Source organism: Leuciscus leuciscus (genome assembly GCF_965113295.1).
Source record: "Leuciscus leuciscus genome assembly, chromosome: 2".
NCBI lineage: Eukaryota > Metazoa > Chordata > Actinopteri > Cypriniformes > Leuciscidae > Leuciscus > Leuciscus leuciscus.
The window spans coordinates 530,833-601,290 of NC_138726.1; the positions used below are offsets into that span (position 1 = coordinate 530,833).

The following is a 70,458-nucleotide window of genomic DNA, read 5'->3' on the forward strand; positions in this document are numbered from 1 at the left end:
GATATCAAATACAGACATTTAAAGGATACATGAAATAACATTTTCGATAATCACACTGATAATTTCTATAACAAAGTAAAATCTCATAAGCCTAGAGAAGTCATTCAACTCATTTGATATATAGAAGGAAAACTATTGATTAATACCTTGATTATAATCACTCATTAGATATACATTGAAGCAGCAGTGTGTTCCAGAATCCACTTCTTCAGGACTTCATAACAAAAACTGAACTTGAATCATTACAATAAGGGTGTTGCTTATTTATAACGTTGAAAATATGATTAACCTAAAATATCTGCATTTTTTTAATCAATGAAAGAATTGTGTTGTACAAGGAACAGCAGTTCTAATACATACTTTTACCATACATTTATCAAAGTTAATTGAGTGATCACTAGGAACATACTATAACCATTGGAACATGAAAAAAGGAGAAATTACAGTATTTTTTAAATAATAATGTTTGTACTATACTTACAGTAAGGGAGGTATTGTCAAAATTTCACCTGTAGTAAGTCAGTCTGGTCAATAGGAAAGCACTACCTTTGGAACATGAAAGAAATCCCTTTGGTGAATTACTGTAACTTTTACATAAAACATATTTGCGTACTGTATGTACAGTAGCCTACACAAAAGTACACTAAAGCAGTCTAGGTGAATACGCAGCAAATATCAAACCTGAAACTATTTTTACCCTGGTTGGCAATATTTTTTTTTTTTACTTATATGTTCATGATGCTGTCCACGTATGTGGTACTGGGGTCCTACATGATCAAGTCTGCAACTTGGGTAAAGTTGGTTCCATGGTTCCGCGTTCAATATCTCGTGAGCTGAATATTGTTACTACACAAATAACATTGTTTTAATATTTAAATCTTCCTCAAAACGAGCTTTCCTTCGGGTTTGCACTTTGCAGATGGTCCCTTCTTAGCAGCCTGCGCATAGAGATAATGTATTTTGTCCAGTGCGAAGGAAAGATCGTTTTGAGGAAAATTATGTTGTAGCTTCTGGTGTTTAATCTGTAGTTATATGTGATAGGTGTTTTCTGTAGCAACAACGTTTAGTTCACGAGTTATTGAACGCGGAAGTCCGCGAATGTGCGAATATCGAATATAAAACCAACTTTACCTAAGTCAATCTCACCACAAAAACAGGCTAATAGTAAAAAAATAGGCTATGTCTTTAAAATTAACTAGGCATTTTAATTGTTTATCATAAACTATGTCTTCATCTGTAAAGTTTATGCGCCTTTAATAGAGAGAAATGCATCTTTCTTTTTTTTTTCTTTTTTTTTTACATAATCAGATGATAGGCTATTTGCTTTTGCATTTTAAAAAAAAAAAATTTTTTTTAAGTGGACATATCATGGTTTATATAGATATAATATTTCCCATGTAGGCTATGTGAGGCTAGTGCCTATAGCTTACGCGTGTTTCTGTTTATTATTCACGGAGCGCGCCCTGATTGTTTTATTTAATTTAACGAAAGCACAACTTTTTCTTGTTATTGTAAGTTTACACAAATAAAAGTATTTGCGACTGATGAATTATTATTTTCTGTATGGACAGAAATTATGGATAATTAAGTTGTTTTCACTGTTTATAGGAAGTAATTGCGTCGACGCCTCCTCATGCAGTGCGCGCTACGCTGCACAATACGCACAAACACTTGCATAATGCACCTAAGTCCCGCCCTCCTTAGTTACTGTTGCTACACCACCATTGGCCAGTGGCGGTTTTTGGGCGTGGCTTAGCGAAGGGTCATGCATTTTCTACACACCTGCGACTCTGCGAGCGCTGGCTGCACCAGTTTGAAAAAGGCGGCTGAGGTGAGACGGTAACAATGTAACGAGAGGGGCCCCAATAAGGAGGATGCAGATGCGTCTTTATATTAACATTCCTGACTGTTTGAATGATTACCAATGGCTAATTTTAAATCTGGTTAATGATTTCAATGCGTTTAAAACGACAAACAAGCCAAAAGAATTTGGTGTACAGTTTTTTTGTGCATTCTCGCGGTTTTGGGCTGGAAAACCTTGCTGGCATCTGGCAACCCTGCCGGTCGACAGCTGACATCACCTCACGATTGACACACCTCTCTGGCTACCAACCAAAGGTAAGTTACTGTTAAATATACAAATTATATTGCTAACGTCACTTGGACTGTAAGATAGAACAGTTTGCTGTGGTCTAGTTCCCAAATTTTCTAAATAATAATAATAAAAACCCAGATGGTCAGGTAGGCAACGCATGCTCCAATTCCTGTCAGCAAATAGCACGTTGCCTATAATAGTGGCAGCTGTTAACATAATGCTGACCTATCGCTGGGTGGTAGTTTGTATGGTATTATACCTTTGGGATGAATATAGTATCAACATGATTAACACGTGCACGCACAATTAGCCTATCCATGAACTTGATAAATGTTGCAGATATGTTTTACTATTATCCACAACCAAATGCCTTTCAACTTGCGTGAGCTAATTCAAAATTGACTGAATGTGTATCAATTTGTACAAATAGAAACATTTTTGTGAATATCATAATTTGCATGCAACACAGAAGATGTGCAGGTGTGGATCAGGTGACACGTGCATTCATTGACGTCTTTTCTGAGTCAATCTAACAAATCAATCAACAATTCACTCTACAAATTCACAAATATGCGTCACTACATTTAAACTACTACAATACAACTTGTCTGTGCGAAATTCAGAATCACATGAATGTGCAGCATTTTGAATATGTAGAGACATAGGCTAAGCCGCCAAAATGAAAGTCTCAAAATCCGAATGAATGAAACAGCGTCGACTCAGAAACGCGTCAATGAATGCAAGTGTCACCTCATCCACAAATGCAGATCTTGTTGCATGCACAAATTGTGACCTACATTAATACAAAATCGAGGCTTTGTATTCTACATTTACATTTACATTTATTCATTTAGCTGACGCTTTTATCCAGAGCGACTTACAATTGCTATATATGTCAGAGGTCGCACGCCTCTGGAGCAACTAGGGGTTAAGTGTCTTGCTCAGGGACACATTGGTGTCTCACAGTGGATTCGAACCCGGGTCTCTCACACCAAAGGCATGTGTCTTATCCATTGCGCCACCACCACCCCCCCCACCCCCCCCAACTATGTCTCCATTTGTACAAAATGCTGCACATTCATGTGATTCTGGATTTCGCACACACAAGTTGTATTGTATTAGTTTGACGCACATTTGTGAATTTGTCAAATAGATGGGTAGTTGTGCACACACATTAAAAATTAGCACCAGGCCTATTCATTTATAGTTGTTTGTGTGTGGGTTGTGGAATGCTTAAAAACTGCAAAAAGAAAGTCTCAAAATCCAAACGAATGAAATGAGACTGACTCAGAAAAGACATCAATGAATTGTCACTTGCGTGAGCAAAATTCAGAATTGAATGAATGTGTAGCAATTTGTACAAATAGAGATATTTTTGTGAATACAAATGTTTTCTTTTGTATTAGTGTATCATAATTTGCACATGCAACAACGAAGATGTGCATGTGTGGATCTACCTATTCCAGCTAGTGATGTGAGCCGACCAGGAGAGATGTCAGTCTGTCACAGGTGGGCTAGTTGAAATTTTGAGAATTCAATACTCAAATTATTTTAAGAAAAACATTTGAGTAAACTAGCGTAGCAATGTAGAAACATGTTTTCTTCTAATGTTGTAAATGTGAAAGGATTAGTTCACCTCAAAAAGAAAATTTCCTAATACTTTACTCCAAGATGCCATTAATGCCATCCAAGATGTTCATGTCTTTCTTTCTTCAGTGGAGAATAAGTACTTTTTTTTTGAGGAACACATTTCAGGATTTTTCACAGCACAATGGACTTCAACGGCAACCAAAATGTTGAAGTCCGAATCAACGCAGTTTCAAAGGGCTTTGCACGATCACAGCTGAGGAATAGGATCTTACTCAGCAAAACAAAAAAATAAACATTTATATACTTTTTAACCACATTTGTTCGTTTTGTGCTGGTCTGCGACGTCATCACGTTGGAAACGTCATGAAAGATTTTATTTTAAATAATAATAATAAATTAAAACAAATATGTCGGACGATTTTGAAGTTGGAGGAGAAAATGAGATGGAAGTTTTTGCCCTTCCCTGGCTTTTTGAACCGGAGTACACAGACTAATACCTTAGATGACGTAATGTGTGACGTCTCCAATGTGATGACGTAATGCCTGGCACGTCGCAGACGAGCACAAGATGAACAATTTTGGTTAAAAAGTATATAAATGTTAATTTTTTTTTAGAAAATGACTGATTGTTTCGCTAGATAAGACTGATCATCAGCTGGGATTATGCAGATTCATTTGAAGCACTTCAAAGTGCATTGATTTGAAGTTCATTGTGTGGAGAAAAATCCTGACATGTTTTCATCAAAACTTAATTTCTTTTACACTGAAGAAAGACAGACATGACCATCTTGGATGGCATTGTAAATTATCAGGAAATTTTCATTTTGAGGTGAACTAATCCTTTAACAATTATAGATCACTGTTACAAGTCACTGAATGCTGAGGTTTCTATTGGATTATTGTGTTAACTTTGTGCTAAGATTCCTGGTGCTGCATGGGGTGAGTTGGGGTGACTTTGGCTTGCAGACTAGGATTGATAATATAATAGTGATTGAAAATGGAGCAGGACTTACCAAACATAGATCGACAGAGTGCCAACTCTTTAAAGGGACGTTTTTGTTTTGTAGGCTCCTTGTTCTTTTTTCCAGCCCAGTTCAGTCCTGAAGCCAGTTCATTTGACAACAAGTGTGCCATCATACGGCGGACCCTCACCTCTAGGGTAGTCCCTCCAATAGTGGCGAGACGAGCAGTCTGGAAAAGTATAACAAATTTGCAGCGTTAACACATGCAGACTGGATTCACATTTGATCATGCCAACATATTCCTAGATCCAACGACGTTACTTTCAGGAGAGCGCCGCCATATTCCTCACCAATCTCGTATATTTTAGCAGTAAACACAATGTATTTGTCCCTTAATGTCTGCCCCTCCCCTGCCACAGCGTACTCTCCCGTCGTCTACAGACTGTAGCTAGATGGGTAAAGCACGCAAAAATACGGCATCAGGAGACAAAAAGTATTTCTTTGATCACAGCAAATATGTATTGCTATTACAGTCAACAGCACATAATATCCCAGATGTAGGCTAATGCACAATCTTCTTTTAGACTTTCCCTTTCCTCTAGTCATGTAGCACAGCCATAGGAAATGAATGGTGTGGGCGCCGACAGTGCAAAGCTACAGTTACCTTATGTAACTCCAGAGTAAAAACAGCTCAGGGTCTAGGATTTCTTGACTCTGCTTTTGTGAAATACCCCTCTGTACAGTGAAATACCCCTCTGTACTGTGAAATACCCCTCTGTACTGTGAAATACCCCTCTGTACAGTGAAATACCCCTCTGTACAGTGAAATACCCCTCTGTACTGTGAAATACCCCTCTGTACTGTGAAATACCCCTCTGTACTGTGAAATACCCCTCTGTACAGTGAAATACCCCTCTGTACTGTGAAATACCCCTCTGTACTGTGAAATACCCCTCTGTACTGTGAAATACCCCTCTGTACAGTGAAATACCCCTCTGTACAGTGAAATACCCCTCTGTACAGTGAAATACCCCTCTGTACTGTGAAATACCCCTCTGTACAGTGAAATACCCCTCTGTACTGTGAAATACCCCTCTGTACAGTGAAATACCCCTCTGTACTGTGAAATACCCCTCTGTACTGTGAAATACCCCTCTGTACTGTGAAATACCCCTCTGTACTGTGAAATACCCCTCTGTACAGTGAAATACCCCTCTGTACTGTGAAATACCCCCCTGTACTGTGAAATACCCCCCTGTACAGTGAAATACCCCTCTGTACAGTGAAATACCCCTCTGTACAGTGAAATACCCCTCTGTACTGTGAAATACCCCCCTGTACAGTGAAATACCCCTCTGTACAGTGAAATACCCCTCTGTACAGTGAAATACCCCTCTGTACAGTGAAATACCCCTCTGTACTGTGAAATACCCCTCTGTACAGTGAAATACCCCTCTGTACAGTGAAATACCCCTCTGTACTGTGAAATACCCCTCTGTACAGTGCAGTGAAATACCCCTCTGTACAGTGAAATACCCCTCTGTACTGTGAAATACCCCTCTGTACAGTGAAATACCCCTCTGTACTGTGAAATACCCCCCTGTACTGTGAAATACCCCCCTGTACAGTGAAATACCCCTCTGTACTGTGAAATACCCCTCTGTACTGTGAAATACCCCCCTGTACTGTGAAATACCCCCCTGTACAGTGAAATACCCCTCTGTACTGTGAAATACCCCTCTGTACAGTGAAATACCCCTCTGTACTGTGAAATACCCCCCTGTACTGTGAAATACCCCCCTGTACAGTGAAATACCCCTCTGTACAGTGAAATACCCCTCTGTACAGTGAAATACCCCTCTGTACTGTGAAATACCCCCCTGTACAGTGAAATACCCCTCTGTACAGTGAAATACCCCTCTGTACAGTGAAATACCCCTCTGTACAGTGAAATACCCCTCTGTACTGTGAAATACCCCTCTGTACAGTGAAATACCCCTCTGTACAGTGAAATACCCCTCTGTACTGTGAAATACCCCTCTGTACAGTGCAGTGAAATACCCCTGTAACAACAATGACTTTGTGTTGGGGAATTAATTAGCTCAAATTAGCGGTAATATTCATCAATGTGAATATGCATCTGTTGCTTCCATAAATTAATTTATTCAAATTAGGGAATAGGTCACAACCTCGGCTTGTATCAGCGATTACACAGTTACTTGTAATAATCACTGATAGAGACGGGTAGAATTTACTCAATTTGGGGGAATTTGAGGTAAAAGTTGAAGACTGTTCATTTATCACACAGATTGGCCGTCCAGCAGACAGAATGTATGATTCATGAACAGAAATCGGGCGTCTTTAACACTGATAGATAACACTTTCTTGTGGCCACAAAGAAGATAATTATCTTCGTGTTTTAGACAATTTTAGGTTTCTTTTAAGAATAAAAGAAATCGTAGAGCTTATAAGGTAAGATCTGCACTACTCAGGGACTCAGAATTTGAAACAAAACAGGCAAACTTAATTCAAATGATTTAACAAAGTTTATTTAAACAAGCTAGCGATTACACAATCATTTAAAATCACGCAGGAGTAAAAATGCATAAACAAAACAAGCAATATAACGATCGTAATACAGAAATACAACAAAATAAAAAGGTTTGAGAGAGAGAGAGAGAGAGGAAACTAATAGTGAAGAATGGAGATAAGAATGATTTTAGGTGTTCGTGTGAGATGTTGAGAGGGTAGCGTTTTGTAAGGAGAGATGGGTTTGCCGACAGCTCCGTGAGCACGTGGCAGTGTGTTTATCTCGGCACACGTGGGTGAGAGTATGTGTGTGCGTGAACGTGTATGTTTGTGTGTGTGAAAGAGAATTTAGAGAGAGAGATAGAAACAGTTTTAGTCATTCACCACCAAAACCCCAACGTTTCTTAGTAATATTTAGACACTTTAAACAGCATTTCCTTCAGATTGCAAATTTAAAAGATCTACGTTACTCTGTTTGAAAGATCGGCCTTCCTTGGGTGCTTTCGTCTGTGTTGGGTAAAGACACCGGGATCACGTGGTCACAGCGTTCTGGTTGCCGTGGCGACTTGAAGCGAGCGAAGACTCAGCAAAGATTATCTTTAGCCTTAAGTTGATTTGGTGGGTTGGTTTCAGAAGACTATACTATAGTAGTTCTAAGAAAAGACTTGGAAATAAAAGGAAAATAAAAAGCGAGCGGAGCTTCCTTGAGGGAAGGAGGCGTGTCTTCTTTCTCTCTGGCGGACTGCGATGAGAGGAAGAGGGGCGCGCAATTTTAAAGGGCTAAACTCACGCCTCCCTCACGTACGTGGGCCAATCGTCTTTAACAACGTATGGGCCCACCTCCTGACGTTTTGAGGTCTATACGCCTCCTTTTCCGCGGGGTTTTGAACGATGAATTCGTCCATAACTTAATACCACTGGTATTCAATAAAACAATGCATTCTCTGATATTTTGTGTTAAAGATTCAGCATCGTTGTTGTTCGTGGAACACGGCAATACCGCGAATGACAGTTCTAATATCTGAAATCAAGGAGGTACATCATTTCTTGTAATTGTGGACACCACAGAGTGATTACAGGCCAACAAACTACATAGGCATAATATTTGGGACAGGGGATCAGACACACATCAAGAAAATACATTTAAAATATTTCATACAAGGATTTGAGTCCCACGTGGTGGACCTGCGTGTATTTCTGTGTGTGTGTGTGTGTGTGTGTGTGTGTGTGTGTGTGTGTGTGTGTGTGTGTGTGTGTGTGTGTGTGTGTGTGTGTGTGTGTGTGTGTGTGTGTGTGTGATGTCAAACAGAGTTCACACCATGCGTTGAACTTTTGGCTTTCCGAGCCGGGGAGGGTGAGGGTGTAAATGTGTGTACGTGCGTTTGAGTCCTTGAATTGATGTATTAGGCACAGAACGCATGTTTTGGGCATCTGGTCTCTAAAACACTGTTTTATTGTTGTGAAGAGTTAATTAGTGTCTATGTGTAAATCAGTGTCCGAGGGACTCCCTAGGGGGGAGTGCTTTCGGGATCGCTCTCATTGGTCAGCGTGAGGCTCTCCCGGCCATAAACAGACGGTCTCTGTTGGTTTAGACGTAAGAGATCATGTAGAGTGAGAGATAGTCAATGATTTACACCATTTTTCGGCGCCGTTTGGGCTGCACGTCTTGCGTAGAGCAATCTCAAAACAGCAGAGGTGTCGTAAATGAGAGTTCTTTGGAATGTGAGAATAGCTTGAGTCAGAGCGAGACAGGGGTTTTGTAGATTTAGACTGAATTAATTAATTTGATTTAATCACCATGCAGCTGGTGATCTGCTCTCCGTTACATTCCCCCTTTTGATGAGTCGACCGGGCGTGTATGGGCCTAGTCGAGTCATCACGGTAACAACGGTCAGATGGCAGGTGCATGGATGGGCGGAGGCTGCACACGGGTGTTGCTTAGGACTGCAGCGTGAGCTCGATGAGGTCTTCAGCTTGCTCTGGTGGGGAGTCATCCTTCCGGAGGTTTCTCCTGAAGCCGACGGAGACTGCCTCTGTGAGCTTGGCTGTGGAGGTTCGAATTGCGTTGATCCTTCTGTACAGGATATAGGCCAAACCCAAAGCTAGGGCGTGTCCGAGGATGTTGGTAATGCACAGTGCGGTATCAGCGGCTGTCCATGTTTGTACCACAGGTGAAGTGTTCAGAATGGGTAGTCGAGACAATGCTTGAAGGGCTGAGTCCAGGGGAGCTATGTCGATGACTTGTGACCCCCTTTTTGCAATCCAATCTTCCAGTTCGGGATCTAGAGTGAAATTGCGGCTCTTGAAGAAAGACAGAATTTCTAGTTCGGCTTGGTACTCTTCACTTGGGAGGTGGTACGAGGCCAGGTCCTCTAGGTGGAGGATGGCTCCTCGTGGGACTTGAATCCACATGCTTTGGTTGAGCAGGCTGACACGTGTAGCAGTGTCGTGTCGGTCATAGGTCAGCGAGGGTTGTCCCGGGGGATGGGACAGTCTTCTTTCCTGTAGGGACGGCGGTTGAGTTTAGTTCGTATTGGCCTCTTCTTGTCTGTCCCTACTACGGGCCACATATCTTCTAATTTGATTTCGGTGGACCCATTTGAGAACGGGTTCTCTTGGTCCCCGTTTAAGCTGGATCTGGTATGCTACAGGAGAGAGTTTGTTCACAATTTCATGTGGTCCAGTCCAGTGAGGCAGAAACTTTTTTGACAGTTGCTTGGGTGGCAAGGCGAAACTGTAGTACAGGACTTTGTCGCCCACACTGAGTTCTTGGTGGGATGCCTTTCGATCATAGTATGCTTTCTGGCCATCAGCGCTGGTTTTCAGGTGTTGCTGAGCGAAAGCGAAAGTTGTTTTCAAGTGTCTATGGAGCTCGTCCAGATATTGGGACGTGGTATAGGCGGTGACGAGGTTGTTGTCTCCTGGTTGGTACAACAGGTGTAAGGGCAGAGTCATCTGCCTCCCAGTCATGAGTTCAAATGGAGCCACTCTGGTGGATTCCTGTGGTGTGGCTCGGATAGCCATCAGCACCAGGGGAAGTTTCACATCCCAGTCTTTCTGGTTAGCCGACACATATTTTCTCAACATGGCGACCACCGTTCGGTTAGACCTTTCTACCTGTCCGGATGAGATCGGATGGTGACTGATGTGAAGTTTGGCTTGTACCCCTAGAATTCTCCAGATCTTTTGCATGATCTCTGCGGTGAAATGGGTACCTCGATCTGAATTGACTTTCAGTGGCAACCCGAATCGGGAGAAGATGTGGTTCATCAGGAGATATGCCGTTGTTTGGGCGGTGTCGTTAGGTGCTGGCAAACACTCTACCCACTTGGTAAACTGACACACCACCGTGAGAAAGTATTTGTTACCTCTGCTCGATCTGGGCAGCGGTCCCACCCAATCAATTTGGAGATCTGACCAGGGAAATGTGATTCCTCTGCGTTGCAACGGGGCTCTGTGAGTCAGGTTTGTTGGGTGAAACTGGCAACAGACCAGGCATTCTCTCACATACTCTGCCACATCCTGCTGCATACCTGGCCAGTATGCCACTTGTCTAAGTGTCTCATACGTGGCTCTGGTACCGTGGTGCCCCGCGTAAGGTGCGTTGTGGGCGTGGTTTATCATCTCCCCCCTTTGACATCGGGGCACGACAAGCTTGGGCGAAGTGGTGTCATCGGTGACAAACCATAAAATGTCGTCCCGCACACGCAGCATGTGTCTGCTGTTGTGTAAGTGTCTGAGATCTGAGTTATCAGTGGTGTCAGACGGTGCGATTGGGTTGGTGGAGGGGTCTTTGAGGTGGAGAATCATAGTCTTTATGGCAGTGTCCGAGCCTTGCATTTCTGCAAGGTCATTGTTTGAAATTTGTGGGGTTAGTGACAGCATCTGCGAAGCAGGTGCGGTAGCAGGTGATGGTTTCTTGCTTCGGGTTAGCACTGCTACATCGGGGGTGGGTGAGGGTTTCGGGGAATTCCACGGTTCACCGTTTAGGGCGCCCGCTTTTGCGAGGGCGTCAGTGTGGTCATTGAAGTCTTTGTCTTGGCCTGGGAGTTTGGAGTGTCCTTTTACCTTTTTCCAGTACACGGCGAGATCGTGTGTCGTTGTGATGTTATCACATTCCTGGAACAGGTGTTGGTGTTTTACAGGCTTGTTGTTAGCAGTTTTGAAACCATTCTGTTTCCAGGTCTGGAGATGGCATACAAAACTGAGTCTGGCATAGTTAGAGTCTGTGCAGATGAGAAGTTCTTTGATGTTGTTTGATGCTGCGATTTGCAGAGTTATGAGAATTGCCGCGATTTCTGCATACTGTGATGACTTGGGGCCTAGCTTGAAGTGTTGTGGTGGGCATGGGTGGTCGTTCACCCACAGTACCCCTGCACCTGCTTTTAGGATGCCCTCGCTGTTGTAGGAGCATCCGTCCACGTAGGCTGTGGGCATGCCTTCGCACGCATTCTTGTCAAAGTACCTGTGGCAGGTCAGTGGTGGTTCTTGGGGCTCAGGTGTGTTCAGCGTTGCGGCAGGAGAGTTGTCAGAGCAGTTTTGACAGGCCGCCAAGCCGTTACCTAGAGCGGATTTGTGGTTTTGTGCATATCTTGCCTCGACGTTTCGTCCTTGGAGAGCCATTAGCCATGTAGCAATGCGTGAATTAGTGACAACGCCGTCGCGGATTCGCTGGCTATTGAGGAACATGACGGGCTGGTGGCATGTTTCTATGATGACTTTCTGTGCACCAATGTAGTTGGAGAAGCGCTGAATTGCCCACACTGTACAGAGCAAAGCTTTTTCGCAGTCTGAGAATTTACATTCTGGAGGGAGAAGTGTCTTGCTGGCATATGCGACTACCTTCTTGTCTTGGTCATGTTGTTGGTATAGGCCAGCACTGAGACATTGGTTTGAAAACCCAGCTTCCAGGTGGAATTCTTTCTGTGGATCAGGGTAAGCAAGGCATGGAGCTGTGCATAAATGTCTTTTTAGTTCTACCATAGCGTGTTCTTGAGCATCTGACCAGACGAAAGGGCAGTCCTTTTTCAATAAAGTCGTTAGAGGCCTGGCGATGTCTGAGTAGTTTTCGATGAACTGTCGGGAGTAGTTGCAAACTCCCAGAAAGCTTCGAAGTTCTGAGACGTTAGTGGGAGGCTTGATGTTTTGAATGGCATGAATACGGTTTGATTGTGGTTCAATGCCATGTGGTCCAATGAGCAAGCCAACGTAATTGACCTTGCTTTTACACCATTGTCCCTTGTGGAGGGCTATTTTGGCGCCGGCAGCAGATAACTGGTTTAAAACATAGTCAATTTCTTTTAGGTGGTCTGCCACCGTCGTGCTTTTCATAAGCACATCGTCGACGTAAATCAGGTTACCTCTCATCCTGGCGTCTGGGCATGCTTTGTTCAGGAATATGTTGAATTCAGCTGGTGAGTTTGCATATCCGAACGGACACCTGTTGAAGGTGTACTGTCGGTTGCCGAACGTGAATGCCAGCTTGTGTTGGTCGTCAGGGTGTACTGGAATGGTCCAGAATCCAGAGGCCACATCGAGTGTAGAGAAGATGGTGGCTCCTCTGATTTGTGGGATTTCCTGTTCCAGCTGAGTCATGGGCCATCGTGACAATGGCACCTGTTGATTTAATTTGCGATAGTCGATGGTTGGTCTCCACTTTCCATTAGGCTTGAGAACAGGCCATAGTGGCGCAGAGTATGTGCTGTTGCAGGCTCGAATGACATTTTTCTCAAGCATTGATTCGATGATTTCCCGCACCGGTTCGTGTGAGGCGATGGGAATCTTGTATTGCTTGACAAAGGTGGGCGGAGCCTCAGGGTGCGTGGGGATACGCACTGTGTGGAGGTCCGTCAGACCACAGTCTAAAGAGTCTTTCGCAAATGATTCTTTGAACTTGTATAGGACTTGTTTTAGTCTTTGGCGGTCTGCATCATCCTGAAGGGCATCAGCATCCTGTAGAATTTGTTGCACTTGCAATTCGAAACCTTGGTATGGTTCCTCTGTTGGTTTGTCATCAGTCGGGTTGGTTTCAACCGGCATGGCAGGTGCGTCAGCTTCACTGACGGGCTGGTGGGAGACTGTGTACACTGTGAGGTGTTGATCCTCTGTCAGCTCTGTTCTGCACACACGGTGTTTGGCTACCGACATGACAGATGTGATGGCAATGAATTGGAAGGGTGCTGTGAACAATGTATTGTCAGTATGTCCCTCAGGTATCAGTGCAGGTGGAATGGGCCCTATTACGGGTAGTATCAGTTCAAAGTCATGAAAGTCATTACTGACTAGCCATCCCAGTCGGTAGGCTTTGGGGATGCTGATGTCAGCTGCTGTGCAATTGTTGAACAGAATGTAGACTACCCGAGATGACACTTCAGTGAGGGGTGTGGCTTCGAGGGTGAGTCCGAGTTCTACACATTCAGGTGAAGGTTGGAAGAAAGCCAGTGTGTGGTTTAGGGTTTGGCCCTGTCGCAGGTTGAGGCGCACGGCGACGCCTTTCGTGTAAGCAGGTACAACTGTTCCTTGTTCGTTGATGAGGGTGCAGACTTCAGGGATGGTCTGACCTGACAGTAGATTGTCATGACTGATGGGAACAGGTGGCAGTGAAATCAATGGGGCCCATACAACCTCATTAAACATGTCCACATGAGCCTTGAGGCGAATCAAGATGTCTGCTCCAATGTAGACGTCGTGAGCTGGGTCTTCCAGGATCAGGAAGTAATGGGTCAAGTGCCGGTGATTCCATGTCAAGTTCAAGGCACAGATCCCTTTGGCAGATGTCAATGAGGTTGGTTCTGGGTTCAAAGGGAAACGGGTGCGTTTACAGGTGTAGGGCAGGTCTGGAGTCTGTTCAAGAATTGCATTGAATAGTGGCAAGCTTATAGCTGAGTTGTCTGCCCATAGTGCCAGGATAATGTCTGTTGCGGTTACGTCCTGCAGCTGCAGGGGAGTTTTTACCTGGGGGCAGTAATTATCGGAGTCTGGCGTTGTTCTGAACGTGCAGAGTAGCGAACTTGAACCCTGAACAGCTGTGGGGATTTCATCCTCATGTCTGGCTGAGGAAATTTCCACGATCCTTGTGGCTTGGCATTTTGGCTCAATGGATTTGTGCGGCTGGAGGGGGAGGGGTTCGCGCACCTGAGCCCAAATTTGTAGATGCTTGAAGTCCAACAAGGGTTCAAAACGGTCCAGCAGGTCCTTGCCTATGAGAAATTGATAAGTGTTCACAGGGGAAATATACACAGGGTGGACTACGCTCATAGGACCGATTGCCAGGTGAATGGGAGCTAAGTTCTTTAGCTGGATGTCGTTCTGGCTGTATGACTGCACGTTCAGCTCACAAGTGTGGAATTTAAGAGTTCGGTTTTGTCTTTGCGCTTCACACTTGAGTTTTTGAAATAGTTGAGCAGAAATTAGCGTTAGGTCAGAACCTGTGTCCACCAGGGCTTCGAGCTGCATTTCCTTTTCTAAGGTGATGGTTAAGTACAGTTTTCGTGCCACTCCTCTCTCAATGAGGTTGCCCAGGAGTTGTGGCATGGGCTCTTGTGTGTTGATTGACAAGCAGTGGGGGTAGGTCTCTAGTGTCTCGTTGTTGGTGCAGATTACTAGGACAGCGCTGTCTGGCATTTTGTTGTGAGAGCTGCTGCAGTCTTGTGCAGGAAGTGTTGCTGTCAGCTGGAGGGAGTGAGTTGAGCTGTCATTTGGTGATGCAGCAGCGAGTTCGATAGTCTGAGGTTTAACAACAGTGTTTTGCGGGGCTGTCAGCTTGAGGGAGTGAGTGGAGCTGTCATTTTGTGATGTGACAGCGAGTTCGATAGTCTTTGGTTTGACAGCAGTGTTTTGCGGGGCTGTCAGTTTGAGGGAGTGAGTGGAGCTGTCATTTTGTGATGTGACAGCGAGTTCAGCAGTCTGAGGTTTAACACTAGTTTCAGGTGGGCTGTCAGCGTGAGGAGCATTGGTTTCAGGCCTGTGGGCTAGTCATGCGGTGTCTGGTTTATCTTTGTCTTCCTTGTGAGGTTTCTTTTGGACAAGATTTCTCAGTGCTCTTATGAGTTCTGCTTCTTCGGGCGTGGCTGCACTGTTTCTGTCGGGTGTGGGCTCCATTTTGACTTTACCGTTGTCATGTCGAGATGGGTCCCTTGGCCGTTTATCTGGGCTTGTGGTTCGGGGAGATCGGGGTCGGCCCCTTCTGGGGTTGCGGTCGGCTTCCCAGCTGCCTCCGCCTTTTTGGTTGTGGGGGAAGCGATGCCGGTCCCAGGATCCACCGAAACGATCATTTTGCGGCCTTGGGCGGACACCCCCCCGGTTTCGCGGTCCTCTGCCGGCTTGGAACGGTCGGGACTGTTTGTTGCCGGGTTCGTAGTTGGCAGGCTGTGCACCCTCCAGGGCAAGTTCTGGACCGGGCGCAGCGACGGCACACACTGTGGGGTATTTTACAGGTTTTTCAGACACAGTCTTTTGTTTTACGTACGCTTTGTGGGCCAGGTCACGTAACTGTTGAATTGACAGGGTCCGTGGACAGACTAGAACGCCCAGGTGCGCACTTTGACTTGGGTGGAGATTCCGCAGAAAAAGCGTTTTGAAACTCACGTCCTCTTCCATGTGTGCCTCATTCCTCGGTCCGAAGTAGGCGAGCCGCAGACGTTCGTAGTAGGCTTGCGGCGTTTCCAGACGAGCTTGTTTGAGGTCCATTGCCGCAATGATGCCTTGGTCCGAGTCTGGATCAGAGAATTCACGGATCAGGGCTTGTCGTAATTGTGGATAGTTCGTTTTAACGGATTCTGGCTGGCGATCCAGGAAACTCCTCACGATGCGCCCAGAAGTGGTCCGAAGGAGATATAACTTGTCCCAAGTCGTGACATTGTCCACAGTTTGCAAGTGAAATTCAATATCGGTTAAATAAGAGTGCACGTCGTTGCCACCTGCTGGATTTGGGTTGAATGTAGGGATGTTTCTTGCCAGCTTGTCCAGTTCTTTAGAGGCTGTGCGGTAGCTGGTGGCTCGTCTTTCCGGGACGGGGCCCGCAGGTGAGATAGTGTCAGGACGTGGGCTTTCCTCTTCTTCTTTAGCTTTAAGAGTTCGGCTGTGAAGTGCAGGTTCGCGGGTAAGGAGAGACGGGGTGGTGTGTGTCTCCCCCTCCCGCTTATCTTGTAGGTCGTACACATGTTTGAGTTCACAGTGGACCAGGTCCAGCTCGCCCTTAAGCTCATGTCTTTGTTGGATGAGCTCGTCAATTTCAGCTCGGGCTTTCTGCAAAAATGTTTCACACACTTTGACTCTAGCGTCTCTGTCCGTTAATTCTGTGCGTGCTCTTGCTAGCAGATCCTCTCCACGTAGCAGCTTGGAATTTAGGGCAGCCGTGGTCTGTTTCTCCGCCTCCACTGTCCTGTCCGTGTCCAGACGCAGGTCCTCCAGGGCCTGCTGTAATCTTTCCACTTCCTGTTGTAGTCCTTCCACTTCCTGTTGTAGTCTTTCCACTTCCTGTTGTAGTTCCGGGTGTGTTTCCTCCTCAGTCCCCAGAAGTAGCTCGTCCAGTTGTTGTTGTGCCAGCTCCTTTTGTTTGCAGGCCTCCTTTAGCTGAGTTTTTAGTCCAGCAGTGTCCTTTTCCAGCTTGGCTTTGTCCTTTTCCAGCTGGGCTTTGTCCTTTTCCAGCTGGGCTTTGTCCTTTTCCAGCTGGGCTTTGTCCTTTTCCAGCTGGGCTTTGTCCTCCTCCAGCAGACGTGCCTGGGACACCAGGTAGTGAGAGAGACTCCCGATGAGGCGACTCCATTCTTTTGAACTGTAGGCCTGCGTGGGGTCCTGGGACATGATCTGGTCCACGTTGGCGTCCAGTTCCTGTTGGGTCAGGAGTTTTGGGTCACCGAAGTCTTTGGATAGGCAACCGGAGGTCATGGCGGCCAACCACGCCTGTAGGCTATTCCAGTGAGCTGCAGGGCTGGGTGAGCGCGACATGTTGACTCACTGTAGGCGAGAGAAGACACAACACACACACACACAAGAAGGGCCAATGCAATCGTGTCGTGAAGCTAATAAACTATAGGACGGTGTGCCGTCTATAGAACTTTGGGCTAACTGATTTTAGACAGTTAGGCGGGTCAGCCTAGGACCCGGAATAGAGACTGTTCAGTTGTCCCTCTATTACTTAGCTTTCTGGGGTCTCGTTGGTGCACTGAAAAACAAGTTACCAAAGACCATGCAAGGCACGAGTAGGCGAGGATTTAAAGGGGAGGAAGAAACAGAAATTGAACACAAAAACAAAAACAAAAATATCAGTGATTTGATCTGAGCTGTAATTTGGACACTAATAGCACAAAGGATGTGCCTTGGGGGAGATATTTAAGATTATGTGGCTTATATTGGGAGGCAAAGTTTTCTCTTTTTTTTTTTTTCAAATGATTTAGTCTTACCTGAAATGGACGGAGGTCGCCCCGGCCGGCCCTCCCCGAGCGCGGTCAACCTTCCTGGCGCCCCGAACACCTGGCCGCCGTGACCTTGGATTCTCCGTTACTCTGCTCACGGACACGACCCCTCAAACAGGGTGACTTTTAACACAATCCTAGTAGTTCCGGAGATATCAACCAACCAAACGCAATGCAAAGGTGAGTGCGTCGCAGAACGGTGGCAGGGGCTGCCTAGTGTTTGCGCAGCGGTCCCAACAATTGACTCTTGCGTCGGTTTTTATGGCTGACACTCCGAAGCACCGGATTGCTGAGGTCACGTACTGCGTGCCGCCGCCCGTGACAGAGGTAAGAGAAACTCAAGGGTCACCGCACGGTCAGTGTCGGAAACGTCAGTCGGGAGACTCACCCACAGAGGGCGACCCGGGACTCCTGTAGTCCACTGCAAGTGCTGAGATTCTTGCCTATAAGAGCCACAACATGGAGTAAAACAAGGGACTCTAAAGTGAATTAAGATTTCTTGCTTACACCAAATGGGTTATGTGGTAAAACAATAATAACAAGGTAAAACTTCGCAGAGAAAAAGAGAAAAAAAAAGTAAAATTAAACCAACCTTGAAACGGAAAAACCGAATTAAAAGGGTGTATGGTCTTGTCAGTTAAAGGTGAAACAGAAGATGGTTAGCGGTTTCTCGATGTAGGTGGAAACAGGAGAAGCGGTGCGGTAGACCACTGTAGTGGTTTAATAGAGCCTCTAGGGGGCGCTCTTCCTCTCGTCGGTTTGCCTTAACTGTTGGACACACTTAAACTTTTAATTCAAAATTGGCTTAAAATCAAATCCAAATAATCCTGGGGTACCTTAACAGAGAATTCGAATGGTTATTTATAACAATCAAACAACACTTAAGTTATTTTGTAATGATTACAAACTAATCATTCGAAATCAGCATCTATGGAATGAAATTCAACAGAGTAAATTTGTAGAAAGCTGACTTGGACAGGGAGCTTCCACTAGGGGGCTCTGTCTTTCTCAGGGGTATGATGATTGGAAATAACAAAAAAAAATTTTTTTTTTTTTCTTTTAGAAATGGAAGGATTTCAACAACAAAATAAAATAATCACTATAACATTGAAGTCGTTATTCAATGATTATTTAAAAACGGGAGTAAACCCAAACAGAATCATCAATGTAGATTTAAAAGTGGAAAACACAGCAGGGTATAGTGACCCCGAGGAGAAGAGGGATAGTTGACCTGGAGGGGTGTGGCCACGTGGGGCACTGTCCTCTTCCGGGTGAACTATCAGTGCTTTTGGATTGAGACACTCTATAATTTCCGGTTTCCTTTCTGGAAATCTAAATTCACAATAAAATGTCTCAGTTCAAAATACAAGGGTTGTTTTAAACGAACTTAGCGAGCTGTAAATACAAATATGTATTTAAACAGCGTCTTAGATACTTACGACCGCGAATTTATTTATTTATTTTTTTATCACCAAAAATCAAGGCGGAAGGAAATGGCCGACGGGTGTTTACCCCGTCGTCAACCACGCGGTGGCAGTGTTGCGCTTACGCGGAACAAAGACACGAGGTGGTAAATTTAAAACATGAGAACAATACACGCCTGTAGGATTGACTTCAGCAATCGCAATTTCACGCGTGCAGGCCTTTTACAAACACACAAAAAAAATCACACTGCAACTAAATTCTTTAAAAAGGTCACGCAGACCTTTTGCAAACACATAAATTACACTGCAAATAAATTCTTGAGAGATCACGGCGGATCTTTTGTTTCTGTTCTGTGCAGAAACTATAACGCGGGTTTTTTTTGCTGGTTAGCGAAGCCAGTGGTTTAACCCGTAATGTGTCGTAGCTAGCGACATGCAATAGAATATTCTTTCTGACCGGAGTAGCTTACTTTGCTCTCGGGATTTACAGAAGTACCGGTAACAATGCCTGATGGACTCCTTTGTTCCAACACAGGTATTAAAACAGAATTACATGTACGGTCAAGCAAAAGAGATGTTTATTTTCCTCTAATTTTGGACTCGCAACAATACTGTAAACTTAACTGCAGTTTTTCTCCACGACCAGACTTAACTGGTGGGTTTATGGCTTTTTGCCCTTTGATCAGTTTTTCGAGTCGACTTATTCAGTAATTCAATAGTAACGTTACAAGATTCAAACGCGCATAAAAACGTTAAACTTTCAAAAATCACACATGAATATCAAATTGCACAATTTGTATCAAAACTGAGTATGAGAGTGCCCGCATTCAAAAAACCAATATTTATGTAACAACAATGACTTTGTGTTGGGGAATTAATTAGCTCAAATTAGCGGTAATATTCATCAATGTGAATATGCATCTGTTGCTTCCATAAATTAATTTATTCAAATTAGGGAATAGGTCACAACCTCGGCTTGTATCAGCGATTACACAGTTACTTGTAATAATCACTGATAGAGACGGGTAGAATTTACTCAATTTGGGGGAATTTGAGGTAAAAGTTGAAGACTGTTCATTTATCACACAGATTGGCCGTCCAGCAGACAGAATGTATGATTCATGAACAGAAATCGGGCGTCTTTAACACTGATAGATAACACTTTCTTGTGGCCACAAAGAAGATAATTATCTTCGTGTTTTAGACAATTTTAGGTTTCTTTTAAGAATAAAAGAAATCGTAGAGCTTATAAGGTAAGATCTGCACTACTCAGGGACTCAGAATTTGAAACAAAACAGGCAAACTTAATTCAAATGATTTAACAAAGTTTATTTAAACAAGCTAGCGATTACACAATCATTTAAAATCACGCAGGAGTAAAAATGCATAAACAAAACAAGCAATATAACGATCGTAATACAGAAATACAACAAAATAAAAAGGTTTGAGAGAGAGAGAGAGAGAGGAAACTAATAGTGAAGAATGGAGATAAGAATGATTTTAGGTGTTCGTGTGAGATGTTGAGAGGGTAGCGTTTTGTAAGGAGAGATGGGTTTGCCGACAGCTCCGTGAGCACGTGGCAGTGTGTTTATCTCGGCACACGTGGGTGAGAGTATGTGTGTGCGTGAACGTGTATGTTTGTGTGTGTGAAAGAGAATTTAGAGAGAGAGATAGAAACAGTTTTAGTCATTCACCACCAAAACCCCAACGTTTCTTAGTAATATTTAGACACTTTAAACAGCATTTCCTTCAGATTGCAAATTTAAAAGATCTACGTTACTCTGTTTGAAAGATCGGCCTTCCTTGGGTGCTTTCGTCTGTGTTGGGTAAAGACACCGGGATCACGTGGTCACAGCGTTCTGGTTGCCGTGGCGACTTGAAGCGAGCGAAGACTCAGCAAAGATTATCTTTAGCCTTAAGTTGATTTGGTGGGTTGGTTTCAGAAGACTATACTATAGTAGTTCTAAGAAAAGACTTGGAAATAAAAGGAAAATAAAAAGCGAGCGGAGCTTCCTTGAGGGAAGGAGGCGTGTCTTCTTTCTCTCTGGCGGACTGCGATGAGAGGAAGAGGGGCGCGCAATTTTAAAGGGCTAAACTCACGCCTCCCTCACGTACGTGGGCCAATCGTCTTTAACAACGTATGGGCCCACCTCCTGACGTTTTGAGGTCTATACGCCTCCTTTTCCGCGGGGTTTTGAACGATGAATTCGTCCATAACTTAATACCACTGGTATTCAATAAAACAATGCATTCTCTGATATTTTGTGTTAAAGATTCAGCATCGTTGTTGTTCGTGGAACACGGCAATACCGCGAATGACAGTTCTAATATCTGAAATCAAGGAGGTACATCATTTCTTGTAATTGTGGACACCACAGAGTGATTACAGGCCAACAAACTACATAGGCATAATATTTGGGACAGGGGATCAGACACACATCAAGAAAATACATTTAAAATATTTCATACAAGGATTTGAGTCCCACGTGGTGGACCTGCGTGTATTTCTGTGTGTGTGTGTGTGTGTGTGTGTGTGTGTGTGTGTGTGTGTGTGTGTGTGTGTGTGTGTGTGTGTGTGATGTCAAACAGAGTTCACACCATGCGTTGAACTTTTGGCTTTCCGAGCCGGGGAGGGTGAGGGTGTAAATGTGTGTACGTGCGTTTGAGTCCTTGAATTGATGTATTAGGCACAGAACGCATGTTTTGGGCATCTGGTCTCTAAAACACTGTTTTATTGTTGTGAAGAGTTAATTAGTGTCTATGTGTAAATCAGTGTCCGAGGGACTCCCTAGGGGGGAGTGCTTTCGGGATCGCTCTCATTGGTCAGCGCGAGGCTCTCCCGGCCATAAACAGACGGTCTCTGTTGGTTTAGACGTAAGAGATCATGTAGAGTGAGAGATAGTCAATGATTTACACCATTTTTCGGCGCCGTTTGGGCTGCACGTCTTGCGTAGAGCAATCTCAAAACAGCAGAGGTGTCGTAAATGAGAGTTCTTTGGAATGTGAGAATAGCTTGAGTCAGAGCGAGACAGGGGTTTTGTAGATTTAGACTGAATTAATTAATTTGATTTAATCACCATGCAGCTGGTGATCTGCTCTCCGTTACACCCCTCTGTACAGTGCAGGGAAATACCCCTCTGTACAGTGCAGTGAAATACCCCTCTGTACAGTGAAATACCCCTCTGTACAGTGAAATACTCCTCTGTACTGTGAAATACCCCTCTGTACAGTGAAATACCCCTCTGTACAGTGAAATACTCCTCTGTACTGTGAAATACCCCTCTGTACAGTGAAATACCCCTCTGTACAGTGAAATACCCCTCTGTACAGTGAAATACCCCTCTGTACAGTGAAATACTCCTCTGTACTGTGAAATACCCCTCTGTACAGTGAAATACCCCTCTGTACTGTGAAATACCCCTCTGTACAGTGCAGTGAAATACCCCTCTGTACAGTGCAGTGAAATACCCCTCTGTACAGTGAAATACCCCTCTGTACAGTGAAATACTCCTCTGTACTGTGAAATACCCCTCTGTACAGTGAAATACCCCTCTGTACAGTGAAATACTCCTCTGTACTGTGAAATACCCCTCTGTACAGTGAAATACCCCTCTGTACAGTGAAATACCCCTCTGTACAGTGAAATACCCCTCTGTACAGTGAAATACTCCTCTGTACTGTGAAATACCCCTCTGTACAGTGAAATACTCCTCTGTACTGTGAAATACCCCTCTGTACTGTGAAATACCCCTCTGTACTGTGAAATACCCCTCTGTACAGTGAAATACCCCTCTGTACAGTGAAATACCCCTCTGTACTGTGAAATACCCCTCTGTACAGTGAAATACTCCTCTGTACTGTGAAATACCCCTCTGTACAGTGAAATACTCCTCTGTACTGTGAAATACCCCTCTGTACAGTGAAATACCCCTCTGTACTGTGAAATACCCCTCTGTACAGTGAAATACCCCTCTGTACAGTGAAATACCCCTCTGTACTGTGAAATACCCCTCTGTACAGTGAAATACCCCTCTGTACCCCTCTGGAGATATTGAAATGTGAAACGTGGACTGACTGAGACTAAGGTTCAATACAAATTAACCCATGAGTCTACTGTCATAACTGTCAGGCAATTTAAGGAAGTTGTGCATATCAGTGAAGTTTTCTGACAGAAGAATGATTTAACTATTAAACAACTACCATTGCCTGGCGGTTTGTGACATTTAGCAGTGTCTCTTCTGCACGGTCCAGGGCCTCCATGGTGTGGAGGGGCAGCTCCAAGGGCTCCGCCAGTGGCCGTCCCACAGACTCCGACTGTCCACACCTGGAGGAATTGCCTGAACTCCTCCCGCAGGTCCTTCACCTCCTTGGACAACTCTGTCACTGCAGTTAGAAGTTTTACCCTTCGATGAATATTCCAAATAAATGGGGCCTCATTTATAAACGCCGTTTTACTTTGAGCATGATTGGTTAATCTGTCTGTCTTCCAGGAAACTGTCCAATGAGAGTGTGCGTGGCTCTGCGTGCCTATTTTAAGTTTGAAAATACGTCCGTTACTCTCGGTCGGTGAGCAGCTGCTGCCTGCGTTGATTACTCGGTCAGACCTGGATTATTTTATATCTGCCTGTTGAATTCTAAAATTTTGAGCGAATTTGAGTTGATATGTCAATGAAGAACAAAAGCTGGAATGTGAACAGAGGAAGGGGTCGTACGTGGTCTGTCAAAATACTGGCGATATCAGGTAAGAAAACATTTTTCAGTCCTTAACAGTCTAACGTTAGGGACCCGGGGAACGGTCATAGGCTTACTGCAACCTCATAAGTTATCTCTGTGTGTGTTTTTGTATTGCTTTACCATTAGCATAGCGATATTAGCTTGTATTTCAATGTAAGTTAGTACCATCTGACATTGCTGTGTTTTGTTGTTGGTAATGTTATGTGTTTAATGTTGTCAGCTAACGTTAGTTTAAAAACGCATGAGAGGTAAAAAAGTGTGGGAATGAGTAAAGTGATAAAACCATCATTTATTCGTTAGAAGTTTACATAACCTCTTCAAACACTGATAACGATATTGAAAAGATATTTGTTTACATTTTTTTTTTAGATCAAGCATTGGAATAAGATTTTTATCAGGGGAGAAGGGAGAACACCCAACAGAAAGACCCATTCACCAACTACAGTAAGTCAATTTTACCCACTGTTCGAAAAGCTACACAGGGATTAATATATAGTATTAAGTATGATTTTCATCTTTAAAGTAAAGACATTGCGTTACTGATAGAAAGTCTGAGTAACTTTTTGTCCTTTTGTCTTTCTTCTGCTGAAGTGGCGCACTGAAAGTGGATTCATGTCACCTTCATCAGTCCTTTCTTTAATCACTGGAAACCATTAAGGGAAAGACCCTCAGACGTGTCATAATAGGATAAATGCGGCTGCAGGTAAAATTATTTGATGGTTTGATTTTGGTACCATTTGGCTTTTTTGTGTGTGCTTCCCTTGCTGCTACCCATATGGAAAAGAAACAGAAAAAACTTGTAAGAATTTCCTATTGCCTACAATAGTAAATGTTTATGTTTTATATGCATTATATGTCTTATGAGAGTTATATGTCTCATATTATGATTTACTCATGAAAGTGGCCACTTTCGCATTTTTCTCATACAACGTAATTATATGAATTAAGTATGAATCAAACAAACACTATATATGCTGTTTATAAGGATAGTACATGGCAAAGTATGTTTTTCGTATATGTTCCATATCATTTTTGCATTTTTAATTACTATGTAAAACATGTCTTAGTTATAAAGACATATACAATTTATATATTAATATTTACAATTACATACATCTTCCTTGTGCGTAAAGTATATCTAATTTAAACGTAAACTATGCTTTCTTTATATGTTTTTTATAAGTTTGTTATATGTCAGCCAAGTGTGTTGAGTAAAAGCATATACTTTTTATATATGAATATATACCATTCTATATAGGTTTTTTGTATGTAATGTCTATTAATATTTTCATGTAAACTATGCTGCATTTATGTTTTTTAAATAAAATTCTTACGTCAGCCAATGAACATAGCAGCATTAAAAACATACTTTTTATGTATGAAATTATATAATTTCATATGAGTTTCTACAGTCAAAAACATTTGATGAAGCAGAGTTAAAACTGGCAAGGGTTTGGTCAACACCCAGATCAACTACTTTCTACCACACAATGACATAAATGCAGTCCGAATACATCTGTAATATTAAAAACAAAGCTGCTAGGATATCTTTTCAATAGTCTTTATTAACAGTTAAACTCTTCTGGGATTACAGTGCTGACAGCAGTAAACCCTAATCCTAAGAACAATGTTTTCAAATATTAGATTTAAATGAACTTGTGACTACATAGGAATATCTTTCACAATTTGATATTTTCACACACTACAAGCCTGCATACAAACCTGAGGAGCACATGCTTATCCTATTCCTATTCTAACATGGGAACAGTGTCACCAACAACTAAACATTGTCAATAGGAGGATCTTTGTTGACATCTTTGTACGCATGCGCGAGTGGTTGTGTGGCAACAAAACAAACAGCCTGGCGTGCTGTAAAGACGCGACGAGCATTTTCAAGAGAGTTAGCGGGCGAAATCCACAATATACATCTGAAGACCGGAGGAGGTTTGGAGAGAAGCTCAAAATTTGTATTGGTGACAAAATCGAAGTTATTCAAAGCCCATATGAGATCTGGGATGACAAAAAACGTTGGTCCGACTCGCCCGTGGCTTGGCCACCAATCTGCTGGGGAGACATTTATTCTTATTTAATAGAAACCCCTGGACCCTTCACTCATGAAAGATTAAAGGCTTTCAAAAGTCTGGAGGCCTATGATTATTTTGTTTTTTCGAAAAGTTGGGCCGATCTTTTCTGCCAAACAGAAAGCAGTGATCGTGCTAAAAGCAGAGGTTAGAACAGCCTTTTCTTTTGCTTTTAAGTTTTGCGATCCAGAATAGCCCATTTTGATGTGAGGAACATAGTCTGGGTGCTGTGGATCGCGGTTTGGGACACCTGAATCAGAACGCGAAAACATATGACTCGGTTGATTTGACTCAGTTTTATTATTTTTTTTATTCAATCTTCTATAAATACATAGTCACTAAGACTTAGGCCTACCATTAACAAAATGAGCCTCACAAACTCGATCAGTAACGTTAGCTGCAGGGATCCAGGCTTTCATCGGAGCGTCCAGGTTCAATCGCCTAATTGCACGCAACCATTTCTTTCGTTTTTCGCGATCCTTTTCGGAGGGAATTCGAAAACACTTTTTATCAGGCCCCCAACGAGCCGTACTCGACCACACAGCAAGAGTGAACCATCCTCTTCTCTAAATCCTCCTCCAAACGTGCAAAACAATCAAATTACAGGTATCTAGCGGTGTTTCCTGCCACACGATTCCCATGATGCAACGCGACAAACATAAACAATGACGTCACAAAAGATCCGCCTATACAAACAGGTGTATTCACATTCAAGGAACGAGGCATGGGGCTTAAGTGCAATCAATCGCTCTGAGCATAACGCTAATACTGCCTACTACTGTTTACTTACATATTTTGAGTATACTCGATTTTGAAATTGCAAAGTACACAAACAAAAACATTTTAGAATGTAAACTTAAAATGCCTTAATGGCTTACATATATGCCAGTTTTGTTCGTCTGCACACTGGATACCTCAGAATAAACAGGCACTATAAGCAGTAAATACCTGTTTTGCCCCAGGGCCAAGGACTATGTGACTCACCTGTGTGAAACTCAGAGCAAACAAAACAGTTTAATGTGGAGCTGTGTACACACCAACATCTTTACTTTTTGACCGGAGTTCTGTAATCTTGGCATTGATCATACTTCCAATGCTGGAAAGCTGGGTCCCTGGCCACTTCTCAAGAGTTGCACCTAAACATAAACAAAAAAACAATGCAAAAATGATTACAGTAGGCTGGAATCAGGAAACACACAAAAGCAGAGACTATTGGTCAAACACCCAATTAAAAAGAAGAAAACATACTGTAAATGGCATCCAATTTATTTTTGTCTAATGGTTGACGAGCCTCTCCTCCGCCTCGTTTGTTCCCCCGAAGATTGCTCACCAGCAGTATTTCCACTGGAAAGACTGCGGTGAGCAAATGCCTCACAAAGACTGTTGCCGAATTGGCATTGATGGCATAGGCCCACGCCAGTTTCTCAACCATGACTCCGGTCCCAGGATGGATCTCAACCTGGACACAAGGTGAGCATTAGAGTTTAAAATACCAGTATGTCTGACTTCTTCAGCCCAACAGACTTTAGACATATAAGCACATTAGATCTGCCATACTCATTACTTTACACTGTAATTACTTGTTTAATGAAATGTATGGGGTTGATTGTTTTTATGTGGTTTGTGGGACGCTTTGGCAATATTGTTGTTACATTCATGCCAATAAAGCAAATTTGAATAGCGTGCCGCACGAGTGCTATTTTTAGACCGCAAGGCCGCGTGACGTCAGCAACGTAAACCGGAAGGGGGTCAACATAGAAGCGCGCTCGCTTATGATTCATGCTAGTACTGCTTGTTTTCTGCCGGTTATCCCTCAAATAAGAACATGCCGAGTAAACACTGCTGCTATGGAACTTGCAGAAACGACTCCAGACACTATGACCGTCCACATATGAAGGATGTATTCTTTATTCGTTTCCCGAAGCCAAAAACCCAGAGGGATAAATGTGAACGATGGGTCAACTTGTGCGGACGTCCAAAAGACCAGTTCAATGCCAGCAACGTGAAACCATTCACCTTCATATGTTGTAAACATTTTGTTGGGGGCCATGGTCCTACAGATGACAATCCTGATCCATTGCCGGCCACAGCCTGCCCCGAAGAGGTAAGCCATTTCTATAATTTCCTTTCTTTTTTGCTTGGCGTTTGGCCGTACTGCTACTGTCTGACGAAAATGAATGACGTGAAAAAAGTTTTTAAATGGTCTCTCTGCCACTGTTGTTCTAACCTGTGTTTTTTTTTTTTTGCTTCACACATCAATCGTGATATTGATGAACAACCTTTTATTTTCTGTCTGTATGCTTCTGTCAGTCTACCTCAGGGCAGCTGTGGCTACAGTAGTAGCTTACCACCACCCAGTGTGGAATGAATGAATAGTGCAATGTAAAGCGTCTTTGAGTTTCCAGAAAAGTGTTATATAAAACAGATGCTTTATTTATTCTATCTTGTTGAGAGTTGAGATGGGCCTGAACTAAGGCCTCACCTGTGAGATGTATGAGAAGTTATTATTAGAAATGATAAGCAGAGTTTTTCAGGAGATTTGTAAAGAATTTTGGTTTATTGTTGCAGATTGAACGTATTATCAGGCGAAGGAGAAAAGCACCAACACCTAGGCCATTCGCAAGCACTCCAGCGACAAAAAGAAGGAAAGTGGTGGACTCCGCAAATACTGATCTCGACGCAGCAAACATCTTGTTGGATCTCAGTATGATCTCACCTCTAGATGTTACTGACACAGAAGAAAATAAAGTAAGTGCACAAAGATATTTTTTGATGTAGTGTAAATCTGATTGTCATATACTTCAATAAGTGATATTAAACTATTTAGATCTTTGAGTATGTGCTCTATCAAACAACAAATTGTGGGTATTAAGAACGTGGCCTCTTAATATACACTTTTACAACAGCTTCATTTTTAATAACATCAGAAAAAGGTGAAGCCAAGCAATCTTTGAAAATTTCAATAATCACAAATTTGAGGGCCATCCAGAAAACAAAAATTGATTTTTATACACAAAACATTTTAAGCTAATTCCTGATCTAGTCCACTTAAATTCTAATTTATCAGGTATATTTGTAGCCCTATAAATCTGTACCAGTATTAATGTACATGTATCTTTGTTTTTCTGTCAGGCTAACTCTGTAGGGATTCAAACAGAAGCTCTGGAACCCTGCTCCAAATGTTCAAAGGTGATGGTGGATGTTGGCTGTCAGACTGTATATGACCGATACATGTTGCAGTCCAAGATTGAAAACATCATACTGAAGAATGAAGCAACTGTATCGAGATCCAGGCCTTCTTCTCCTGATGTGCCTCCAAGTGATCAGAAACCTGAAGATGAGGCCCTCCTGACTTTAGATGATGTTAAAGATGATGCCAGAAAAATGAAGTTCTTTACTGGACTTTCGTTTTTACACTTCATGGCCTTATTCAACTTCCTCGGCCCCGCGGTAAATAACCTTACTTACTGGAACAGTACTGGGAAAAGTGAGCAGAGTTCAACTAAGAAGAGGAGAAAGACAAAACCAATCGAGGAACTATTTATGACTGTTGTTAGACTACGTCGTGGCTATTGCTTTTATACAATGTCATTCTTATTCAAATTATCGGAGTCCTCACTAAGGTCAATATTTACTACATGGCTCCAATTATTGTACTGCCACTTTAAAGAGGTAAAACTGTTCCCAGATAGATCTGTCCTCAAGAAATGTATGCCTAAATCATTCAAAGGGTTCAAAAATATTCGGTGCTCTGTGGACTGTACAGAATTCTTCGTACAAATGCCTCGTAACTTTTCTCAGCAAGGAAACTTATTCTCAAATGATAAGCACCATCACACATTTAAGTGTTTGATAGCTGTTGCGTCTAATGGCACTGGTGTGTTCGTCTCAGATCTTTACGAGGGTGCTATAAGTGACAGAGACATATTTGAACAAAGTGGCATATTGGAGCATTTACATCCCGGTGATCTTTTATTAGTTGACAGAGGCTTTACTGTGAAAGACTTACTCATGTCAAGACAGGTCAAGATGAACATTCCTCCATTTTTGAAAGGTCGGGATAAGCTCACACCCCAAGAAGAGCTTCTGACAAGAAAAATAGCAAAGGCACGTATCCATGTAGAGCGATATAACGAACGTATTAAGAAATTTAAACTGATCTCTGGCACGATTCCCTTGTCTCTAACTCCACTAGCAAGTCAGGCTGTCTTTGTTGCTTGTTGTCTTGTTAACTTTCAAGATCAGTTGGCAAAGTAAATAAAAGAAGACATGTTAAAGCTTTATTTAAGTTGTAAAATGTTCTACTAATTCTGCACATTTAATCCAAAATCTATCAATATTTAGAGGGGTCATCTCAATATTACTTTGATGCTTAAAGGCAATCATATTTCCAACAAGTGACCCCATTCAATTTCATTCTGAAATATACACTTGAACTTTGAAAATTTTAAAAGTTATTTTCTATAAACATTTACTTGGATTTATTATTTCATTTTTGTTTACATATAGGGGTAATTTATAACCTATATCCACAGAGAGAATGAAGGTTAATTGCAAAGAGAACAGTTGTGCACTATTGCCTTCATTGTATGTACAGTGAAAGCAATAAAGAAAGATAATAGAAAATATTCTAAGTTTTGAGGTAATGAGTAGATTAACATAGAATTGATATCTTGGGAATTTTTGATCAAAATGTATTTTACATAAAACTAATGAAATGCATACACATGAAATGATCTTTTAAACATTTTAATTCAAAAGTTAATAGTTTAAAATCATCATGAATAACAATGAAATACCCATAAATAACTGATCATTTCTGAAGCAAACATTTGTATAGCATCAAAATGTCGCCATTGTCTTAAGTAAATATAATCAAAGTTAAAGTTTTAACAATAAGAGGTAAATGCTGAGCAGGCACTTCTGCTGTAAAAAATGTTTGGTGAAAGGTCTATTACAGTAAACTTGTCAAAAGAAAACTACATTCAATGTCAATACTGTGTTGATATTTTATTTGGGAAGAATGAATGGTATTAGATTACGAGGGGCCCTCATTTCAACCAACTCTGGCATGACAACACAGCTCCACAACTTATAGTTTTTACATCTGAAAAATACATAAAATGACACAAGTTCAATTAAGAGACTTATATGTAGGCCTACAGACACTAGTCCTGTACTACGCCCTAGACATTATTTTGAATGAATGAATAACTCTCTCTCTCTCTCTCTCTCTCTCTCTCTCTCTCTCTCTCTCTCTCTCTCTCTCTCTCTATATATATATATATAGTTACTTGTAGGTGCTACTACTGCCTTGAATGACATGTATTTATCATAAAAGTCATATGTAGGCCTACTTTCTTAAAATACTCTTATTTAAATATGTAAGACATGTTCAGCCTCTGCCTTTTTCTAGCAAGCCTGGTCATGCTACAGGTAGGCCCTAGATCTGACAGATTTACTTTTTCTGTAGTAAGGAAACAGCCTTAGGGGGAGGGTAAAATAATTGAGAGAATTTAGATTTGATATTAATTCAAAATTAAGTGTTGTTGGTTGTGACCAAGTAGCATTAGCGATCGCTAAACAAAAGATAAATACATTAATAATAATAATATAAATTACCCCCAACAACTGTCAGACGTAAGACAACCAGAGGACATAGTATATATGACAGACAGGACATAGGGTGGTAAAAGATAGCTTGTTGAAACTGCAAAATGTCACTGTCAGTGGCGTAAGGCGATGTTTTTTGGGGGAGAAATTCTGTCGATAACAATCTACCTCTGGATCAGGTCGGCTCTTTTTCCCGTCTTTTTCAGCCCTCTACACTCAAGCCATCTCTTCAATTGAATATTTGTATGTTCTTCTACTTCTATACCAGTGAATTTGGTCTCGGACAGAGTTAGCAGGTTTAGCTCAGTAGACATCTCGTCCGTAAACTGTTTACATGTGACTAGCATGAGTGACGCGCGAGTTTGACCCCCCTAGCAACCGTCGCTAGCTTAATGAATATTAATGAGAAAAGGTGACGTATATCGTGCGGTACGCTATTGAATTGAATTGAATTAAAAGCAAGTCTGGCAAGCAGTAGATCTATTTTATATGCTGTATTTATTTATTCTTTAAAAAACAATTACCTTAGAAGACTGGAAGGCAGTCAGGGATGGAGACACAGATGTGGAACTGGACAGTGTAGATCTGGGGAGGGACAGCGAAGAGGCACATGGAGAACTGGACCTGGACTGCGGAGACCCTGGAAGGGCCGGTAATGCTTTGGTAGGCTCCACCCTGGATCTCTTAGGAGGTGCAGCCGAATCTATTATATTCCTCAAGCTCAGTAGGAGTCCTGGCACATCTAGGCAAGGCAAGGCAAGGCAAGTTTATTTATATAGCACATTTCATACACAATGGCAATTCAAAGTGCTTTACATAGAAGAAATTAAAATAATGAAAAGAAATAAGAATAATTAAAACAGTTTAGAAAAATAAAATAAAATACAGTACTTTTAAAAAATAAAAAAGAATATTTATTATAGATCTTTCTTTCAAAGGATTCCCATAAGACTTAAATCTTTCAACCTTCTTTTAACCTTCAATCTTCTTACGACTTCCATCTATCAACTTTCCTTTAACTTTCTTTTCTCCCTCATTTACTCACACGTTGTTTTCACTTTCTTTAGCACTGCGTTCACATTCTTTCTCAGACGAAAACTTTAATATCGTCATTTAAATACTGTTCTACTTTCAGACCCACATTAATACACGTCACTTTCACATTATCACCTTCTGAGTGGGCATTTACAGTTACGGGCTAAATGCCCTGCTGACATAGGAGAAATTAAAATAATTAAAAGAAATAAGAATAATTAAAACAGTTTAGAAAAATAGAGTAAAATACAGTCCAGTACAAACAGTCGGACGAACAGCGGCACAGTGCTCATTCAGTAAATGCACAGCTAAACAGAAGTGTTTTGAGTCTGGATTTGAATGTGACCACTGTAGGAGCACATCTGATCTCTTCTGGAAGCTGGTTCCAGCTGTGGCTGGCATCTAGACACAGTACATCAAAAACAAATCATTTATTATTATCACTCCTTTAGGACAATACAGCCAATTCAGCCTACAGTCATTTAGAGAAAGGTTTATTACTTGTCTGATGGTTCAATATTTGATATGAATCAATGATACCTTGAAGAACAATCTCCTTCAACTTCGCGTTCTCTTCTTTCAGGTCCTTGATCTCCTGCTTTAATTCAACCACAGTCTGAGTCGGACTGTTGTGATTATCTGAAGAAGGCTGTGATTGACCGTATAGCCTAAGAAACTCTTCTGCAGGGTCTGTCCTCCTGGGAGCCTTTGACTTCTGGGTGTCAAGAGATAGGAAAAAAACAAAACCAAAATAAAAAGACAGGTATTGCTGGTGTTGAGCAGCCATTATGTACAAGAGAATCAATATCAAGAATCAAGAATCCTTACAGATTTAGCTAGATAGCAATGCCTATTACACAATAGTGCCAACTCCTTACACATTCTATGTACATTGTACCAAATTAACGTCACCTTTGCTTGCTGAGACTGAGTTTCAATATCAGTTGAGGAATCTGAATCGTCCCCATATTTTTGGGGGGCCACTGAGGCCCTCTTTGTCAGCTCTGTAGGTTCTTCTTCCTTCAGCAGTGAGTTCAGTTTACGGATTGTCTCAAAACGAGTAGCTAGAAAACAAAAGCAAATAGACCAGAGTTATACTCAAACAGCTGATTACACCAGATCACCCTCTTGTAACACTAAGACTGAAAATATACTTGAAGTTAGTGATGTGTGCTCCAAAATAAGTGCAAGCACTGCATGCATGCTCTGTATGCATTGCTCATATACTTGTATACTTGCATACCCTATGTATACTCTATGCAAATATTCAGGGGGTTATGCATAAGGTATACATGACACCTGACATACACAACTATTCAAAAAGCTTTATTCAACCTGGTTTCAACAGTCAAAGTGTTATTATCTCATCTCATTTTTAACATAGTTAAATTTTTAGTTCATTTTTGACATAGTTGTCAGATGACATACTGATTGTGGCACTTACAGCATCAAAACCACATAGTACTAGTGTTTGTGTGAATTAGAGTAAGTTAGTAACTCTTAACTTACCACTAACAAAAATGATAGTGCCTCTGTAGTGAGGCCAGCCTCCTCGTTGTTTCCTCCCATGGCGCCATTCAATTACGGCTGAGTAGGTGGCAAAGGGATTCCCATCCTGGTCCATCTTGGAATCATCATACCCCCTTATGTCATCAGTTGTTATGTCACTGAGCTTCCCAAAATCCTCCCCTTCACTCCACCGCACCACTGCAAACTTCCTCTCCATTGTGTTCTAAAATTATCAAATAAATAAAAATCATTGTTTGGCTTAGCAATCAATAAATGACTGGCAGACAGAAACTGTTATTAAGCTAACATTTAACATCAGTATTCTGACAAAAAACATTAGGTATCTGCACAGTTAGGCAAGTTATATTTAAGACTTTATTGCCACTCAAAATGAAATTTAAGACCCATTTTGAATATATTGTGATACACAATTATGTTATCTAAATGGATCATATCAAGCACATATTAAACACATTTCTTTCTTAATTTGATTTGAAATATCCAAAGGAATATAATCAGAAAATTGCAGATTAGGTTATTGATAGGTTAAGTGATTTAATAGAGGTGAGCAGATAATGTGATATGTCTTTATGATTATTGTGATATTAATTTCTTTCATATAACGTTAGCCCAGTCCTACCTGACAGGTGCCTCTATAGCCTAAAGGGTCCGGTGGGTCCGGTGTTTCCTATTAACAGACAGTAACGTTAGAGAAATACTGAAAGCACATTAACGTTAACTTACTGACTACAAGATGTTCTTGAACATGGATATTTTGGCCAAAGGCTGTGCAACCAAATGTAGTAAACATATAAATAATCATTATATTTACTGGTTTAAAAACCTTAGAATCAAAAACAAAGGTTCTGTAATATTGACATGAAAATAAAATGGTGGAGACCAAATATTTATGCAGACATTGAAAAAATGTTAACTTTGCCATGTTATCTTTGCCTTCTGCCAATGCGTTACTGGATCTGTTATAATCTAAGACTCATCCAACGTTACACTTGTGTTATTATCATATAAATATTATTAAAATAAGGAATTAATGTTAACTTAACTAATCTTGCTAAAATGCACCACTTTGGGTAATATAAGCTGAAAGTGACTGTGAGCTAACTTAATTTAGCTAACTACAACTGTAACATGTAATGTTAAACCAGTTAACGTTCGCCATTAAAAAAATCAGTTGCTACTTAAATAAATGTATTTCAAATTTAAGCTCAAACATTGAAGCTGAAATCGTAATGTTAACTCTAGATTCACCAAACTATGTCGTCTGTTGGCCGTTCGTCGGTCGTGATTCAAAAGATGCCTTCTTTCTCAACCTTCTACTTTTTCCCCTCCATGTCCCTCTACGGTGTTCTGCAGTGTACTCGCTCTCTCTATCTATCTATCGCTATCTAACCCTAACTGACACATGGGAGTAATATTACATTTTTTACAATTCCACCTTGGGGCTCTGAAGAATTTCTTGTGTAAATGTACATCTGAATACATAAAATATGTGTTTTAGAATGGATAGTGTTGTATACTTTGTTTTCTACCCGACAAATTGAACTGTAAAGTGAAAATCTTGTACATGATTTATTTTGTATTCAGTGTTTTCAGTTTTCAGTGTTTTTGCTTTTATTAGGATAGTAGCAGACAGCGGGCAAGAAGTGAAGAGGAAGTGATGGCATGGTGACGGACCTCGAGCTGGGACTCTCTGTCGGAGCACGTACTGCACAAGCTGTCACTTTTTATTGAGAATTTTAAAACTTGTTTTTTTACTGTAAACTGTTGTTTTTTTTCTGATAACGAAGTGACCGTTCTCGAAAGGGAACGTACTCGGTAACTAACGTAACCTCGGTTGACAGACGATGAAGAGGCTAACAAACCTCCGAAAAGTGTTTTGAATCAATAAATTAACATTTCAGAAGTTTTTATTTTGACAAATAGCATATTAAACTAGAAAGAAAATGATGAGAATAGTTGAGCTGAGATTTGAACTCTGAACACCTGAAGCACCGCGAGGCTCATGTTGAAGCGTAGACCACAGTGCTATCCTGAACGCAGTCTTATGAGCATTAGCTTAACATCTTATACATACGCAAAACCTCAGTGATGTGACATTTTTCTGTTGCAATGTTTCTGTTGAAATGTTTTCATTATTTACTAAAGAAAATTATGCTAATCATAACAACCTACTGTAAGCCTATTTAATTCATAATTAATCACACAAATGCTGCCGACTAACATCGGTTAGCAAATCCTGTCAATGTTTTAATTTTATGATCATTTAGTTTAATTTATTTCACTGTTATGTTTCAGTTCATACATCTAGGCCTACTAACAAATTAAAATAACACGAAGACACATAACCTTGACATGCATTGCCTTTCTAGCTGTAATTTCAGCATTGGGATTATGAATTTGTTTAACTACAATGTTTCACTTGAATTTATATTCTACCAGTTCTCAACGAGCCGCAATTCGGTTGTTAAGTCGTGACGTAACCACTCTCCGATAATACTCTTTCCGGGTCCAAAGTCCAGGTCCTCTCTACCTACCTACCGCTTTCGCTAGTGTTTTGGTTATTATTGAGTGTTTTTACAATGCCGCAGTGCTGTGTCCCGTGTCCCGAGCTAACTCACTTCAACCTCGTAAATCTTCTTTTTCATTGATGCCTGGACTCTACCCTTAATTATGCCACCTGAGTGATGAGCTACACTAACCACTCTGTTGGTGTTAAAGGAATTTAAACCCTTTTTGACCGCCAAGGGTGCCTCACTAAGAAGGACGTGATCGTAAATAAATTTACAGGTTCCACCATTGTTATTTCTGGACGAGAGGAGCGCTTGGACCCGGAAAAGGCTAAACGTCACGCGTGACGTCAGACTTAACAATCGGATAGACAGAATAAACAGACACTTTTCAAAGTCTGTGTGTAGCGCCTCTTAGCGGTAAAAGGCAGCAAATACACACCGTCAATACAACTAATGCGTCACAAAGTTCGCCACTCATCAGTAATCACGCCGTTCTCTCACGGCCCTCGGCCTCATCCTACTCACCACAATATGATTTGATGATAGTAAGGATGATAGTAATTAATATGATAGTATGCAAGTCTGAAACATTAATCCAAAAGAGTTTAAAAGAGAGAATGAATACATAGGCTAAACCACAAGGAAAATCATGAGATGGGAAAATTAGATACATGTTTATACATTTCTCAAGTGGTTATATATAGAATATATAGGATTAAAAGGATTTATTTCTCCTTCTCAGCAAGAATTAAATTAGAGTCACAACTCTGCAAATTCCTTTTGGGGTCATAAAAGTCTTATCAGTCTTAATGTGTCCTGTAACTGGGTTAGTGTGTTAGCTTCTTCTTCTTCTTCTTCTTCTTCTTCTTCTTGTCAAGTTTAATGGCGGTTGGCAAACCAAACTTAAATGGTGCATTCCCGCCACCTACTGGATTGGAGTGTGGATAACGTTATGGTAGTAGTGACCTAAATCCTGTTACTTAAATGAGTGTCTTTTAAGAATTTAAATACTACTTCATATATTTTAAATTGCTTTGGGCCATTACCTAATAATGCTTGGATAGAAAAAACTTCCATTTCCATTTCTCTTAATGCTTGAAATCATTTAAGTATTTCTCTTGCATAAGCCTCACATTTTAATAATACATGTTCTACTGTTTCCATATTTTCCGAACTACATTTGTCACAATACCCAGTCTGGTGTTTCCCAATCCTGACTATACTTTGATTTAGTAGACAATGGCCAATGCGCATTCTTGAAATGATAACATCCTTTCTCCTATTTCCAATGTTTCTTCTTTCTAAACCAACTGTTCCTTGAATGTTGTATACATTTCGACCCTTATTTCCACTGTCCCACTCCTTCTGCCATTTCTTCCTAATTTCCTTTGCTATTATACTTTTTTATCTCAGTCTTACTCAATGCAATTTTTTATATCAACTTCTTGAAATGTTATGGCCTGTTTGGCTAAACTATCCACCTCTTCACTTCCTGCCACCCCCATATGAGCTGGTATCCAAAGAAAATGAATAATGATTCCCAGTTGTCTGATTCTAAAAAGACGTTGTAATATTTCATAAATTAAGTCCTGTCTAGCTGTAGAAATACCACTTGCTAGACTTTCAATTGCAGATAGAGAGTCTGTGCATATAACTGATCTGATTGGCTGAACTTCTTCGACCCACTGTAATCAGGGCAGGACTTAGGGTGGTGGGGACCCCTGGGCTTGAGTCACTTTCGGGCCCTACCTTCTATACATTACTTTAAATAGAACAAAATGATACATACAAAAGCTATGTATTAGAGCTACACAATTCTGGATAAACTGAGAATAAAAATAGAGATCATGATTGTGAACAAACAACTAAACAAAATAACATAATTTATGTTAATTGCTGAAGTCTATTAAAAATATTTAATTAATCTGAATTATAAAAAAAAAAAAAACTTGGGTTTTAATGAATGATTCAATTCCTCAATCAAATATACTTGTTTCATAGTCATAGATGAATCAGCATTTTTGAACGAATCTCCTGAATGAACAATTCAATGACAAATGTTTTTTTAAAAGTCATTTGTCGCCATCTGGTGGCGTAACAATATAATCGATCCAATCGTTATTTGAAGTGCAAAGCTACTTTCAAAAGGTCACTGGTACCGTAGACAGTGTTACATGTTAAAAAAACGTAATCATTTATTTATATGACCACTGATTGAAGCTTGAAAAAGTTTTTTCCAATAAATAAATAAATAATGATTAAAAAAGTTCAAAGTGATCATACGTTTATTGCAATGCAGAAATGTCTTGGTCAGAATGAGAATAAAACACTTATTTACCTGGAAAACATATGTTTTGATTGTGGCATTTCTTTGAGATTTAGAATCCAGTATTCCTATAGGCTAATTGTTGTTTCTTTTATGAATTTAATAAAGAACTCCGTCTCGTATTCTGTCCAAACAATCCATGTAGGCTACTTTTGTGTCCATTCGTTTTTCCTTTTTTAACCCATAATTGAAAAACGAAAAATGAACGGTTGTTGTCTTTTTAAAACGCAAAGTTGAACACCAAAATTTTTATTTGAACTGGCTACACTACACCACCTGCTGCGCAAAAAAGTAAATATCGAAGAATTTTCTGATTTTTGTTTATGACTTTTTGCCCCTTTATTAAACATTTAAAATATTCACAAATTAAAGCTGCCGTCGGCAAAATTTTTTTGATCATATTCAGTGTAATCGACACTATAATCCGACAGAACAACATAAATAAGGTGGTTTTAGAAAAAAACCCGAGCTTCTAACTCCACCTGGAGCGTGTTATTTGTTTTGCAAAAATCCAGCGCTCCCGCTTCATCTGGTCCAATCAGCGCAGGGGGGTGTGAGATCTGACTGTCAATCACAGGTCGTGCACACGTCACAGATCCCCCCTCACTCGCGCACGTTAATATCACATGCACACGCCACGCCTGAAGTTCGCCTGGAGATTGCATGAAGCGTGATGGCGGAGAGAAAATCTACTAACAAGCTTCCAATTCCTCGGTTATTGCTATCTATGGCTAGATTAGCCAGGGCAGCCTACCTCCGAGTCCATGGTGTTGATAGATGCTGAAGAGACGGACGCGTTCACAGAAAATCAGGTACACACGCACAGTGACGCACTGACGAGCACGACCTCGATGGGAGGGTGCTCGCTGGTAGTGGGGAGGGGCATGAGAATTGTAAACATTCAAAATTTTGGCTAAACGACCCAATCTGCCAGACTTGCCGACGGCAGCTTTAATATGGAAAACATGTCGATTTTACTGGTTTTCTAAGGCCAAATTAGAACCTGGAATTGATGTTTTTCCCGCAGTGCTGAATGAGAAGAGCCATTAATATTATTACTATTGTTTTGGCTAAAATCACATCTCCATCTCCGCTGTTAAGCAGACGGATTACATAATCAGAAGGTATTAGCTTTCGATTCAAATTTGTTCGTTTTAAAGTGGACATTTCAAGCTTTAGCCTACAAAGGCTATATTTTGTTTCAGTTCTCGCGCTCCAGTTTACGTTTTCTTGTTATTGTGAGTTTACACAAATAAAAGTAGTTGAGAATAATGTATTATTATTTTCTGTATGACCAGAAATGATAGAGTATTTTAAGTTGTTTCCACTGTTGATAGGAAAATGCAAGTGTTCGCGCCCGCGCCCCCGTGCCATGCAGTGCGCGCTCCACACTCAGCTTTGTTCCTTTTTTGCATAAAAGCGTCTTCTAAATATAGCCTATTAAATGTTATAATGTTATAATAAAATAATTATTATTTGCGTAGCTATACATGGACTTCAAACACACCGCGTCTTCTAAGTCAGATGACTGTAAATGCGCAAAAACTGTTTCCATTGCAGTTTTGCGAAATATTCCTTTTTCGAATTGGCTGAAAAACCACCTCATGCGAGCGTAAAAACTTTTTTGTGATAAACGGGAGTTTTTGCAAAATTGACGTTTTTCCATTGTGCTTTTCAATTCGCAATTTCAATTTGAAGGGTAATGGAAACGCGGCTACTGTCTAATGCAGACAGGTTTTTTCAACGGTTCGGCAGTAAACGAGGCACTACGTAACTGCCAATAACCAATCAGCAAACCTCAAGATGACTGACATTTAATTTAACTAATTAAATTTAATTTTTCATTGCAGGGCCGGGCCAGGTAACAATGCTAGACCAATCAACAAACTTTAAATGAAAAATTAAATGACTGACATATTATTGAAAAAAAATCTAACGTAAATGGGCGGGGCCCCCTATTGGGCGGGGCCCATGGGCTTGAGCCCAGTCAAGCCCAATGGTAAGTCCGGCCTTGACTGTAATGCTAATATAATTGCTATTGATTCTGATGTAAATACTGAAATGTGATCTGATGGTCTTTTCAAAATGGCACTATAATATATATGATCTATGTAATCTTGTACCGTTACGCTATCCAGGATATTCTCCTCATTATGTTTGTCTTTGTGTAACTGGATATCAATAGAAGCCATTGGAAAAAACCAAGGAGGAATTGCTGGCAGAACCACACTGGAGGCAATATTAACATCTTTAATAATTTCTCTTGCCTCCTCATTAATAAACCATCCAAAAAGTTTTTTATGGTTATATTCCCAACAGTCACTTAAAACATTCTTAACTGGATGATTTTCCGATTGATCTTTTATGTTTGCCCAATATCTCATTCTTAACTTAATCCTTCTCATTCCTAGTGGCATTACTCCCGTCTCAACATTAAGTGATGGCACTGGTGATGATCTTATTGCTCCACAACATATCCTTAATGCTTGATTCTGAATTGCCTCAATCTTAGCAAGTTGAGTTTTTGAGGCAGAACTATACACCATGCTACCATAATCTATAGTTGCTCCAATTAGTGCCACATAAATACTTTTGAGCGATTGCCGATATGCTCCCCATTCAGCTCCAGCTACACATCTCATTATATTTATCACTTTTTTACATTTATCTATTATTTTCTGTATATGTCCTCTGAAATTTTATTTTGAGTCCATCCATACTCCTAAAAACCTAACAACTGATGTCTGCTCCAATGTTTCTCTATACATTTTAATATTTATAGTAGGGTTCGTCTTCTTTTTTGAAAAACAAATTACTTGTGCCATAGAGAGCCTAAAGCCCCATTTATTAGCCCAGTTTTCTATCAAGTTGACAGCATTTTGAACCTTTTCCTGTACAAACTTAACATTCCTACCTCTTTTCCATATTGCAGCATCATCAGCATATAAGGATTTCCCTATCCCAGGTTATATCTGAGAAAAGATGTCATTGATCATTAAGTTAAACAAAATAGGACTGCTGACACTTCCTTGAGGAGATCCATTCTCGATTGAATAAATCGGAGAATACGCACATCCCACTCTGACTTGAATAGTTCTATTTAACAGAAAGTTCATAACCCAGTTATACATTTGACCTTTTATTCCCATCATATCCAGCTTAATTAAAAGTCCCTCCTTCCACAACATATCATATGCCTTTTCAACATCAAGAAAGACACCTACCAAAACTTCTTTATTAATCTGAGCCTTTCTTATGTCAGCTTCCAAACACAGCACAGAATCCATAGTGTTTCTCCCTTTTCTGAAGCCACTTTGGTAAGGGGAGAAGATTTCCCCTTAACTGAGTTTGCACACCCTGTGTTGTGTGCTGTTGTTTATCGTCCACCTAAATACAACAAGAATTTCATTCAAGAGTTTTCAGAATTTTTAGCTGATGTTGTCCCTAAGTATGACCAACTCTTTATTTGTGGTGATTGTAATATCCATGTTTGTTGTGCGTCTGATCAGTTGGCCACTGATTTTAAATGACTTTTGTCATCTTTCCATTTACATCAATTGGTGGATCGACCCACACATCTTATTGGACACACTTTGGACCTTATTATTTCTCATGGGCTCTCTATCTCCCTTACTGAAATATCTGAGACTGCTATCTCAGATCATTTCCCCATTATTGTTGAATTTCCAGTCCCGTCTTCAATAGCCAGCAGGTCTATTGCTTCGGCCATTGTTATCGTCGTATTCTCACTTCCTCAACAGCTGAAGAATTTACTGCTGCTTTTACGGACTCTGAACTTTATGCCCTTAGTGAATCTGTCTCTTCTACATGCCCTGATGGCCTGCTTTCATCTTTTAATTCCACCTGTTCTGAAATTCTAGACGTTATTGCCCCTTACAAACAGATCTCCTAAGTTAAGAGCAGATCCCTGGATAAATGATGCCACCCGCACCCTTAGGCAGCGCTGTAGACAGGCAGAGCGGAGATGGAAGAAGGACAAATTACATGTGTCTTTGGAAATATTAAGGGTCTGTCTTTTTGATTATCAAAGGGCTGTAAAGGAGGCAAGATTTAAATATTTGTCAAATATTATCACTAATAGTGGGCATTGTCCAAGGGTGATGTTTAATACGATTCATTTTGTCGTAAATCCACATACTTGTTCTCTGACAGATGCCTCAGTCTCCACTTGTGAGAATTTTCTTCACTTTTTTATTAATAAAGTGGAGTCTGTCAGACAACTCACGACTAATAGTTCTGTAACTGATTCAGTTGTCGCTGCTGTGTTTGAACAGTTTGAACCAGTCTCACTATCATTTTTTTAATGAAGTAGTGCAACAAATGAAAATTACAAATTGCCCCCTGGACTTTGTTCCAACTAAATTGTTAAAAGAGGTTTTTACCATAGTTGGGCCTTTCCTGTTGGTATTTATTAATAAATGTCTTGGCTCAGGATCTGTCCCTGCTGTGCTCAAACATACTGTGGTTAGGCCTTTTCTTAAAAAACCAAACCTGGATCCCAGGGGCTGTCATGGCCTAGTGGTTAGGGAGTTGAACTGGTAACCTGAAGGTTGCTGGTTCGATTCCAGAACCGGTGGGAAATGACTGAGGTGCCCTTGAGCAAGGCACCTAACCCCCCGGGCGCCACACAAAGGCTGCCCGCTGCTCTGGGTGTGTGCATCCACGTTTGCAGTGTGTGTGTGTGTGTGTTAACTACTCACTACTCTGCTCCTAATGTGTGTGCATTAACTTGGATGGGTTAAATGCAGAGGTCAAATTCCAAGTATGGGTTACCATACTTGGCCGTCACGTGTCACCTTTCACTTTCACTCAGTTTTGTCTAATTTCAGAACAGTTTCTCACCTGCCTTTTCTCTCAAAAGTGTTAGAAAAAGTTGTTTTTATACAATTACATTCTTTTTTAGAAAATAACTCTCTGTTTGAGAAATTTCAATCAGGATTTAGATCGCGACATAGTCTGCACTATTAAAGGTGCACAACGATATTGCTCGGTTTGTTGATGTCAAGAGCCCTGTTATTTTAGTGCTCCTCGATCTCACGGCGGCCTTTGATACAGTGGACCATGCAATCCTTCTGTCTCGCCTTAATCACTATGTTGGCATTAAGGGTACTGCGTTTCAGTGGTTCTCGTCATATCTGACCAACAGAACCTTTTCTGTAGTGATTGGGAACTCGTCCTCCTCTACTACTTCTCTCTCCTGTGAGGTGCCACAAGGCTCTGTTCTCGGACCGGTTTTATTTTCGGTCTACATGCTGCCTCTTGGGTCCATCATAGCCAGGCATAACATAGCTTATCACTGCTATGCTGAGGATTTGCTAATTTATTTGCCTATGAGTCCAACAAACACTGATGCATTTGGGTCACTAATTGATTGCATTGATGACATTAAATTATGGTTAGAGCAAAATTTCCTTAATTTGAATGAAGATAAGACTGAATATATTTTATTTGGTGAGTCTGCAACCTCTGACCCTAATACACTAATTTCGAAGCTTAGACCGACTATCAGAAATCTCGGTGTGACTTTTGATAGTAGCCTGAAATTTGATAAACAAATTGACAGTGTGGTTAAAGCTAGTTTTTTTCAGCTACTTCTATTGGCCAAGGTCAAACCATTTTCAAATCGTTCGGACCTTGAGAAAGCTATTCATGCTTTTATTAGTTCAAGACTAGATTATTGTAATGCGCTTTATGTTGGAGTCTCGCAGTCATCACTGAGGCGCCTTCAGCTGGTGCAGAACGCAGCAGCCCGTCTTCTAACTAACACACGTAAACATGAGCATATTACTCCAATTCTTTCTTCGCTCCACTGGCTTCCAGTTTCTTTTAGAGTTGATTTTAAGATTTTATTGTTTGTTTTTAAAGCTCTCAATGGCCTCGCACCACCGTACATAACTGAGATGTTAACTTTGCGTCAATCAAACAGGGCTCTTAGATCAACAAACCAACTTTTGCTGGTAGTCCCAAGGACAAGGTACAGACTCTGGGGTGACCGGGCTTTTTCTGTAGCCGGGCCAAGCCTCTGGAACAAGCTACCTGCTGATATACGTACAATCACTGACTTGGGCCTCTTTAAGGCTAAGCTTAAGACTTATTTATTTAGACTGGCTTTTAATTCATAGCAGTTGTTGTGGCATTTTGTGTTTTCTTTGTGGCATACATTTTGTTTTTATACACTGTTTTGTGGCATTATATATTTTGTATATATTTTATTATATTTTGCATTATATTGTTGTCATTATATATATATACATATATATATATATATATAACTTTTTTTTACACTTTTTTTCCTGGAAAGCACTTTGGTTCACCTTGAGTGTTGTAAAGGGCTGTATAAATAAATTTTGATTTGATTGATTGATCCCTCCTCTCGATAACATAAACCAGCCTGCTCATTACCATACGCTCCATAATCTTGCATATATTTGAGGTTAGAGCTATAGGCCTATAATTAATGGGTTGCGTATTACCTTTTAGTGTGTTAGCTTCGTCTGGGATGTTAGTTTTGCGGAAGTTTCATAGACCTTTGTTGGGATAGTGAGTTTGCTGGATAATTCATTAAATATAATGAATAATTTCTGTGTGTCTGATTGGTCCAGATGCTACACTAGCAATGAATAACAATTCTATAGCATATACTTAATCTTAGTTCATGTTAATCTCAATATTTACTAACACACGTTTAAGATGCAAAGTTGTATCCGTTAACATTAATTCACTAACATAAATATGAAAACTTTTATTAACTAACATTAACAAAGGTTAAGAAATGCTGCAAAAAATATTGCTCATTTATGTTAATAAATGCATTAACGAGTTAACAAATGAGACCTTATTGTAAAGTGCAACCAATTTAAAATAACTCACTCTACAACTTAAAATAGTTTATAAACTCTGTAAATGTTTGTTGCAGAAAGCAGCACTTTTAACAATGTCAGGCGGATTCAGAGATCTTTGTTTTAGCGGATGGATATTTTGTTGGGTAAACAAACTTCAACATCTAAATGCTCTCTGTGGCAGAAAAATTAATACTCCATATTTACAAACTCACTACAATAAAATAAAACAATGAAAACTGAATAAAAAATCTGATCTCATTTTATTGAAGTGGCAGATTTTCCTACAGAAGTTTTCATGTTTCACCTCCTTAAAACTTCAGTATGTTTTGTCCTTTAATCAGCAATACCAAATTTGTTATTTGATAAATATGCATATTTGATTCTGTGGAATATATTTTTAATATATGTTGCTATTGCTTATGTTCTTAAACATGTTATAGTTTTTTATTTTTATTATAGTTTTTTATTTTTATTAACTAAGAATTTAGAGAGTTGTAAATTTAGGCAAGTGTGGGTATTTATTTTGCCAATATATATTTATACATGACTTTATACACCCCAACCAATTAACATACACAAGTTATTTAAATGGGCAAATAGTACGTTGTAAAAACCACAGTTAAGTTTCCAAAACGTTCTCTAAGCATCATATGCTCTTCACAAGAGTAGTTGTGTGGCTCTTAAAAGAGCCTTTGTGTGCTGGCCTCCTCGGCTCTACTTGGAGCTGGTGTACTTGGTGACGGCCTTGGTGCCCTCAGACACGGCGTGTTTGGCCAGCTCTCCGGGCAGCAGCAGACGCACGGCGGTCTGGATCTCTCTCGACGTGATGGTGGAGCGCTTGTTGTAGTGAGCGAGACGAGACGCCTCACCGGCGATGCGCTCGAAGATGTCGTTGACGAAAGAGTTCATGATGCCCATCGCCTTGGAGGAGATGCCGGTGTCAGGGTGAACCTGCTTCAGCACTTTGTAGACGTAGATGGCGTAGCTCTCCTTCCTGGACTTCCTGCGCTTCTTTCCTCCCTTCCCGGCGCTCTTGGTGACGGCCTTCTTGGAGCCCTTCTTAGGCGCGGACTTGGCTGGTTCAGGCATGATGAAGAATGATCTCAGAGCTGACGAGTCAGTGTGAACTCAGGAGCGACTCTGAGACTTTTATTCGCTGCACTATGCTAATTTACAAGGAGACACGGGGATCTTCTGATTGCCTGTTTTCATTGGCCAAACCCGTAAACTCGTGTTTCATTGGACAACACAAAGCATCACGAGCGGAACGAGAGCCAATCACAGGCAGTTAAATGATAACCCCGCCTACCGTCCCATGTTTGAACCAGAGCCGTTAATTAAAATTTTTTTCAACGGGTTTGAACTACACAGTTGTCCGTTTCATTTCCTGGTGTTTTTATTTATTGATTTTAGTAATATTCTTGATAAAATAAGTGCTTCTATACACATGTTGTGCACCATTGTTTAATTAAAACTCCTTATAAACACATTTCAATGGGTTTTAAAGGAAAGAGATCAATAACGGTCATACTCCCTTTAAAAACAGCTTTTCTTCAGAACATTATCGATTCATGAAACTGTTAAACTACAGGAGAAAAATACATGAAAAAAAAATGAAAAAACATTGCATAGCTTACTTTGGTAAGATTCCTGGTCTAATTGTCTTTTGTTTACTTCATAAAACACATTTTAGCATCTGTAAATGAATATACGGTGTAATTCACTATGCTAATAATCTCAACATACATTACCCAGTCAGCAAATTTCCTTTGGCAAAGATGTGGGCCAGATAAACAGCTGAGCTGTGGCCCAGATTTGTGTTTGCCGGCCCAGATATGGCCCACATGGGTTAGCCAGAACTAAACCAAAGGACTGCCATAACTCCACCAAGCATGAGCCAAATACTACAATTTCATGTTGCCCATATGTGAGCCTGGTATGCAACTTTAGTATGGTTGAGTTCTGTTAACATCTAATGGCCCTTATGTGGCCCACATGCAGCTGACAGTATTTAAAGTCTTATTAACTCACAGGTAAATTAAACACTCAACAACAAATGTACTCAAAACTATTTATTTTGACAGGCATTTAAAGTACAGTAGTATTCAGTTGAAAACATTTCATAAAAATAAATAATTACAGCTAAAGTGTTGTACTTAATTACAGTAGTATTCAGTTGAAAACATTTAAGAATACAAATTAATAATATAAATAGCATTCAAAGTTAATTTTTTACACCAAAGTTTAAAACACTCGATCAAAGCGTGTATTAATGTTATGTTCAATTAGTCTAATGAGAGTAATACAAATAAATCACAGTAACTTGGTAAAGAGAACTTTAAAGAGAAATTGAGAAAGTTAAAGCAAACTTGAAAGGTAAAGAGTTGAGAAGTGTGTTGATGTGCAGAGAAGTCTCCAATGAGGGTCGGCAATGTGTTGACCTTTTCCAGTAAGGGGATTCTGCCTGACTGCACCTGCAATAAAGAAGAATTTAAATAATGTTAGCAGCAATACAACCTGGAAGCTAGAGCTAAAGGATAATAAAAAATAAAAAAAATCATTAATGTAAATTTCCTTTAATATCTTAATTGCAATTATTCACAAATTAAACACCTCTGAATTACCACTGTATGAAAGTTTGTTTTGTTTTTTTCAGTAAATTTTCAAAAGGAATTGCAAATTGTATTTTTCAATATGTGGGCCAGAATTATACCATAATTCCTTATGACAAATTATTTAGATTTTTAGAACACCTTTGCACCAACCGGTTTAAATGTACAGCACTGCATGTATTCTGCTTTGTTTTTTAAAGCACACTCTAATGTAAACACACACCAACACAGATAGCATTAATGTCATGTTTTAGTCCAAAGACAGAGTCTACAAAAATAAGTGTTTTTACTAACACGAAATAAACTCAAGATAATCCGCAATGATGCGAGACAATTTGGAAGCAGAAACACACAAACAATAATGGGCCAAGTACTGAATGCAAGGAGGAACATAAAGTTCGCCCAAAAATGAAAATTCTGTCTGTAATTACCCTCAAGTTTTTCCAACTTCTGGGTTGTACGTCAGAGCGTAGACTCGCTATTGGCCGACGCTAGTCATGTGTGGGATGCTGGCCAATCGTGAGCCTACGTTCTGACGTACAACACTGAAGCGCTGTGCTGTTACACTACATGAACTCACTTAGAGGAAAATGAAGAGTTGAATAAAGTCGTTATTTTTGCTTGTTTTGCGCACAAAAAGTATTCTCGACACTTGATAAACTTAAGGTTGAGCCACTTGGACTATTTTAACAATGTCTTTACTAACTTTCTGGGCTGGCAAGTTTCAATAACAGAGAAGCCTATGTATGGATATACATCATAAATATCTTCATTTGTGTTCTGAAGATGAACGAAGGTCTTACAGGGTTGAACAACATGGGTGAGTAATTACTGACAGAATTTTCATTTTTGGGTGAACTAACCCTTTAAATACACAGTGATAATTTACTAAATACAGATAGTTGTAGGCATGCGCTGGTGTTTGGCTCGATCTCATGGTGCAAATGACCCTATAGGTTGATTTTACTCCGAACCATCCCTTTAAGCTCTGAACCATGAATTTGTGACTATTATTATTATTACTGAGATAACAGAAATAAAAATACAATGTTCTGTAAAGCGGTTTTGATAAGTTGTGTATTGTGCAAAGTGCTATACAAATAAAAGTGACTTCTAAAAAAGGTCTCACCAATGACAACTTCCTTTACGACCAGGCGTTGGACACCAATCTTCCCATTGACTTCTCTCCAATTCATAACGTGCCACAGCAGTTGTAAAAGTGTCTTTCAGCACTCTCCACACGGTGTTATCCAGGTCAAAGCCACCAACCAGACCCAGATAGGTAATCTGATAAAACATTTTTTTTTTAAATGGTGTAAGTGGTTGAAATATGCATTTAAATAGACCACCCTAAAATGAAAGTGCTTTTATATTAAAAAATGAACTATAAACTATTACTTACTCCATCTGAAACCATATTTTCTAGGCTTTTAATATGGAAATTATTGTCATTGCCCCACCCATACCCCGCACATTAGGGCTGGGCGTTATGACAGTATAGCATGGTATATAATCTCTATCGTTAGAATATCAGAGTAATTATAAAAATGTCCTGCCTCTTCCAAGCTTTATAATGGCAGTGAATGGCCGTTCAATTAATTGATAGTTAACAGAAATACAGCAATTCATTGTTTGTTCATGTTAGTTCACAGTGCATAACGGTTACTAAAGTTAACAAGTACAATTTTTTATTTGAATGTGTTAGTAAATGTTGAAATTAACATTAACACATTAATATATGCTGTAGAAGTGCAGTTCATTATTAGTTCATGTTAACAAGGTATTTTAATCAGGTATTGTATCGAAAGTCATCATTTTGGTATTGTGACTTGACACTAATAGCCTAACGTTACAACTTTCATTTTAAAAAGGGAAAAGTCATGAGAAAAAGTCTTGGTTGAATATCATTTCAGAGTTAAATAAAAAGATACAATGTATCATGTATCAAATTCAATGTATTACATACAATAATGCACACGTATTAATGTGTTTATTCTTGGCATTTTTATATTATTATGATTAGTTGAATGATTGTGAACACAAATTAGGATTTAGGTTTTTTGACAAACAGTAACACCGACATTGGACCGCGTCGCCTTAATTCACAAATAGGCTAACGTTACTACACATGACAAACTGTACTATTTTATGCGTGTACAGATATGATTTATAAACAAAAACATCTTAATTTAAAACGGCAAACCAGCGAACTGCTATAGCCTACATTAAACTTTATTGTAAGTTATAGCAGTAAACTGAGGAAAATATTAGCTAGTTCAACCCCTTCCTCGATGAACGAATAACTAAACGAATAATAACATGCAATATTACACATAATGCTGCATATTTAAATTATATGACTTTAAAATGCCAAAACATCACTTACCTGAATGTACACAGTCGTGAGGAAAGCAGAGTAAATGGCGTCAGCTGCCCAGCGTCGCAGTCAAATTAGCGCCGTAGTCTCTCCACCAATAGGAGGGAAGATGCAGAGCAACCTGAGGTGTGGAACGGCGGATGTTTGCCGCACTTGATTTCAGGATTCCTGTGTTTTTCCACGTATAAGCCAAATGTTTAGCACAAGTCGGTGTTTCTCACTGTGTGCCATAGCTCAACCACATATGGTTCTCATGTGTTAGTTGTTATCTGGGCCATATACCTCAAAATCAGTTGTGAACCCCAAGAGAGCATTTTCCGCAGATTTTAAAGTTAAGGCAAAACAAATATGGCTACAATTTGGAGATGGTGCTCGATGCAGAGCCAAATGGGAGGAGCTAGAGCTCGAGCTCCCCCTTTTCTGGAGCTCCAGCTCCACCTCGCTATGTTTAGTGAGTGGGGATTCGCTGCAGCGTAAAATGGGAGGAGCTAGAGCTCTAGATCTAATCCCTCGCTGGATATAGTGGACAGAACATGATGCGCTATCAAGCCTGTTAATGTTAGTGCGAGTTCAACCGTGATAAAAAGACAAGTTTGTTTTGATGCGCAAGATGTTGACATACATAATATTGTATTTCTCTAATATTTGTCATGATTGATTAATTATTTATCGTTTCTGTGACAAACGCGTAAACACTTAATAAGACCATTGCTCACACTATGCGTGTGTTTTTCTAAAAACTGTTGAAACTTTGTTTATGTCATGGGCGTCGGAACCATTGTATATGGGTGGGACAGGACCCACCCACTTTTTAAGATCAATGATATTATACCCACTCACTTTTACCGTCTCTAATTCAGCGCATTTGTCTGTTCGCTTTTCAGAGCGCCGTCAGTCAAATCCATTCCACTTGAGGAATTAAAATAAATATTTTTTTTAATTAAAATTAATAAATTAAACTCCATTTCCACTGAATCACTACATTATATTTCTCAACGAGCCGCAACTGACGAAAGTAACCGCCCGTTGTACCTTTCCAGTCAAATATTGCATTGCAAACATCAATAACAGCTTTAAGTTGTCATTGCTGGCAAATTACCGTATTAGGGGGATAATCCACGGATAGCTGTGCATTTAATGCACGACGTGGAGGCAAAGAACCGCCCGACGTGAAGTGGAGTTTAGTTTACTTGTATTTACTCCAGTAACGGTTTTCTGGGGGAGGACCCACCCACTTTTTTTCTTCTTCCGACGCCAATGGTTTATGTGTATTATTTTCTCTTTATTACGATTTCGTTGTTTTCCTCACTTTTTAAAGCCGATTTGTACAAAAGCGTCTGCTATATGATTATGTAAATTACTAGACTTAAAAGGCAATGTGAAAGCTTACTATCTGTGCACCCGTTTATTTTTTGTCCACTGCATTAACGTGTGTGTTATTTGTGAATTAATCTAAATCATCTGATTAATTTATGAAATAAAAATAATAAGACTAGGTTACCTAATCTGCCCTTTTTGTACGTAAATGTAAAAGGCTACTCCAACAGGCCAGTTGTAATTTTTTTTGTTATATTGTAAATTTAAATGGAATATTGACTGTAATTTTGGATAGACTCAACCTTGATAGGCTATGCATTAAGCTAGTTTAATGAAATGGAAACAAGCAGTCCAGTACTCTAAAACCAGCCATGTGACTTCCCACACTAAAGGAAAAACAAGATAACAAAATGTGCTCTGAGATTATCCACCCAAATTTGGGAGAAGATAATTTAAAAGTCACTTGCTCCACTCTCCCACAAGTGTTGAGTTGGATTTATTTGTTTCTATTAGCCTAAATTAGCAAAATGTTCATCTAACATAAAATTAATCCTAAATCTAGATAAAATGTTATAAGATAAATAAATAAAAATAACATAAGTATATCCCAAGAACACAACACTTTTTTTCCACACAACATTTTTGGTATAATAAGATAAAATAATACATTTTATGAATATATTTCAAGAACACACTTCACATAACATTGTAATATTTTACAAAACTCAATCAATTTATTTTCATAGTACCCCCACTGGTAGATTCAAGTTCAATTTGATTTTATTTATACAGCACATTTTATAACAGCCACTGACTGACCTAACGTTAAGTGCTTTACAGAACTACAAAATTAAAAGAGAATAATACTTGCATAACAGCACAACACAGATAAGTGCAGCAAAGCTAAGAGCAGCCTTAAACAGGACAGGATAGCAAAAACATTATCGGACTTAAAATATAAAATAAGAAAACAGAAATGGCAAAAAAAGTATCAGACAGACTTATCAATAATAAAACAGAGATGGCAGTGTCAGACTCCGGTAAAAAGGAAGGTTTCAGGCGTCATTTATGTGTGGAAATAAATCTGATATGAATTGGATGAGCATTTTTGACCTGCCATTTAAGCGGACAGATCGTACATTCTGTCAATGCGAGTCGTACGTCATTAAAAATGTGTCTTTTTATAACTGTTCGCGGTACAGATATCTATAACAAATGAAACAACTCTTGTTGACTAACAGAGTATTCATTTTGTTCATTTGTGTATTGTGTTAAATAAAAATCGATCTGGCGCTGAAATATGTTGCTTTTGAAATCATGCTGAGTGTTCGTAGTCGCTGCTGCTGTCAATTTAGCGACAAGCAGTTTCTCTAAATAACGCTGCCTAGCATAATTATTTAGTCTCTCCCGATAGAGCCCGTTTCATTACGCTTCCTCCTAATCCATATCTTTATCTTGGCCTCACTGTAGAAGTAACCATGGTAACTGATAGAGTTACCACCTAAAATGGCGGCGCCTTCCTGGAATGCAACGCTGCGGGAAAATATCGTGACGTAACTCTTTGATAGCGAGAAAGTTAACCTGCGCATGCGCGGCCCCGCCCACTAAATCCAGCGTGGTGAAGCTGGAGCTCTAGCGAGGGGAGGAGCTGGAGCTCTAGCTCCTCCCATTTGGCTCTGCATCGAGTACCACTTGACAATTTGGCCCATATCTGTTCACCCATGCCACATCTAGGCCATATGTGCCAGATAATACCCACATGTGGCCCAAACGTAATTGCTATCTGGGTATACTGTCAAACTTTATACAAGAACTCATTAATAGTCACTTATCGGTACAGAAAAAAAAAAAAAAAAAAATTATATATATATATATATATTTTAATCACTTCTTGATTGACACTGCTAAATCATGGACTCTTTAAGTGCGGGAGTGTGTGGCTCTTAAAAGAGCCGTTGGGTCCGTCAGTTTCTCGTGTTTCAGGCGTTTATCCCCCGAAGCCGTACAAGGTGCGTCCCTGTCGCTTCAGCGCGTACACAACATCCATGGCGGTGACGGTCTTCCTCTTGGCGTGCTCGGTGTAGGTGACGGCATCGCGGATCACGTTCTCCAGAAACACCTTCAACACACCGCGGGTCCCCTCGTAGATCAGCCCGGAGATGCGCTTGACGCCGCCGCGGCGAGCCAGGCGCCGAATGGCGGGTTTGGTGATTCCCTGGATGTTATCGCGAAGAACTTTACGATGACGCTTCGCGCCTCCTTTTCCGAGCCCTTTCCCGCCTTTGTCTCTTCCAGACACTATTTTTCACAAGATCGTTAACCCTGTAAGACCCAAATATAGAAAAAAAAATGAGCAAAAATTTTTTTGACCTCCCAGATATTGTTTTAGGAGGCCTCTGATGTAGAAGTGAAAGAGTTTTCAGATTTTTTACGTTTTAGTAAGTTTTTAGGAAAATGTTGTAAATTTGCAACATTGGGCATTGTTGGGAGCAGAACTTCTGTGTTTGTACTCACTTTGTCTGAACAGATATACAGAACATTTAAGCATTCATTTGCAGGGTTGATTGCTTACTTTGCCCCATTACAGTATATATCATGAGTAATAACCACACAACAGTCATAGTTTTATGAATAAGCATTTATTAATAAAAAATATTGGAAACATTTTTTTTTTACAAAACTTTTCGTAAAAAAAAAAAACAAAAAAAAAAACTGTGGTTTGAAGGCAGTCTGTGTTCACTTGCAGTGATAGTCCCTAAAACAGTTCTTTTCATCTGTTAAGCACAGGCGAACATTGCACTTGCTACACAGTGTGTTTGTGTATCCATTATTGCAGTGTCTGCAACGTCCTCTCTTTGTCTTTTCTGGGAAATGTGCAATCATGTCTTTGCGTACATCCAGTGGGGGGTGGTCCGATGACCTCTTGGCTGGGGGACTCCCATCTGTTGAGGATGGTCTCTTCTGAGGATCCAAAGGGCTCCCTGATGTCACCGTCTGTGTGAATGTGATTGTCCTACTTGAAGATGGTCGCCCTCTCTTGGGTGTTGTGTTGTGTGTGTTCACCAGAATGAGAGAGGATGCAAGTTGTGCCTGAAACCGTCTCCTGTTCATTATCTCTTTCTTGGTCATCTTCAGAGCTTTACAGTCCCGCTTGTAGAGGAGCCAGGCGTTAATCACAGCAAGGATGATGGTGTGCCAGAAGATGTACAAGTACCAGCGACGGGATTTCATGGGGAACTTGTACTTGGCAGCAAATGAGTCCAACAAATCCACACCTCCCATGTGTTTGTTGTAGACACCAACAATGTAAGGCCTCTCAACATCAATGATGGTTTTGGTGGCTTTGTCCCAGCGCTGAATCTTCTGCACAGGTTCTGATCCAGCAAAGGATGACACAAGTGTGACCGCTCTGTTGTCATACCATTTGACAGCGCAGATGTTGTGGTTCTCCTCCACTCGAACATCAAAACTTCCTCTCCCCTTTTTCTTCAAGCTCTTCTCATCTTCAAGGTTGCAGTTGGGTAGGTGCACCTCCCTCACTGTTCCCAAATAATGGATTCCACGCTCAAGGAGCTTGACTACCAATGGAACACAGGTGAAGTAGTTGTCTGCGTAGATCTTGTAGTTATGACCCTCTGGAAGAGTGGAGGCGAGCTTCATCACAATATCACCTGACAGTCCAAGTTCAGATTTGGCTTGTCGTATTCCACTGACACTCCCTTGGTACACATCAAAGTCACAGATCATGGCAGAGATTCCAGTTCTCACCCACAGTTTGAACCCCCAAGGGTGTGGCTTGTTGCGCATATATTGCTTGATGTTACTGAATCTCCCCTTGAAAGGAATCATCATTTCATCCACAGAGTTGTGCTCTTCGGGTACCACCTGCAGGCATCTCTCCCTGAATGAATTCAGCCATGGTCTGAGTTTCCAGAGTTTGTCCTTTTCCATCTCTGACGCAGTCAAGTTGTTTACAAAGTGTAATGAAGTCAACAGAGATTGGAATCTGTTGCGGGACATCACTTCAGAAACAGGGGTGTACCGTGTGTCTGTCTCCCAATACATGCGGACTCCAGGCATTTGCATTAGGCCCATCTTCAGGTACATGCCAAGCATCTTCTCAATTTCCTTACTATTGGTGTTGACAGATGTTCCACTTTTTTGCAAGCTGTACTCATTTGTGTTTCTTGTCAGAGCCTCAATCATGTCTTCTGTCACAAACTTTTGGAAGTACGCCAGTGGGGTAAGGAGGGAGGTGGCATCATTGGTCATTTCTGAACCAGAGAAATCGGTATTGGGACTGATAAAATCCTTTTTCAGCCAGCGAAACCTGTCCTGGGGCACAGTGTGTTTAATTGGTTGGGGCTTGATTTCCACATCATCATTGGTTGGGCAGTCAATGGGTTGGTGGTTTTCATTGTCCATTTCACCTGCATCTTCATTCTCTGAGTTGTCCATTTCACCTGCATCTTCATTCTCTGAGTCACTTGCATCAGTGTCGTCTGAGTCCATTTCAAAATCGCTCTCTCCATTTTGGACTGAAGCAATCACATCCTGCACACTGAATAAAAGACCTTTCTGCACTGGTAGCATTCTGAAATGGAAAAAGTAAAACATAATGAAGTTAAATATGTGAATAATACATATGGGTCTTGCATTGTAGTAGATAAACTGAAAGAATAGACAGGGTGGTAGACCATGTGGGTAGAAATCTAAGTATTTCCATTAGCATGCCCATAAGTATTATAATTTCAATGAAGTGATAGTATTGTTTGAATGTAGTGAAATGTTGATTGTCTATTGCAGCCTATTATGCGCTCTACTTATCATACTAAAAGAACACATGCATCCCCCCAGAGCACTTACAGGTTCACATTCAAGACCATTTGCACCTGTCCCTGGACAATGCAACAGGCATCCCAAGAATTCCAGAACATTCAGAATCTGTTTTTCTATCTCCTAAAGCTACTAACTGCTGCTTGGGCAACACTGAGAAAAAATGGCTCAGGATCATTTAGAAGTAAAAAAAAAAAAAAAAACTGCAAAGATACAGGGAGTTTCAAATACTGCTATAGATGCTGAAGTTTCAAATATCCCATACAATTTATTCATGTGTTTAATAATGGTCTAAACTAAGTAAAAAATTAACAGAAAAACACATTTAGAGCTTAGTTACAATGAATCATGTAACACTACATTTCTACTACATTTTTTTTTTTGTGATCATTTGAAAAGTGCAGTGTCCTTATGTAATGTGTAAGGTGCACAGGCTATTTTGACTACCACTCTGACCCAACATTGTAGAACTACAACATAGACATAACAAGCTCTAAATCAAATTTGATGAAAGTTTTCCAAAATAACTAAATATGTACATGTTCTAGACATTGTAATAAACACCCAAAAAAATATTTAAGCAATTTTACTTACTCTACCTGCAAACTTCCCGCTGAGCTCATTTCCTTTTTTTGCATGACTGGATTTGTCAGGATTAAAGTGAGTTCATAGCCAGATGACCAGACCTATAAACACTTCTTCTATCCAATAGCTTTGTGAGGACAAACAATAGGACCCATTAACTATGTAAATGTGGTTTTGAGAACATTTGCAGGTATATACATTTTTTTTTTTTTTTTTTTTTTTTTAAGTGATGTTGTAAATTTGCAACCGTGGGTCTTACAGGGTTTAAACTGGTCAGTGATAACGAAAAATGGATGACGAGTGTTACAGAAGGGAGACCGTTTATACTTGCTTACAGGACCTGACAGAAACCAGCGTCGCGTCACATGGCACGCCCCGCCCCCAAAATATAGAGCGCGAAACATTTAACAGCCACCCCGATCAGGAGTCTTTCCCTTGTTATACATACATTTTCAGATAATATGATTTACAGTAGTACTGGTTGATAATTAACAGTGCTGTTCTACAAGTTTAGCAAAGTAAACAAAGGGGGCACAAGACATCAAATTACAATATTGTTTATAGTAAAAATGCGAATATTGGCATCTGTGAAAATGTTCTATTTATGCCTCTTGTGTGTGTGTGTGTGTGTGTGTGTGTGTGTGTGTGTGTGTGTGTGTGTGTGTGTGTGTGTGTGTGTGTGTGTGTGTGTGTGTGTGTGTGTGTGTGTGTGTGTGTCCTGGTAAATCCTACATTATAGAGACAAAATGTCCCCACAAAGATGGCAATATCTGAATCCTTGTCTAGTTAAGATTCACTTTCACATGTTCACCCATATTTTGGTTTCGCTAATGTGATAATATGCGCTTACATGATGAAAAGAAACCGAAAACGCTTTATAACCGGCAACTTCTTTTTGCTCAATGAAAATATGTGCCTTGGAAACTTTTATTTGTGTTAATCACTGGATGTCTGATCAAAATACCATTAACTTTAATCAGATTAAACCCAAATAACCGATTGTATGTTTTAGCAAAAGCCGTGGTCTGGAAATAAACGTTTATGACATGTGCCTATCTGATCTTTTATTTAATCCAGATCCCACACTGCATTAGACCCTATTGCTTCATATTCAGCGTTAAAGTTAAAGTGGAAATTGTCTCGTTTACAGTAGGTGTTGTGGCTCTTAAAAGAGCCGTTGGGGAGTGACGCGCGTGCACAGCAGCGGCGGCGGCGGGTTTAAGCGCGCTCTCCGCGGATACGGCGCGCCAGCTGGATGTCCTTGGGCATGATGGTGACTCTCTTGGCGTGGATGGCGCACAGGTTGGTGTCCTCAAACAGACCCACCAGATAAGCCTCGCTGGCCTCCTGCAGGGCCATGACAGCGGAGCTCTGGAAACGCAGGTCCGTCTTGAAGTCCTGGGCGATTTCTCTCACCAGCCGCTGGAAAGGCAGTTTGCGGATCAGCAGCTCGGTGGACTTCTGATAGCGGCGGATCTCCCGCAGAGCCACGGTCCCGGGCCGGTACCGATGAGGCTTCTTGACGCCGCCGGTGGCGGGCGCGCTCTTCCGCGCTGCTTTAGTCGCGAGCTGCTTCCTCGGGGCTTTGCCACCGGTGGATTTACGAGCGGTCTGCTTGGTTCTTGCCATCGCTGCAGTTTCTTCTCTCTCGGTCCTGCTTGCGCTGGAATAAATGCTTTCTATTACGCACCTCCTGCTTTTATAGCATTGGACCGTCACGAGCTCATAGTGTCGCGATGATGCAGAGGCTTGTGATTGGCTAGTGTGTGACGCGCTTATGACTGCTAGCCAATGACTGCGCGTTTCCTCTTTTCAAACAAGTGGACGGTTTCCCGCTCAAGACGCTTTGTTCAGTCGTGGACTATTTTACTCATCAATCAGTAACAAAGACATCCATAGGCTTTATTATTATTTGTATTTGTTCTGAAATACTCGTCTTAATTCTCAGTAGTTTTGCAGATCTTGGATCAGAACAAAATCACATTACAGTCCGTATACAAGCTCTGCAGCCAGATAGTAAGACACACACACACACACACACACACACACACAGATAATGTAAAACACAGGATCGTACAGTAGAGCAGATATTAAAGGACAAAAGACCCTTCAGTAACACTGATCAATTTCTGTTACACTGGAAATCTTCTGAAGCCGATGTATAGTTTTTGATATTGTATAATCAATTAACCCTGGCCTCCAGGCAACATAGTCTATTTTAGTTATTATTTTTTTTAAATGAGACACCCATTTATTGGCCAAACCTTTCTCAGGGGAGAAATACTAATCAATGAAAGTGCAAAAATTGGTCACATGACCCACAGGGGTCCATTTTGTGTCTAGTTTCAGCACATGTGCACAGGTCACATGCCTCCATATTTTCCCATTGAAAAAAATTGCATTTTTCACTCATTTGCGTCCAGTTAATTACCCACATAAAATATGAGTCACCTTCACTGGTAAGTAAAGAAGTATTTTAAAGAACTTTACAGTATATCATCAAATGTTAGAGTACACAACAGAAAACTGTGTTGCCTCAAGGCAATATTGTACCGCAAAGGAATCGCATACGGCACATCAGACATACTGTTGGATACAAATATATTATATTTGTAAGGAAAAGGGTAAACATTATCTAAAAATGTTTGCATTTTTGCATGATTTTGTAATGCACTAATAAAAATAGTAATCCAGATAATAAATTTGCACATATTATGATCTGCACATTTTCTATAGCACCTAAAAAGGTATAAAACAACTGCATTTGATGTGATGAGGAAGAGGAGGATATAGTGACAGTGAATCCTGCAGGGAGAGAGTGAAGATGAGGATGAAGATGGAGAAAATAACTTGATATGATGGTTTGGTAATAATTGTGTTCCTCTATAGTACAATTTTGCCGGAGAGCAACAGCTGGATATGAAATGTTACTTTTCATTAAATATGTAATACATTAAAAACTGGTTATGTGTGTTAGTTCAACTGTCAGGTTAAAGAATTGTAAAAAAAAAAAAATTCTATGTGACAATGTCAAACATTTTAATTTATCCTTGGTGGTACAATGTTAAAACATACTTTTAATGTGTATTGATGTTGTTATAGTGAGCAGAAAAAAACCTACAAATAACTTCTCATTGATGTCATATTGCACACGTTGTGTTTCTAGTTTTGCTAGACTAAATATGCTATTTTTATTATCAACTTATTTAAATTATAGCATTTATAGTTAACAAAGAAAAGCGCTCTCTATCAGATAAAGTGAGTGGCTCTTAAAAGAGCCTTTGGTCGTCAGTGAGAGACTGCAGCGCTTATTTGGCCTTGGCGGGCTTCTCGGTCTTCTTGGGCAGCAGCACGGCCTGGATGTTGGGCAACACGCCACCCTGAGCGATGGTCACTCCGCCCAGAAGCTTGTTCAGCTCCTCATCATTGCGCACCGCCAGCTGCAAGTGACGGGGGATAATGCGGGTCTTCTTGTTGTCCCGAGCGGCGTTTCCAGCCAACTCCAGGATCTCCGCGGTCAGATACTCGAGCACAGCCGCCAGATACACTGGAGCTCCGGCACCGACGCGCTCGGCGTAGTTGCCTTTGCGGAGGAGCCTGTGGACACGGCCGACGGGAAACTGGAGCCCTGCCCTGGACGAACGAGTCTTAGCCTTCGCTCGAGCTTTGCCGCCGGTTTTGCCTCTGCCGCTCATTTTAACAATCAGTTTCTACAATCTTCACAGTCGAAGTAACTGAATGAAGAGCAGCGCCTCCACACACTGTCTTTAAACGAGAGTGCCAGTCGCCCATTGGCTTAGAGTCTGATAGCATTTAAACCAATCACTGAACTTCCCTCCAAAGCCCAACCCCCATTTCTGGCGGGAATAGTTATGCGCAAGTATTTGTGACGGTTAAAACCATGCAGTTAAAGAATACTAAAAGGACTGACTGGTATTAATGTCATTTTACAATTCACCTAGTCAAAAACATATTGGAAAACTGTTGGGAATATGAGCAGACATATCTGAATAGCTTTGACTGGACAGCAGGCTCAACAAATAGACAATCAGTAATATCAATATTATCCCCACAGTGGCTCTGCTAGTCCGGCTACCTTGGCTCTTCTCACTGCCAACAGTTGATTTGCAAATACTTCAGCCAATAAATGAAAACCAGAAATATTTTCCAAAAGAGACAGACGCTGCAATGTATATTCCTCACTTTAAATATGAATCTGCAAAAAGAACTGCTAACAATATATTAGTATATGCAACTGAGACACACTCCATCCCAGCAGGAATATTGGGAATATGCACCATAAGCTGGTTTCTACCAAAACACCAACAGAAGAAGAAGAACTACTAAAAGAATGCTGGTTTGTGAATGATAATGTCTCACATTTTTGGTAGGACAGCAACTAGAGATGTTATGAATCTGGATATTACAGAAATTCCAGTTAGTCCCTCTATTGTAGCCTAATACTATTTATATTGGTTGCTTCCCACTCCTCAAGTCTATTTTTATCTATAATATAAGGTTAAGAATTATAAATCTGCACCTAAGGAGGTTGTTATTCAACAGTGTGTAGATAAACCCCTCAATGCTTCATATATCCACAGGTGGGTCAGAGAATCATCATTCGGCTTCAGCATATATTCAGACAGAGAGAGAGAGAGTCAGCATTCAGAAGAGGATCAGTGTTTACAACAGCGAATGGAGATTTTATTAGCTATTCAATGAGTGCAGGAAGTTAAGCCAATAACGTTTGTTCAGACTCTCTGTCAGCTTTAAATAGTTTAACAAGTCAACATCAGTACAAGATGTAATATCTGAGATACTTACAAATCTGCTAGAGACTATTGAGCACATAGCTGCAAGGAAAGAGAGGAGCTGATCAAGAAAATGAAAGATATAGGTTTAATCAACTTCACTCTATCAAATCTATTAAAGGAGTAGTTCACGTTAAAATGAAAATTAGCCCATGATTTACTCACCCTCAAGTCATCCTCGTTGTATAAGACTTTCTTCTTTCAGACGAATACAATAGAAGTCATTTTAATAAATATCCTGGCTCTTCCAAGCTTTATAATGGCAGTGATTTGCAGCCATCAGTTTAAAGCTGATAAAAGTGCATCTATCCATCATAAAAGTGCATCTATCCATCATAAAAGTGCATCTATTCATCATAAAAGTGCATCTAGCCATCATAAAAATGCATCTATTCATCATAAAAGTGCATCTATCCATCATAAAAGTGCATCTATCCATCATAAAAGTGCATCTATTCATCATAAAAGTGCATCTAGCCATCATAAAAGTGCATCTATTCATCATAAAAGTGCCTCTGTCCATCATAAAAGTGCATCTATCCATCATAAATGTACATCTATCCATCAAAAAAGTGCATCTATTCATCATAAAAGTGCATCTATCCATCATAAAAGTGCATCTATCCATCATAAAAGTGCATCTATTCATCATAAAAGTGCATCTATCCATCATAAAAGTGCATCTGTCCATCATAAAAGTGCATCTATCCATCATAAAAGTGCATCTATCCATCATAAAAGTGCATCTATTCATCATAAAAGTGCATCTATCCATCATAAAAGTGCATCTATCCATCATAAAAGTGCATCTATTCATCATAAAAGTGCATCTGTCCATCATAAAAGTGCATCTATCCATCATAAATGTACATCTATCCATCATAAAAGTGCATCTATTCATCATAAAAGTGCATCTGTCCATCATAAAAGTGCATTTGTCCATCATAAATGTACATCTATCCATCATAAAAGTGCATCTATTCATCATAAAAGTGCATCTATCCATCATAAAAGTGCATCTATCCATCATAAAAGTGCATATATCCATCATAAATGTGCATCTATCCATCATAAAAGTGCATCTGTCCATCATAAAAGTGCATCTGTCCATCATAAAAGTGCATCTATCCATCAAAAATGTGCATCTATCCATCATAAAATTGCATCTGTCCATCATAAAAGTGCATCTATCCATCATAAAAGTGCATCTATCCATCATAAAAGTGCATCTATCCATGATTAAAGTACATCTGTCCATCAATAAAGTGGATCTTTCCATCATAAATGTACATCTATCATCATAAAAGTGCATCTATTCATCATAAAAGTGCATCTATCCATCATAAAAGTGCATCTATCCATGATAAAAGTGCATCTATCCATGATAAAAGTGCATCTATCCATGATAAAAGTGCATCTTTTAACTTTTGCATCTTTTGTTAGGTGATTTTAATGTACATGTATGTTGTGCTTCGGATCACTTAGCATCGGAGTTTTTGAATAGCATTGATTCTTTTAATCTGGTGCAGTGGGTTAAAGAACCCACACACAACCGTGGTCATATGTTGGACTTAATATTGTCTTTTGGACTCTCAATAACTGATACTGAAGTGATTGAATTACCCATCTCTGATCATTTTCCTATTATATTTAAAATGGCTCTTCCAGCTATGCCTTACATAACTATCTCTGATTTAAAACAGGTTCGAGTGTATTCACCGCGATTTTGCGAGGCTTTCACTGAACGTTATAATGAAATCACTTCCTCAGTGTCCTATGTATCTTTATTATTAGATCTAGATGTTGAGCAACATCTTGAACATTGTATGGTTGGAGATTTTAAATGCTGTTGCACCCTATAGGTTGCTAAAGCCGAAACGTAAAGCTGAGCCTTGGTTGGATCAAGATATTCGCTCCCTGAGACAATTATGTAGGAAAGCAGAAAGAAAATGGAAGAAAGACAAACTTCAAATATCCTTGACCATACTTAAAGAATGTCTATGGACATATCAGAGTGCAGTTAAGAAGGCCAAGTCTCTTAATTTTTCTAATCTGATCGAGGAGCATCATCAAATTCCTAGAGTTCTTTTTTCGATTATTAATTCAGTATTACATCCCCCTGTACAGACTTTCCGTAATCCTACTAAAGCATTATGTGAAAATTTTCTAAATTATTTCGAGACTAAAATTATAAATCTAAGAGTTCAAATACAAGATACCAGTGATGATAATTTGAGCTCTATGAGTCCATTGGCTTCTTGGACTACTTTTAATTCTATTTCCTTAGACTCATTAAAAGAAATAGTTTTAAAACTAAAAACCTCTTCTAGTCCCCTTGACACTATGCACCCCCGCTATCTGAAGTTATTAATTGATATAGTAGGACCTGGCCTTGTAACTTTACTTAATAAATGCTTGCAGTCAGGGATTATCCCTGATAGCTTAAAAAGGGCCACAGTGACTCCAGTGCTAAAAAAATCCACACTTGATACATCTATCTTAGCAAATTTTCGCCCCGTGTCTGTCCTTCCGTTTATTTCTAAGGTGATGGAAAAAATTGTCTCTCTGCAACTTCAGTCTTTCTTATCCACAAATCGTATATATGAGATATTTCAATCAGGTTTCAAATCATTACATAGTACTGAAACGGCCCTTGTTAGAGTCTTAAATGACATCTTAATGATTACTGATTCGGGAGCTTCTATCATTTTAATCATGCTGGACTTGTCTTCAGCGTTTGATACTGTCGATCACGGAATTCTCATCTCCCGACTGGAGTCCTATGTGGGTTTAGGCGGGGTAGTGTTAAACTGGTTTAAATCTTTCCTAACAAACAGAACTTTTTCTGTCAAAATTGGAAATTTTACTTCATCATTACGCAAGTTATCCTGTGGCGTACCACAGGGATCTGTTCTTGCACCCATTCTGTTTTCTTTATATTTACTTCCCTTGGGATCCATTTTTAGGAAACATAATATAGCCTTCCATTGTTACGCTGATGACATGCAAGTTTATCTGCCTTTGACCGGCGGTAATGAGAATGCTGTTAGTAATTTATCAGCATGTTTGAATGATGTAAAGGCATGGCTCTCAAAAAACTTTCTTTTTCTGAACTCAGATAAATCGGAAGCTATTGTTTTTTGTCCCTCCGAACAAAGAAGACAATATTTACCTAACCTTGATCTTTTAAATTTCACTGTTTTACCAAAGGTTCGTAATTTAGGTGTTGTAATTGACAACAACTTACAATTTGATAGGCAAATTGCCTCTGTAGTGGGCTCTAGTTTTTTTCATCTGCGCTCTCTTTCCAAAATTAAATCTTTCCTATTGTAACCCTTATTTTCTGCTTTGTGTACTCCAGTCTCTTCAGCGTGGATGACATAAAATAAAACCCGGGTTACAATGGTGGTGATTCACATTTCTTTGTTTAATCAGAAGTATCGGCATAACATGAACAGACGCCTAACTCACTTTTCTACAACTCTCGTTTCTCACAGTGTCTTCGCTACTGCGTTCTCTTCTCTTCCTGAGCACTTCTCTTTCGGACACACCCCCTTAAAGGGACCGAGACACACAATAACTTTCTAACTAACATAAGACGCATGAAAATGCATGAAAACATTCTAAATAGCTTATTAGTGGCTTCACATCCACTTCACAATTTCTTAATTCTTCCTCTTCTCTTTTTAACACAACATGAATTAACTAAACCCAATATAATGAATTAAACAATGAATTTCAAGGTTACACTATCTAATGCTTCTCTAGAAGTTGCTATTCACGCCTTTATAACATCCAGGCTAGATTATTGCAACTCTCTTTATTATGGGATTTCTAAGAATCAAATCTCAAGATTACAAGTTGTTCAGAATGCAACAGCACGTTTTTTGAAAGGAGGCAAAAAGTTTGATCATGTGACACCGCTTTTGAGATCCCTTCACTGGTTACCGGTTCAATATAGAATCAACTATAAAATTTTATTGCTAGTCTACAAATCCTTAAATAATCTTGCACCATCTTACTTATCGGATTTACTCCACCCATATACTTCAAATCGAGAACTGAGATCAGGAAACAAATCACTCCTTCGTATTCCTAGAACCCGCTTGAAAAAGAGGGGAAATAGAGCTTTCGAAGTGGTGGGCCCCACTCTATGGAACAATCTTCCTATCCAACTTAAAAAGGCTTCCACTTTGTCCGAGTTTAAAACAGCACTAAAAACATATTTGTTTGGATTAGCTTTTAACGTGTAATTTACTTGAACTTATCATTTAATGCACCATAATTGACTGTTGATAGTGATGTTGTTGGTTCATTATGTATTTTGTCGTGATTATTGTACAGCACTTTGGTCGGCCAAAAACCGGAAGTAAATGTGCTCTAGAAATAAACAAACTTGAACTTGAAACTTGAACATCTATTCATCATAAAAGTGCATTTGTCCATCATGAAAGTGCATCTATCCATCATAAATGTGCATCTATCCATCATAAAAGTGCATCTATTCATCATAAAAGTGCATCTATCCATCATAAAAGTGCATCTATTCATCATAAAAGTTCATCTATCCATCATTAAAGTGCATCTATCCATCATAAAAGTGCATCTATCCATGATAAAAGTGCATTTTTCCATCATAAAAGTGCATCTCTCCATCATAAGTGCATCTATCCATCATAAAAGTGCATCTATTCAACATAAAAGTGCATCTATCCATCATAAAAGTGCATCTATCCATCATAAATGTGCATCTATCCATCATAAAATTGCATCTGTCCATCATAAAAGTGCATCTGTCCATCATAAAAGTACATCTGTCCATCATAAAAGTGGATCTTTCCATCATAAATGTACATCTATCATCATAAAAGTGCATCTATTCATCATAAAAGTGCATCTATCCATCATAAAAGTTCATCTATCCATCATAAACGTGCATCTGTCCATCATAAACGTGCATCTGTCCATCATAAACGTGCATCTGTCCATCATAAAAGTGCATCTATCCATCATAAACGAACTCCACAGGCTCCAGGGGTTAATAAAAAGCCTCTGAACCAAAGCCATGAGTTTGTGTAAGAACAATATTTATATTAAAAACTTCATAAAGTAATATAACTAGCTTCCGGCCAAACAAACACACGGATTCCACTTAGGCCTAAAGCGCAACTTATGTGACGCACTGCTAATATTTACGCTACGCCATGACGCACTACACTACTTCTGATGTCCCATTAATGCTTCACATTCCAGTCCAGAGTCCAAACGCCATTAAACCAAATATCAAATGTGTACAAAACAGATGATAAGAGAAAATGGATTCCAAACTATTCATTTAACGTTGTGGTTTTTGACTCTGACAGTCAATGTGTGTAAAACATTGTTGAACTGAACTGGTAAAACAACAATTTAATAAGCTCTTCAAATTACATCAGCAACAATCAAGAGTTCAGGATAAAGAACCACTGATGTAGAATAATGTTCCATATTTTGGCCCTGATGTTTTCAGGTTTCGGCAGAAGAGGTTCTTACACACAACAGACCCAGCAAAACAAAACATTAGAACTGTTTCAGCATCATTGAATGTTTCTGTTATAGTCTGAGCACATCTGATGGAAGATCGAGTGATCTGGCTGAAACCGGAACAAACCGGACCAGACCAAATCTAGTCTGGACACAATTTCCATTCAGATTGCACCTGTAAACTCTAAGATCCATTATCTTCATCTTTCAGTTCACAGCATCATTTAAAAGAAATAAACAATCTGTCTAAATATATATATATATATCTCACATAATGGACTATTGTAAAAACAGGACTATGTTGGGAATTAGCATTTATAGTGGTTAAAATGAAATTATGACCCATGCTGTCTCTTGCTTTAAAAGATAAGCAACTCATTTTGATAAGCAACAACATATAACACAATACTTTCCATAATTTCCATTCACATGGTTCCATATGGTATGAGATGAAGGGCGAATCCTTTATGACAATGAACATGTTTTTGATGTCGTAATATGAACGATTAAATGCGTTTTTTACAAGTTAAAACATTAATAATGTGTGATCAGACGTATTTATGACTATGATGATGATGATGAGTATTATAAGGCCAGAGATGAGAGTCACTGACAGACTCGGGCTGATGTTCTTGTGCTTCAAGCGGCCCAAAACACCATCTGTATCAAAGCCTCCCCTCGACCCTCACTGAGGCTGATTTCATTAAAGTCTCTTTCAGACTGTTCATAAAAAAAAAAGAAAAAATGTTGTACCATCAAGCAATATCTAATGAGTCATTTCACAGTTACATTTCCAAGTATTGTTTTAAGATTGGGAGGAAATTCTGATTAATCATCTGTCCACTAAATTGGACATCATGCATCAAAAGCTATATTTCATCTACAGGTCATACTTTTACTGTGACTGTATTATTTAAATACTTTTCTGACTGTAAATAAATGTATTTGTGTTATTAGAATGTAATTTGCATTAAAGGGCACCTATCTGTAAAATTCACTTTTATATGGCGTTTGAACATAAATGTGTGTATTTTGAGCTAAAACTTCACATACACACCCTGTGGACATCAGAGACTTAATTTACAGCTTGTGAAAAGGGGCATAACAGGAAGCAATGCGATTAAATACATAATGTACATTACAAGTAATGGACGTCACTTGCAATGCATTACTTTACTCCTTACATCAAAAAGTAATCTGATTATTTTATGCATGTTAGGAAAAAAATCCTGACTGAGGTTATCATAATTCATGCATGAAAGGGTTAATGAAAAGGTCCTTTGTTTTCTGGATGGAGAATCAACTTTATTAATGAGCTCATAAAGTTTCACAGTAATGTATGAGACTTTAATCAGCTTTTCATTCTCTTTACCCAACAGATGATACCTAAAATATTATATTTGTATTACACAATCTTTATCTATTTACTGATGCTAAAATGTGGCTTACAAAAAAGCAAAAGAAACTTAGATCAGAATGGGACCACAGTTAGCAGAAGTGAAAATGCAGAAAAAAGAACAGAAAAAAAAACTCCCTCAACGTGTTTATAAGATGTTTTAATCACACGATGGTGCACAATATTTGTCTAGAAAAGCTAATTTTCTCAAACTACTATTAATAAAAAAAAGAGCGGTAAATGAAACAAAGGAAACTGTGTCATTCAAACATGGGTGATAGGCGGGGTTATCATTCAACCGCCAATATGGGTTCGGCCAATGAAACACGAGTTTACGGGTTTGGCCAATGAAAACAGGCAATCAGAATTCCCCGTGTCTCCTTGTAAATTAGCATAGTGTAGCGAATAAAAGCCTCAGAGTCGCTCCTGAGTTCACACTGACTCGTCAGCTCTGAGATCATTCTTCATCATGCCTGAACCAGCCAAGTCTGCGCCTAAGAAGGGCTCTAAGAAGGCCGTCACCAAGACCGCCGCGAAGGGAGGAAAGAAGCGCAGGAAGTCCAGGAAGGAGAGCTACGCCATCTACGTTTATAAAGTGCTGAAGCAGGTTCACCCTGACACCGGCATCTCCTCCAAGGCGATGGGCATCATGAACTCATTCGTCAACGACATCTTCGAGCGCATCGCCGGTGAGGCGTCTCGTCTCGCTCACTACAACAAGCGCTCCACCATCACGTCGAGAGAGATCCAGACCGCCGTGCGTCTGCTGCTGCCCGGAGAGCTGGCCAAACACGCCGTGTCTGAGGGCACCAAGGCCGTCACCAAGTACACCAGCTCCAAGTAGAGCCGAGGAGGCCAGCACACAAAGGCTCTTTTAAGAGCCACACACTTTATCCTTTAAAAGGGCTTCTCATGCTTGCAAGACTAACTAATATAAAATTGATTTTTATATATATATATATTATATATAATTTGCCTTGATGGTTTGCTTTTTAATAGTGTTGTTAAAGACATTTTTACATGAGTTAAGTATTATCAGTAAACTCTAGCAGTTTGGCTCTAAAAGCATTTGGAAGTCACATCGGGGGCTTTATGATTATAGAAAGTTAAATTTTCCCACATTTAGTTTTGGTGGCAGTGAAGCATCTTAATGAAAACTGTACAGATTCATAATCCTTCATATTTCAGCATAACAAATGAACCGAAATCTCCAACTATATTTTATCTGCATGGATGTTCAGTTCACTCACATAAAGTGATATACACAGAAACTGCTTGATTGTTTATAAAGATG

General features: G+C 40.0%; 9 protein-coding genes and 3 long non-coding RNA genes across 14 annotated transcripts in view; 3 read left to right on the top strand and 9 right to left on the bottom strand.

The window, feature by feature from the left end:
* Positions 1-4,327: 4,327 nt before the first annotated feature.
* LOC309493399 lies at positions 4,328-23,352 on the bottom strand. The gene is made up of 2 exons (XR_014203906.1): positions 23,216-23,352; positions 4,328-4,876 (listed from the first exon to the last, which is right to left on the bottom strand). It is a non-coding gene; the product is annotated as an uncharacterized lncRNA (long non-coding RNA).
* On the bottom strand, positions 15,087-18,906 carry LOC309490220 (uncharacterized protein). Of its 2 annotated transcripts, none has more exons than XM_082159252.1 (2): positions 16,893-18,906; positions 15,087-16,829 (listed from the first exon to the last, which is right to left on the bottom strand). In XM_082159252.1, the coding sequence occupies exons 1-2, from the start codon at positions 17,122-17,124 to the stop codon at positions 15,151-15,153; spliced, it is 1,911 nt and encodes a 636-aa protein (XP_082015378.1). In that variant the 5' UTR covers positions 17,125-18,906; the 3' UTR covers positions 15,087-15,150. The 2 variants fall into 2 exon arrangements, with proteins under 2 accessions (XP_082015378.1, XP_082015377.1); XM_082159251.1 differs by having other exon boundaries at positions 15,087-16,850.
* Positions 23,353-27,488: 4,136 nt separating the features above from the next.
* Positions 27,489-30,825, top strand: LOC309490338 (uncharacterized protein). The gene is made up of 3 exons (XM_082159440.1): positions 27,489-27,934; positions 28,399-28,578; positions 28,963-30,825. The coding sequence occupies exons 1-3, from the start codon at positions 27,656-27,658 to the stop codon at positions 30,085-30,087; spliced, it is 1,584 nt and encodes a 527-aa protein (XP_082015566.1). The 5' UTR covers positions 27,489-27,655; the 3' UTR covers positions 30,088-30,825.
* A 1,178-nt stretch (positions 30,826-32,003) lies between these two features.
* Positions 32,004-33,526, bottom strand: LOC309483022. The gene is made up of 3 exons (XR_014200464.1): positions 33,391-33,526; positions 33,019-33,193; positions 32,004-32,185 (listed from the first exon to the last, which is right to left on the bottom strand). It is a non-coding gene; the product is annotated as an uncharacterized lncRNA (long non-coding RNA).
* A 12,423-nt stretch (positions 33,527-45,949) lies between these two features.
* Positions 45,950-46,850, bottom strand: LOC309491421 (histone H2B-like). Its single transcript, XM_082160828.1, has one exon. The coding sequence runs from the start codon at positions 46,794-46,796 to the stop codon at positions 46,422-46,424; it is 375 nt and encodes a 124-aa protein (XP_082016954.1). The 5' UTR covers positions 46,797-46,850; the 3' UTR covers positions 45,950-46,421.
* Positions 46,851-47,878: 1,028 nt separating this feature from the next.
* LOC309492696 lies at positions 47,879-51,002 on the bottom strand. The gene is made up of 3 exons (XR_014203663.1): positions 50,706-51,002; positions 49,449-49,606; positions 47,879-48,181 (listed from the first exon to the last, which is right to left on the bottom strand). It is a non-coding gene; the product is annotated as an uncharacterized lncRNA (long non-coding RNA).
* A 2,998-nt stretch (positions 51,003-54,000) lies between these two features.
* Positions 54,001-54,595, bottom strand: LOC309492965 (uncharacterized protein; the record flags this gene model as incomplete). The annotated part of the gene is made up of 2 exons (XM_082161996.1): positions 54,001-54,311; positions 54,586-54,595. The coding sequence occupies 2 exons, from the start codon at positions 54,593-54,595 to the stop codon at positions 54,001-54,003; spliced, it is 321 nt and encodes a 106-aa protein (XP_082018122.1).
* A 77-nt stretch (positions 54,596-54,672) lies between these two features.
* On the bottom strand, positions 54,673-57,704 carry LOC309484720 (piggyBac transposable element-derived protein 3-like). 2 transcript variants are annotated; one of them, XM_082151068.1, is made up of 2 exons: positions 57,449-57,704; positions 54,673-56,607 (listed from the first exon to the last, which is right to left on the bottom strand). In XM_082151068.1, the coding sequence occupies exon 2, from the start codon at positions 56,604-56,606 to the stop codon at positions 54,750-54,752; it is 1,857 nt and encodes a 618-aa protein (XP_082007194.1). In that variant the 5' UTR covers position 56,607; positions 57,449-57,704; the 3' UTR covers positions 54,673-54,749. The 2 variants fall into 2 exon arrangements, with proteins under 2 accessions (XP_082007194.1, XP_082007193.1); XM_082151067.1 differs by having other exon boundaries at positions 57,444-57,704.
* An 873-nt stretch (positions 57,705-58,577) lies between these two features.
* Positions 58,578-59,116, bottom strand: LOC309482989 (histone H3.2). Its single transcript, XM_082148623.1, has one exon. The coding sequence runs from the start codon at positions 59,061-59,063 to the stop codon at positions 58,653-58,655; it is 411 nt and encodes a 136-aa protein (XP_082004749.1). The 5' UTR covers positions 59,064-59,116; the 3' UTR covers positions 58,578-58,652.
* A 1,552-nt stretch (positions 59,117-60,668) lies between these two features.
* LOC309492357 (histone H2A) lies at positions 60,669-61,227 on the bottom strand. The gene has a single exon (XM_082161291.1). It carries the CDS (start codon positions 61,127-61,129, stop codon positions 60,743-60,745), a length of 387 nt encoding a protein of 128 aa, XP_082017417.1. The 5' UTR covers positions 61,130-61,227; the 3' UTR covers positions 60,669-60,742.
* A 1,260-nt stretch (positions 61,228-62,487) lies between these two features.
* LOC309491467 (uncharacterized protein) lies at positions 62,488-67,255 on the top strand. The gene is made up of 2 exons (XM_082160831.1): positions 62,488-63,510; positions 66,763-67,255. The coding sequence occupies exon 1, from the start codon at positions 62,505-62,507 to the stop codon at positions 63,486-63,488; it is 984 nt and encodes a 327-aa protein (XP_082016957.1). The 5' UTR covers positions 62,488-62,504; the 3' UTR covers positions 63,489-63,510; positions 66,763-67,255.
* Positions 67,256-69,614: 2,359 nt separating this feature from the next.
* The window catches only part of LOC309491135 (histone H2B-like), a 1,292-nt gene continuing 448 nt past the window's right edge, over positions 69,615-70,458 (top strand). Inside the window, exon 1 of the mRNA XM_082160576.1 lies at positions 69,615-70,458. This exon is cut by the window's right edge and continues 448 nt beyond it. Coding sequence (XP_082016702.1) covers positions 69,634-70,008 — 375 coding nt within the window. The 5' untranslated portion in view covers positions 69,615-69,633 and the 3' untranslated portion in view covers positions 70,009-70,458.

Coding starts and splice junctions, on each gene's coding strand:
- LOC309490220 (XM_082159251.1), bottom strand. CDS start 17,124: ATGTCGCGCTCACCCAGCCCTGCAGCTCACTGGAATAGCCTACAGGCG. Junction 16,851..16,892: donor CTACCTGGTGTCCCAGGCAC/GTCTGCTGGAGG, acceptor AAAAGGACAAAG/CCCAGCTGGAAAAGGACAAA.
- LOC309490338 (XM_082159440.1), top strand. CDS start 27,656: ATGCCGAGTAAACACTGCTGCTATGGAACTTGCAGAAACGACTCCAGA. Junction 27,935..28,398: donor CCACAGCCTGCCCCGAAGAG/GTAAGCCATTTC, acceptor TTATTGTTGCAG/ATTGAACGTATTATCAGGCG. Junction 28,579..28,962: donor CTGACACAGAAGAAAATAAA/GTAAGTGCACAA, acceptor TTTTTCTGTCAG/GCTAACTCTGTAGGGATTCA.
- LOC309491421 (XM_082160828.1), bottom strand. CDS start 46,796: ATGCCTGAACCAGCCAAGTCCGCGCCTAAGAAGGGCTCCAAGAAGGCC.
- LOC309484720 (XM_082151067.1), bottom strand. CDS start 57,487: ATGCAAAAAAAGGAAATGAGCTCAGCGGGAAGTTTGCAGGTAGA. Junction 56,608..57,443: donor GCGGGAAGTTTGCAGGTAGA/GTAAGTAAAATT, acceptor TTTCCATTTCAG/AATGCTACCAGTGCAGAAAG.
- LOC309482989 (XM_082148623.1), bottom strand. CDS start 59,063: ATGGCAAGAACCAAGCAGACCGCTCGTAAATCCACCGGTGGCAAAGCC.
- LOC309492357 (XM_082161291.1), bottom strand. CDS start 61,129: ATGAGCGGCAGAGGCAAAACCGGCGGCAAAGCTCGAGCGAAGGCTAAG.
- LOC309491467 (XM_082160831.1), top strand. CDS start 62,505: ATGGCAGTGATTTGCAGCCATCAGTTTAAAGCTGATAAAAGTGCATCT.